This window comes from Centroberyx affinis, unplaced genomic scaffold (assembly GCF_046629955.1).
Source record: "Centroberyx affinis isolate AG114_WGS23_722 - 3 ecotype Tasmania unplaced genomic scaffold, CSIRO-AGI_Caff_v1 ptg003125l_1, whole genome shotgun sequence".
NCBI lineage: Eukaryota > Metazoa > Chordata > Actinopteri > Beryciformes > Berycidae > Centroberyx > Centroberyx affinis.
The window spans coordinates 79,706-151,794 of record NW_027281187.1 but is presented as its reverse complement, the minus strand read 5'-3'; the positions used below and the strand labels follow the sequence as shown (position 1 = coordinate 151,794).

General features: G+C 41.3%; 2 protein-coding genes across 2 annotated transcripts; both read right to left on the bottom strand.

Annotated features, from left to right (window-relative positions):
- Nucleotides 1-34,093: 34,093 nt before the first annotated feature.
- On the bottom strand, nucleotides 34,094-48,829 carry cmasa (cytidine monophosphate N-acetylneuraminic acid synthetase a). The gene is made up of 8 exons (XM_071537787.1): nucleotides 48,405-48,829; nucleotides 45,702-45,844; nucleotides 44,376-44,531; nucleotides 42,901-43,037; nucleotides 41,231-41,325; nucleotides 39,398-39,569; nucleotides 38,848-39,013; nucleotides 34,094-36,594 (listed from the first exon to the last, which is right to left on the bottom strand). Exons 1-8 carry the CDS (start codon nucleotides 48,623-48,625, stop codon nucleotides 36,380-36,382), a joined length of 1,305 nt encoding a protein of 434 aa, XP_071393888.1. The 5' UTR covers nucleotides 48,626-48,829; the 3' UTR covers nucleotides 34,094-36,379.
- A 4,879-nt stretch (nucleotides 48,830-53,708) lies between these two features.
- Nucleotides 53,709-71,641, bottom strand: rint1 (RAD50 interactor 1). Its single transcript, XM_071537788.1, has 14 exons — nucleotides 71,529-71,641; nucleotides 71,259-71,374; nucleotides 69,516-69,689; nucleotides 69,273-69,413; nucleotides 69,013-69,184; nucleotides 67,212-67,322; nucleotides 66,233-66,458; nucleotides 64,633-64,770; nucleotides 63,222-63,316; nucleotides 61,805-61,909; nucleotides 60,899-61,119; nucleotides 58,934-59,114; nucleotides 58,071-58,189; nucleotides 53,709-55,810 (listed from the first exon to the last, which is right to left on the bottom strand). The coding sequence occupies exons 2-14, from the start codon at nucleotides 71,348-71,350 to the stop codon at nucleotides 55,597-55,599; spliced, it is 1,989 nt and encodes a 662-aa protein (XP_071393889.1). The 5' UTR covers nucleotides 71,351-71,374; nucleotides 71,529-71,641; the 3' UTR covers nucleotides 53,709-55,596.
- Between the last annotated feature and the right edge of the window lie 448 nt (nucleotides 71,642-72,089).

Here is a 72,089-nt window from a genome sequence, read left to right as displayed (position 1 = left end):
AGTCTCTGTGACAGGGGAGCCGCTATACTCGGTGCTCAAATTCAGCATAAGGCGGGGTTGACCGCACAGACGGCTGTGACTTTTAGCGACATCGGTAAATTTGAACAAATTCTGAACCGTAAAATTGTTGTGTTTTACAGAACCGATAATTCAAAAGCGCTCTCTAAATACCAGACGTCTTTCCAAAAGCCGACTAACAGGTCTACACTGTTTTTATTCCTCTTCCTAAATCACTACTACGGCATTAAAAATCTCAGCGCTTTTCTAGGCGTTAGTTACGTGTGTGAGCATTGTTACGCGGGATACAACAATGTTTTGAATCACAGCTGTGACAAATACTGTAAAGTTTGCTTAGACTCTGATTGTACACGGCATGAGTTGAAACTTACTGCGTGTAACGAATGCAACAGGACGTGCCGTTCCCTTTTCTGTTTGGAAGCGCACAAAAAGCCTAAATGGCGTCCAAAAGCCCTAGTATACGCCAGCGAATGCGAAATGCACAAAAAATGTAAAAAATGCGGTCTGCTATACTACGTGGCTCTGACTAAGGACGCCGAACCGCACGAGTGTCCGACGCCGGGGTGTTTAATCTGCGGAGAACGCCGGTCGCCTTACTCTGACCCCGACGAGAGGCACGAGTGTTATATACAGCCTCTGCGCCCCGAGGAAGATTATAACCAGAACTTGATATTTTATGACTTTGAAACGTTTCCGGATGAAAACGGCGTTCACGTCCCTTTTCTAGTGACTACAAAAACATTGGAGGGAGAGGAGTGGTACTCTAGCGGGCTCCAATGTGCCAAAGACTTTGTTCTGCATTTCAGAAATCCCTGATATGCCAAATCGCTGTTTATAGCACATAATTCTAAAGGATTTGACAGCTATCTCGTTCTGAACGCCATGGTTGAGTTGGGTGTACATCCCACCTTAATCATGCAAGGTAGCAAAGTCATTTGTTTCAAAGACAGCGACTACAGACAAAAATACATAGACTCGCTGTTGTTTCTATTCATGTCGCTAGCCGCTATGCCTAAGGCCTTAGGCTTTACCAATAAAGTCAAAGGGTTTTTCCCTCACCGCTTCAGCTCAGAGGCCAATTTAAATTATGTGGGCCCCTACCCCCCTCGTGAGCTTTACGGAGTAGACCAAATTGGCCTCTGAAAAACAAAAACAGGAATTTGACGCCTGGTACAATACTACGGCTCTTCATGGGACTTTTGATTTTCAGAAGGAAGCTAAACTTTACTGCGAAAATGACACAGACATCCTCAAGCAGGCTTGCTTGATATTTAGGAATGAGTATATTAAAGAGACAAAAGTAGACCCTTTCAGCTGTGTCACCATCGCCTCAGCGTGCATGAAAGTTTTTGTCACCAATTTCTTAGAACCTCATACCATCGCCATACCCTCACCCTACGACTACAGACAACAATTTAAAACATATTCAAGCGCCGGCATCCAGTGGTTAAGAGTGGGTCATGTCCACAGATAACATTTTTATTCAACACGCGCTGAATCTCGGAGAAAAACAACTAGGAAAGTATTTTGTAGACGGATACGCTGAAATTAACGGTGAAAAATGGGTCTGGGAGTTTCTGGGGTGTTTTTACCACGGTTGTCCCACCTGTTTTCCGTCTCATGACGTTAGCCCTCTGACACATACTAGTTACGGATATCTGCACGAGGCCTGTGAGGTAAAATTACAAACGCTACAATCCGTGCACGGTGTAAAAGTGGTAGTGATGAGAGAACACGTCTGGACAGAGATGAAAAAATCAGATCGGGGGTTGCAGGATTTTCTAAAACAATACGACGCTCCTCAGCCTCTCTCACCCCGAGAGGCTTTGTACGGAGGTCGGACGTGCGCCGTACAGCTCAGGTACACAGCCGCTTCTGATGAAACTGTACAGTACGTAGACGTGACTTCCCTCTACCCCTATGTAAACTGTAAGTATCCTTACCCTCTAGGACACCCCGAAATAATCTACAAAGATTTCAAAGAGCCTCAGGCTTACTTTGGATTAATCAGGGCCGTTGTCTACCCTCCGAGAGGATTGTTTTTCCCCGTGTTACCGTACAAAACAGGAAAAGGTAAACTAGTGTTTACTCTCTGTCGTAGGTGCGCCGAATTGAATTTTCAAGAGGGTCCTTGTGCACATAACGATGAGGCTAGAGCGTTGACGGGGGTATGGGTCACTCCTGAATTTAACAAGGCCTTAGAGATGGGTTATAGGGTCGCTAAAATCACAGAGGTGTGGGACTTTAAGAGGCGTAGCAGTTGTATATTTGTCGAATACATTCACACTTTTCTCAAGGGAAAGCAGGAAGCTTCAGGCTACCCCGTCGAAGCGTTGAAAAATCAAGAAAGCAGAGAAAAATACATCAGGGACTATCACGCAAATCAGGGCATTTGGTTAGACCCTTCTAAAATAGCATCAAACCCTGCCAAAAGACAAGTGTCTAAACTCTGTCTCAACAGCTTTTGGGGAAAGTTTGCACAGAGAAGTAATCTGCCCCAAACCCAGCTAGTCAAAGAGCCTCATGAGTTTTTCCAGATCATGTTTTCAGAAACATACACGGTCAAGTACTTCACTTTCCTCAACGACAAAACGGCTCTGCTTCAGTGGTGTCACAGTGAACGCAGTGTAGCACCCCCGAACAAGGCTAATAACGTCTTCATAGCGGCTTTCACCACCGCTTACGGGCGTCTCAAGCTGTACAGTTTTATGGAACCGCTCCAAGACAGGGTTCTGTACTACGATACGGATAGTCTGGTCTATGTCACAAAACCGGGGGAGACGCAACTTGAACTGGGTCATTATCTGGGGGAGCTGACGGACGAGTTAGAAGGTGACAGCATACAGGAATTTGTGGTGGCGGGACCCAAAAGTTATGCTTATCAAACCAGAAACAACAAAGTAGTGCTGCGAGCAAAGGGCATCACTCAGACTCACGAGTGTAGAGAACGGGTCAACTTTGACAGCATTAAAGAGTTGGTAGAAGGTTACATCGAAAACTCTAGACAGGATGTGATAACGGCCCCGCAGCATAACATTGTGCGCTATAAAAAGGGGTTTCATCTAAAAAACTCTTCAGTTCACAAAAAGTTTAGAGTGGTGTATGACAAGAGGCGACTCTTATCCCACGGTCGAACTGTGCCCTTTGGTTATTAACTTCTGGTTATTAACCCCTGATCAATTTTGTAAATAAAGATGTCACACCTTGGTGTAATACAAGAAACTGATTATGATCATAGGCTACGGTTACCTTTTTCCTGTCTGATAGTGGGACCCAGCGGTAGTGGAAAAACCTTTTTTGTAAAAAATGTACTGGAAAACTGTGATGATGTGATGGATTCAGTACCTGAAAACATTGTATGGATTTATACATCGTTTCAACCCATGTATGCTGAATTACAAAAACTGAATAAAAAGATTACGTTTGTTCACGGACTACCTGATTCTTTTGAAGATGAACAACTTTTTCCCTCTGCAAAATCACACCTGGTTATTTTGGACGATGTTATTTTTCAAGCAAATGACCATCCTGAAATTGTAAAAATCTTTACACAGTATAGACATCACAGAAATATGAGCGTCATGTTTTTGACTCAGAATATTTTTCACCGAGGTAAATACAGCCGCACCATCAGCTTAAACAGTAATTATCTCATCTTGTTTAAAAATCCTTGTGACAAGTTACAGATGAACATCTTGGCTCATCAGATATATCCCCGACAAAAAGCCTTTTTTATGGAAAGTTATGGCGACGCTACCAAAACCCCTCACGGCTATTTATTGTTAGAATTGACTCCAGCCTGTCCAGAACAGTTTAGACTAAGAACGGGTCTACTACCCGGAGAACCCTCCTGCGTGTATTTGCCCAAGAAGAAAAATTAACATGTCCGTACGTTTGAAAAGAAACCTCCCGCTGCTGAGAAAGCTGGCCAACAGCTCTCCGAGCCGACGCAAAGCCGCTATAGAAGGATGCCCGAACGACGTCATACAGGCTTTATGCGAAATCAGCCATAATCTTTTGAAAGGAAACATCCCCCTCACCGGTTGTCAATACAAAAAACTAAAACGACACAAGAAACACATCAGACTGATGGCAAATATAAACACCGGCCTAAGCAAGAAACGACAATTATTGACTCAAAAAGGGGGATTTTTGATGCCTCTGCTCACTTCTGTTTTACCGTTTGTGGGTCAACTCGTCAGCGGACTCATTCACAGATCCTAAAAAGAAAATGCAGAAAATGTATATGATCTCTCCCGAGCATCTAAACCGTCTACAGGAAACGCAAAAGAGTTCTGAAAATATCAGACAAAAGGCAGAAAATGAGCTGGAGAGAGATTCTTAATCAAAAAGGATTATTACCCGATGAGAAAAATAAAAAATACAACATGCTCCTACAAAGATATCTTAATCTCCAAAAACAAAAGGAAGGTGAAACTAGAGAAATTACCCTTAGCCTTCCTAAAGAGACTGAATCGAATCTGACTGAAACTGAATCTCACCGAGATATCTTTAATGAAGTACTCGGGAACGTTAATCCTCGTTTTCAGAAGAATACGGACTATATTATGCGCAAAATATTAGAGTCAAAAGGAGCGACCGGATGGAACAAGGACGGTGAATTTATCTACAGAGATATCCCCGTCAGAGGATCGCACATGTTGGATTTAATGAAACATTTAACATCCACCCATAAAACATCCGCCCGTAAAACCAAACCTATAGGTTGGGATGTGTTTCTGAAGGCGTTGTCTGATCTGAAAATACCTCTTTCAACCGTGACTAATACTCAAGCGCGTCAATATATTCTAAAGCTCAAAGACCTCTCGGAAGATTCGGACCTAGACGGTTCTGAATCCGTCGTCGGAGAGAAAAAGAAGGAAAAGAGGAATATTGTACTTTCTCCACGCTGGTCTATTAGCCGAGATGTCTCAGAAGATTCAGAGACCGTCGGAGAGAAAAAGAAGAAAAAGAGGAATATTGAACTCTCCCCTCGTTGGTTGCAAATTTCATAAATAAGATTCAATTCAACTTTTTTTCTTCAATAAAGAACATTTTTATTTAAAGACAAACGTCAGCGTATTCATTTTTCCAATATTGTTTCAAGTACATATTTTTAAGGATAAAGAACATTTCATTTTTAGTAAAGTACTACATTTTTATTTATTTATTTATTTATTTTTTGTGACACTCAATTGTGACACACTAAATCTAAAATCAAATCAAAAATGACACTCGTTAAACAATTTTAAAGAACAAGAGGCATGGTTAAAGGACCCTGCGCGCTGATTCCTTACACATCGTCTATATCTTTTCACAAAATCTGATACCATGACATCATTTTTCATCGAATCATTTTGATACAGAGATAACACACGTTCGTAGGACAGGCCGCTGGCCCTGTGACATAAATAATAAACGCAATGTTCCCCGCAAACCACTGATAGAGGGTGTTGAAGCTCTCTCTCGTGGTAGAAAATTGAATTTATGGAATTGAAATCCAAAAATTGTAAGATACTTTTAGGGTAATGGGGATAATCAGGGGGAAATCCAAAAGAGTCAAAAAAAGTAGCCTTTCCGTCTTCCTCCAGAGTCAGGGCGAGCCAGTGCTGTCCGGGTCGATGACGGGGGTCCGTGTTTACTATAAAATAGGCCGGAGACCTAAACGTCCTCTGCAGTAACGGTAATTCATCGGAAGCCCATACGCCGCAGAATATATCTCCCAGTAAATGACGCAAGAGGCCTTCCAATTGATGATTATTCATATTAGAGTCAGGTTTAGTAGTAATCTACCATCACTTGTCGTTTGGAGTTTATCTCCAAAATAGAATCGTAACAGGCGTACACGATGAGCGTGGTCGTGTGAGGTAAGGGGACTCTGAATCTCATTTCCAGTCTTAAATTTCCGCTGGAAACGGGTGATAAGGCGTTGCTGTCTTCTTCGGGGTTTAGATTAAAAACAAATAAGGCCCTGTTGAAAATCCTCTCGGTTAATACAGAGAGGTAAATCTTTAAGATGTCTCCCCGTGGCTGTAAACATATTGTAAAACTCTCTGACCGACTGGTTGTTAAATTGTGGCTGGAAAGCTTTGGCGGGAACCTGTCTGCCGTCCTGACAGAGGGCCATGTATTCCACATCGTTATGAATAAAGTTAAAAGGTGACAAGTCATTTCTCCCCGTAAAGGCTTCGTGGTTAACCATTCCGAGTACTAGGTACTTGGGCATGGTCCCCAGAAATAGATTCTCTTGATTACATATTCTGGAATTCTGGGGGATGGAGTATGTTTTCACATTAATACGCGATAACGGGTAGAGAGCGTTACCTTTTAGCAGGGCTGCCGAATGACCTAAACGCACGGCGGGGGAGACTGTGGCTTTCTTGACAAACAGGGCAGCCCCGAGTATTTTTAAACGGTAATCGGCGTTGGCGCCCGCCATGAGGCAGAAGGCGTCACTTCCCCGGGTCAGCTTAATTCTCAAATCCACAGAGTTCAAAAGTAACCTCTCGCAGAAAAATATGTCGGCGTGAAGGGGGCCCAGCAAGTGAAACACTCTAGAGTCTGCGCTGAATCGACCTCTCTGAACAGCTCCTTTATTAGGCCCATTATTAATCACTACAGAGTCCATAGCGCCTGCTGTGTCTTTGTAAAATAACCCCGCGCTAAACTGACTTTTTAGCGTATCTTCTGAAAAGTTTAGCAGGGTCTCTATCATAGCTCTGTACGGATGAGTGGCGCTGGCCTGAGAAATCAGTCTGTCTCCGAGAATTACGTCGCATTGTGAAAAAATGGTATTCAGAGGGTAATTAATGACGCTCACAGCGGCGTCCTGAGCCAGGTTTGTGCCGTCGGCGTTGGTAATTTTTAGACGAAGATGTAGCAAAGTATCGTTGAGATCCAGGTATTTTTCACCGTCCCCGGGAATAAAGAATTCAATAGGACCTCTATCAGTAATGGCCGATAGAGGCATCACTTCTGTGTAGTGTTTTTCTTCGATAGACAGCTGCGTCATGGGTGCGGAAAATAAATCCAGCTCCGTCATGGTGCATTCGGGTGATTTTTCATGTAAAAGAGCCATTTTAAAATATATCTACGGATCTTGCGTCAGAGCTCTTTCCTTTAGGCCTGCGTCTTTCGACTGATTTTCTTTTTCTTGATTTGCCTCCTTTTACACGTCGCCCCGGCGGTCTCTTCCTCGCTCTTCTAGACAGCATCATAACACCCGCTCCTTCTTGACCTTCCGACCCCTGGTCTTGATTACGGGTTATTTTACTAACGACTCGGCCAAATACGTCCGAGGCAATGTTTCGTGCGGCCGATTTAAGATGAGGTTTGGCGAGGGAAAAACCTTTTTTCATCAGGGGTGCTACGAACCGAAATAATTTTGAAAATATAGAGCCTATTCCTCTCCCGTACATTACAGGGGCTCCATAAAAACCCTCGAGACCTCCCCCGACTTGATTTTCATAATAGCTGACAAAGCGATGAGGATCGTTCATGATCATGATTTCGCGGGTCTAAAATGCAGTTTCACAATACACTTCCCGTAGGTAAAGTTTACAGGAATGTTTTGGTCCGTTTTGATCTCAATGTGAATGTTTTCAATGTGTTTCCTTGCCACGGGTAGATAATCGGCGGGGTTAAAACACTGTGTGACTATGTCACCGTACGTCCCTCGTATTTCAACCATTCTCAAGAGCGGCGCATAAGCGTCTCCAACCATCTGATGACGAACCACGTCGCTATAACAGTACAGTTGATAAAACCCAGACTTTATATCCGCCGGGTAGGGAGCCATGCGTTCATCGAAAATGAACCATTCTCCCGGTTTCATGCCCAACATGTAAGCCACGGGTGGAAAAAAGCGTAGATGACATTGACCTTTGAAATTCAAATCTCTTTTGAATGCCGCTTAAGTTTAAAAAAACGTCGCTTCCAACTTTTCTAAGAAACGTCTCCAGCTCCACCTTGAGTTGACTCAGGCTGTTGTAATAACCTCCTCTAAACCTTTGATGACGGGCCTCGGTCTCTGCGCCGGGCTTGACGGGTTTAGGCCTCCATTCAAAGTAGGCCGACTCTGAGGGAATGTTAAACCATGTGTGGGGGTATGAAATTTCCGTCAAGGCTACCTGCCACGGGCCCTCTAAATCGATATGCTGAGCTAAATCCACGCGGAAACTAGAAGTTGTATTATTTTTAAAAACATCCAGACTGGCGTTGGAGGGTAGAGTCACATAAAAACCTTCCCCGGACATTTGATCCATGACTCTGACTCTATTTTGTTATCTTGTTTGATATCCTGCCTAAAAGAGTATGAAACCCAGAGAGGGTTACCTATTGTTTTTATACATTTTTAAGATCACAAGCCTTGACCCAGCTGTTGAATTTCTCCGGCCAATTTTTCCAGCGCACCAAGACGTACTTTTCACCTTTTTGTTTACGCTCTCCCAGAATTTCTTCTACTTGATAAGTTTTGTCCTTAGCAACCTTTACTTTTTGTAACTCTGCTTCGTAAAACGTGCCGTCGATAGGTTCCCCGTCGTAATCTCTCAGTTTGTACACAGGGGGGAGGCGAGGTATGCGTTCGACCACTGTAAACAACTCATCCGTATAACTCTGTTCATATTTTTTATCAAACACTCCTCTCAGTTTGGATATTCTTACCAGATCTCCCTTCTTGAACTTGGTACTATCCCATAGCGCTGGATTCCCTGCACTACCGTACAGGTTTTGAAAAACCTGAGGGATGTTCTCCATCGTCACCTGCTTAGGAGTCATTTTTATACTTTTATGATAACTGTTATTGTAGCTTTCAAGTAAATCCTGTAAAACGTCCAGGTAGCGTCTGGTGTTTTTAGCCGTAAAATATCTCCACATCCGAGTTTTCAAGGTACGATTAAATCTTTCGACCACAGACGCTTTCAGGTCGCTGGCTGTAGCAAAATGTGTAATACTGTGTTTCTTCATCAAGGCCTCAAAACTTTTGTTAAAAAATTCTTTTCCCGCATCAGTTTGTAACTTTTCAGGCGTCCCGCTGTCTTTTAAAATAGAGGCAAAGGCCTTAGAGACCTCGGATCCTGTTTTTTTCTTTAAGGGTCTCGCATAAGCCTTTTTTGAAAATACATCGATGACCGTTAATAAATAATTAAACCCGTCATTATGCTCGGCCAAGGCCTGCATATCGCAGAGATCAGCCTGAAACTGATTTAGAGGTCGCGGCACAAAAACTTTGTTTCTGGGAAAATGTATCCTGGCGGGCTTATGCAGAGTATAAGCGTCCTGTTCAGACAGAAAATCTTTCACCCTGTCGACGTTTACTTTGACCCCCGTTTCATCTTGTACGGCTCTGTGGAGTCGATCCACTCCCCCAAAACTACCTGGATGGGCAGGATCATAATACATATTTTTCATTTCTCTCCCCATATCCATCTCTCCTTCAGGAAGTCTTTCTTGGAAATGACGTGTTTTCAGAGTTTTCATGGTTTTCAGAGTTTTTTATTTATTTTTTATTGAATCATTACACGCTACAACATTTTGATGTGAGTAAAAAAAAAAAAAAAACAATAATCAAACAAAGTCAAACACAACTTGAAACAAATCATTCAGAAACTACAAACACTACAAACATTACATACTACAATCTAAACTTTTTAACACGACTAGAAAAAAACATTAAATCATTCAGAAACTACAAACACTACAAAAATACTACAATCTAAACTTTTTAACACGACTAGAAAAAAACATTAAATCATTCAGAAACTACAAACACTACAAAAATTACACATTACAAATTAAACTTTTTAATACGAGTAGAAAAAAAAAAAAAATTCATCAATTACAAACACAGTGATATGAGTAAAAAAAATTAAAAATAATAATAATAATAATAATTGAAACATAAAAATTCAAACAACTTGAAACAAATCATTCTGAACTACTACATACTGAACACTACAAACACACTGAACATTACATACACATCAAACACATGTGGTCACCGGGTTATGTATGTTTGATCACCTTTAAAGCATGAATCAAAACCGCGGATCCGAATTTACGGCGAATAACATTATGCAATATTTGCAATTCATGCATGGTGTTTACAGCCTGCTTGTTTTTTAAGCAGTAACACACAGCGTTGATAAACAACGCGTAAATAGTAATTAGATGGAACACATTCATTTTTGGGGAATGCAGGAGCATGTTTTCAACAATTTTACAAAACCTCTCAGATACTGAATTTTCACATAAACATGATGTGAAGCCTGCACATGGTGTCGAGACCTGCCGAACTCCTCCCCCTTGCCAGGAAAGTTCTTGTTGGGAATGTGTTGGTTTGCAGCTTAAGCGCCATGATGAAATGCGCCTCAGGCACACTTTGGGACAGGGGATCACGCAACCAACAATTACTCGTGGTGTCTTCTCGGAACGCTTCTCCCAGAATGGAATACTTGGTGCTTCTTGTAATTGGGTCGGCGGGCTGTCTTCATCTCCACCCGCCGATACTACAATCTACTTTTTAACACGACTAGAAAAAAACATTAAATCATTCAGAAACTACAAGCACTACAAAAATTACACATTACAAATTAAACTTTTTAATACGAGTAGAAAAAAAAAAAAAAATTCATCAATTACAAACACAGTGATATGAGTAAAAAAAATTAAAAATAATAATAATAATAATTGAAACATAAAAATTCAAACAACTTGAAACAAATCATTCTGAACTACTACATACTGAACACTACAAACACACTGAACATTACATACACATCAAACACATGTGGTCACCGGGTTATGTATGTTTGATCACCTTTAAAGCATGAATCAAAACCGCGGATCCGAATTTACGGCGAATAACATTATGCAATATTTGCAATTCATGCATGGTGTTTACAGCCTGCTTGTTTTTTAAGCAGTAACACACAGCATTGATAAACAACACGTAAATAGTAATTAGATGGAACACATTCATTTTTGGGGAATGCAGGAGCATGTTTTCAACAATTTTACAAAACCTCTCAGATACTGAATTTTCACATAAACGTGATGTTGTTTGTACAAGCAGTTCCCATGGTGTGTATTGAGACTGCTCCCGTACAATTTCTGTAATCTCTTCTAGTCTAGTTACTTTAACCTCTCTGCTAGGCCTATCGTTTACCTTGTTTTCAATGACTCGAACTATAAGACCCTGTAACTCTGAAATTAAAAAGTACTCCTCTACAGCTACAAACACTCTTGTAATATGATTACCCATCTCTCTGAGGAGATGAGTTTTCAAGTCCTTCCCAAAACCGGAAAGCTTCTTGCAGTATTTTCAGGTTGTTTTCGTCTTCACCGATATGTGAATTGTAAATCTCAGTAAGTCGGTCTTCTACACAGTCCTCTGTTTTCAGTTGGTGAAGAAATGTCTCTGTAACGCCACGGACTTTGGGATCTGATGCGATGATGTCGTGCGATTTGAGCACTCGCTGGATCCTCCATCCAGCGAGTGCTCAAATCACACGACATAAAGCGAATCGTCCAGAGTCTTTTGATCAATTTGCTATCGTGGATTGGAAAAAAAAAGGGTAACTCCTTCAGGCATTCGTGATGTTTTTGTCTCCCGTGGTTAATTTGACAACCGTAGCAGATTTCGGTTTTATATTTACTTAAAACCGGTATCAGCAAACTAACTACTGAGGCTTTTACCGTGTCCAGAAATAGACCAGACAGCCATCCGTCCGCTGTCGGAGTGCCGGATAAACCTGTAGGCCTCAATAATGATGGTGAATCAGAATTTGATGCTGAAGAGTATTCAGGTCCTTTCCAAAACTCGACAACTTCTTGCAATTTTTCCAGCTTGTTTTTGTCTTCTCCGATATGCGAATTGTAAACTTCAGCAAGTCGGTCTTCTACACAGACCGCCGTTTTTAGTTCATGAAGAAATATCTCTGTAACGCCGCGGACTCTGGATTCTGATACGTTGAAGTTGTGCGATTTCAGCAGTTGCAAGATGGAGGGGATAAAATGTTTCGTCCAGAGTCTTTTGATCAACTTGCTATAATAGGTTAGGTAAAAACCCTCTGGTAGCTTGCCGGCAAAGCAAGAGTGTTCTTTTACAAACGGATGGTTAATATGGCACTCGTGGCAGATCTCAGTTCTATATTTGCGTAAAACCGCTCCCAGCAAAACAACTACAGCGGCTTTCACCGTGTCCACAAATAGACGAGGCAGCAACCCGTCAGGATCATCTCTCAGTGAATCAGAGTCAGAATCAGAATCATAAGACGTTGATGAGTTTTCAGCCTCTGAGTTTTCAGCCTCTGAGTTTTCAGCTGATGAAGCAATAGTATTGTCCGGACTCACGGCCTGCGGGGATAACGGTGGTGTAGGAGGGAGTGACATGATGGGTTTTTTTCTTCTTCTTCTTTGTGTTCGTCAACCCCCACAGAACCCTGTTATAAACGATAACAGGGGGGCGGGGATACAAAGGTCCAGGGGGTGTGTCTATGAAAAGGAGAGATTCCTTTTCACAAGCACTTGCTCATTCCAACACCGGCTGCGCTGGAAGAGACACGTAATCCTTGCAGTGCATTCTTCAAACATCATCAACCAGGCTTTGACGGGCACGCATAATGTGGTCTGAAAGACTTCCTCCTGCTCCTTCACCATTAACGTTCTTTCTTCCACATCTCCGTCCCACAGATCACAAATTATAACAGCGTCTTTCACTTTAAGGCAGTGTGTTACCACCAGATTCAACACTCCCCAGTCATTAGATGTGAGCGTAGTTTTTATCGTGTCGGGACCAAAAGACTCCCCGACCGGCAGATGATAAAAGCAGAGTTCACTGACGGTGTAATTAAACACATACCCCAGGATGCCGTCCGACCCCAGGTTCCATTCCCCACAAAGTGGTTCTGCAGGAGGCAACTGGGTCCTACACAGATACATGACACGTTTCTTAGGAGCGAACCACAACGGTGATTCTTGGAACGTAGTCACAGGTACTTCGCAGATAAACCCTGCCATGTTAGGTCTCTTTGCCATTTTGCCGCTTTGCCACACTTTCCCCCTCATGAAACGGAGGGCCTTAAATGCAGGGAGACGAAACCCTGGGGGGAGGAGGAGGGGGGGGGGGCATTCCCATGACAACATGTCACAGCGGGAGGGCGGGCGGGGGGGCAGGGCGGGGGGGGGGGGGGCCTGACCTTTGACCTAGACCTGTCACATTAATATTCTGATGGAAGCTGTTCTTTATATCTCTCTCTGATGTTGGGCCATCTCTGGCGAATTGGCCCTCCCAGTGGTGTGTATTTTGCCACCTTCTCTTCATAGGCCTTCCCCAGGGTGGAGTAGGCCTTCTCGTAGCAGACCGTTACGTCGACGACCATTGCTCTGTCATCTTGAAGCAGGACTAGGTCAGGCACCAGTGTCTTGCCTGTCGTGGTCAGGAGTCTGGGCTTTTTATGAATCTCCCAACCAAGCTTACTGGCTTCATCTGCAAGCAAAGCACAAATTTTGTTATGTCTTTCCATTCTGTTGGGCTTTGTCATTTGACAAGACCCGAGGATATGCTTAACTGTTTCCCTGAAGGCCCCACAAAGCCTGCACATGGTGTCGAGACCTGCCGAACTCCTCCCCCTTGCCAGGAAAGTTCTTGTTGGGAATGTGTTGGTTTGCAGCTTAAGCGCCATGATGAAATGCGCCTCAGGCACACTTTGGGACAGGGGATCACGCAACCAACAATTACTCGTGGTGTCTTCTCGGAACGCTTCTCCCAGAATGGAATACTTGGTGCTTCTTGTAATTGGGTCGGCGGGCTGTCTTCATCTCCACCCGCCGATTGCCAGAGTTTTTTAAAGAAACCATGTCTGATGGTTACTCTTGCCGCTGTTCTCGTGCAGACATCCAGTGCACAGGCCCAGAATTCGATTCACTTGCACCTGAGGAATATGTTTAGACAATTTGCTTACGTCGAGGCCCCCGTTTCTCCAACTGGAGTAAACTAGGCCATCTGTGACCGACTGGCTGAGGTGAAGCCATTTATTAACCGCCACTCTCACTTTCCTGTCGCACACTGCCAGAGCAGCCTGACCGACCATGCCGTTTTCCACCAAGTAAACTAATCTTGGCATCGCGTAAGAGTGCAGCAGCTCAAGCCTCTGACTAGGCTTAAGGGGAGCTTTAGAGAGTTTCTCCAACATTTTCTCAATCAGTTGCAGGATATTGGGCTTGATGATACCCCGCCAAGGGTTGATATCCACTCCCAGGTACTTCTCTGATTCAGTCGGCCCGATCATATGAAGATCGGACCCATGGACCACCCATGGAGGACAGTCGTTGACTTTGAAACTTCTCCCTTCCCTGCCAATGAAGAAGCCATGACACTTCTTGACATTCAATCTGAGACCTGTAAGGTCACAAAATGTGTCCAATATCTTAAGGTTGCAGTTCATGCCTTCCCATGAGCTGCTGAGCAGCACGATGTCGTCCGCAAAGGCCATAGCCGTTTTCTTTTCTTTTCGCCTTTCAGGTCAAATCCCAAACCCAAATCTTCGAGCTTGCACAGGAGCGGGTCAATGGCCAAGTTAAACAGGAGAGGGGAGAGAGGGTCCCCTTGCTTGACCCCGACTTTCATTTCAATCTCTTTAGAGAGTTTGCCGGAGGCGCTGAAGGTCGTAGAACAACCTATGTAAGAGTCAAAGAGTAACTAAGTGGTCAAGCGATCAACCAAGTGTGCAACCAACATCAAAGTTAAAGACCTTGCATTCCCAGACCAACCTTTGTAGGAATCAGAGATCAAATCAATGATCATGCGATCAATGCCCCTCTGCTGCAGGACCTCAACAAGGTGCCTGTGTGAAATGGCGTCAAATGCCTTCGCAAGTCAATAAAGACCACCGCCAATGGCCTCAGCTCCCTCTTGCTCAAACCAATGAGCCCGGCCAGGAGCATTAGGTTCTCCGCACATCCCGGGGCTGCGATGAAGCCCCTCTGTCTGGGCTGGATCTGACAGGCCTCTGCTAGCCTGTTGTTGATCACACCTGAAAATATTCTCTGGATGACGGGCCCTATGGTAATACGCCGCCACTGACGACTTAGGGATCAGCGTTGTTCTATTCTTCTTAAGTATCAGGGTCTGATAACATGATAGCTGTGAAAAGGTTAGCAAGAGTCAAACCTTTAGGATCCCATTGCAACAAGCGACTCCGAGTCACCCTGTCAGGACCAGTGGCAGTATTAGCTTTCATTTTGGACAGCACCTGCACAACCTCGCTTGGAGCGATAGGGGAGTTAAAAACAGTATTATCCGCCCCGAACTTGGACTTAAATTGACCGAGGCCTCCAGATGGGTTCATGCTCCACCTTTTAAAGGTGGAGCATATCTCGCTGAAAGGGATTGGGCAGATTTCCGTTTTCTTTCCATCCAATATCAACCTGGCCAAGCGCCCCCTGTCAGAGCTGTACAGTCTTTGGATAGATCTGTACTTGGCAACTTTGGATATTTTGCCAGCACAAGGTTAAATCAACCAAGATCTATAGGAGAACTATAGATCTTGGTTGATTTAACCTTGTGCTGGCTCAGTGGACTCAGAAAGCCGACCAATCTCTTCAAAAAAGAGTTGATGGTTTTGCAATCCGAAGCAACCGGAGAGAAGTCTGGGGGAGACAATTCCTGCAGTAGGCGCCTTTCTGCTATTTTTTGGACAGACTCCCTTGCCTCATCCGGGGGGCATGTTGGGCCAAGATTAATTTTTAGGGTCAAGCAATGAGACATCCAGTCTGGGGTGGGGGTCATCTTGACGGTGGCCTTGTTGGCTGTTTTCCGCAAACTCTTGCACTTCTTAATCTGCACCTGTGGGTGATCCGGAAACATCTGTTGTGCAAGATCATAGAAGCCCCTAGTACCACCTTTGGCTTTCATAAGTTGTTAGAGGTGACGGAACTCTGCCAGCGTCCAGTTGCCTGTGCCACCACTGTCATTCACCGCTTCTGTTTAGTCCCAAGCCTGCAGCAAAAAGCTGGAAGTGTCTTTTCCTCATATGGATAGTTAGGGCGCCCCTTGCAGAAAAGGTTTTGGTGCATTAATTGCATCCGTGGTTACCTGAGACTTTCCGAGGCCACTTCATTCCGAAACAACATTTGGGGACGTGGCACGACATCGCCTGAAGACTAGGGCCCATCCTCCGACATTCGGCGCAGAGAAACAGAGGAGCTTTCACCTTGTGTTTATCAAGGAGGTGTCTCGTGGCTTCCTTAATTGACATCATGGAGGATTTGCATACTGGGCAAGTATAGTCAGAGGAAGGGAGGCGTAAACAGACTTGCACCGATTTATCAAACTCCAGCAAAGTTGTCCTTCCATGTGTGGAGCTGGGCCCAGGGAGCAACTTTTTGTCATGGCCCATGAACAAAATGCCACACTCTCTTGGCCCATATTTGAAAAGATTTCTGCGGAGCCGACCATAGCCGCACCTCCTGGCAACTGGCGTGGAGTCTTGGCCATCCACAGCAGTACCACTTCTCTCTCCAAATTTGGAAGTCACCAGGTTAAGCCATCTCTGTTTCTTTATAAGGCGGTGTGAGGTGTCAGTAACAGGCGATGAATCATAAGCACATAATAGAAGGGCCGCTGTTCGAGGCCCTTGAAGAATGCGTTGGCGTAGCTGGCCGGAAGTGGGACATTCAGCCCGAGGTGTCAAAAGGCAAGGAGGGTTCAAAAGCAACATGCCGAATAGCAGTGGGTCTTGCACCCTGACCTGCCAAGAACAAATGAATAAACCTTCTGGTAACAACCCTAACCACTGTTGCAGTGTTGTTTTACAAAATAAAGGAGAGGGGTTTGCCCCGATCTGTTTCCTGAGACAGGGACATGGTTAAGGTCAAAAGTCTTTGTCTTGGCCAAGAAAGGAGATGGGTTTGCCCTTATCCGTTCCCGGGACTGGGCCACGGTCAACGCTAAATGTCTCAAGGCCAATGCAGGGCAGGCTGCAGGTGGCAGAAGGTCTAGAGCCAATGGAGGTCTAAGCCCTCGCCTCTAAATGACTTCCTCTGCGCTCCATAATCGAACAGCAGTTCTTCATTTACATCAATGTTCCTGGTTGCAAGGAAAAGAATGATGTCCTTTTCCTCCCCATCTCTGTCCACCATATAAAGCCTGGGCCTTAGGTTGCATCTTTTCCTTGAGTGGTTGATCAACCGCCCAAAAGTCTGAATTTCAGGGTGGCACTCACAGGAAGCCGAATGTGCATCGATGCACATGTGCTGCCCTTTCTTGTTTGTGAAGAAAAAAATATATCCAGTCTCCTCCTCACTGGTGCTCACGTGTGTTTTCTGACCCTCTGTGGCTGTGACGACCCACCCGTGGTAGTCACAGACCACCTCACCAGCCTGAAATCTCAGAGTCGCAATGACGCCCTTGCCCTTCCCTTTAATGTCAGTCACAAGAAGTCCTCTCCACTTCTGTGAGCTGGTGAGGTGCCGGATCTGTTTAGAGTCCATAACCCTGTCCACAGATCCAGAGGGCTTCCACTCTTTGATGATCCGGGCAGTGATGGGGATGTTGCTCTTCCAGCCCTGCTTTGCGATCCAGGCGCTGACCCGCTTTTCTGTGGGGAGACGTCGGCAGAAGTGAGCTGTCAAGAAAAGATTTAAAGGTTTTGTTAGTTAAGAAGACCATAATTGACAACTTTGAATCATGTACATAGCATGTTATTTGGTTGTTATTAAATATTGTAAAAAACAATACTATTCTCATTATTATATTCTTCTGCGTCTTCAGCCAACGCTCGTACAGCTTCCGATGAAACGCGGGTGACGTCTGTGAGCGCAGAGTCTTATCTGGCACGTCCCCATCCAGAGTCACTGGGTGCATTTCCACAAGTTTATCCCATGCTGCTTGGACGGCCATCTGCAGATTTGATCCGCAGACAGGCTTGTGGGCAGGCTTTTGATACCAACTCCTCCTCCTGTGACAAGGCAAACGTGGCCACTTGATGTGCTGCCGTCTTGTGCTCCTTTACTTCAATAATTGCGTGGCCCAACTGGTTTGTCTGTTGGAGAATCCACTCCCGCACCTGCACAAAACAAGGATATCACATTGATTAATAAGGGTAATGGCAAAAATGTCAGGTGAAATTTACTAACAATGAAGACAAAAAGAGTACAATTTCTCTGTTTCTCTGTCAACATGTCATGCCTATGAAAAAAAAGATAAAATGTATTAACAAATCATAATATTACTTGCCACATTGCTCACATATCTGTAGTGTAATCCAGTTAAATGGGTGCAAACAATTAAACTTACCTCCTTTGGGTGATCTCTTTGCTCACTTGCTTGGAGCAACTTTTCTGCAGAGATCCAATGAAATCAATAAAGTGCTTGCAGTCCCCATGGAGTGTCTCATCATCATGCCTCAGGTTGCGGTTGACCGTGTGGTACACCAGGAATCTGTCAGAGGAAGTACAAGTATTGAAGTATTTACATGTATTTAAGCCCAATGAATTTCTTGTCTACACAAGTGTTGACATTATATGAAAAAAACACCAAATGCTACCAACCTTTTCAGGCTCTTGAGGTAATTCTGTTGGGTTTGCTTTGTCAGTTTTGCCTCAGAGAGCTCACGGAGGTACTCCTTGGTCTTTTCCCTGTTCCTGACAAATTCAAGGGATGGTGCCCGTGGGTCCATGTAATAAAGAAAACGAGCAACGTTTTCAACCTGAAAAGAAAAAAAGCGTGTTAAATTACCTTGTCATCATGACTATTTTGCAATGCTAAAACATTTTTTGGACTTGGATATAAAGCTTTTAATAAATACAGAATGTTTTTATGGTAGCCCTCACCTCCTGTTTGAAATTTTCATTTTGGAGGTCTTTCTCCAGGTACGTGCCAAAGTCCTTCAGCAACGGATTGTCCAGGGAGTGCTTCTGGTAAAGGCCCCTCTCTGCCATGAGCTTCCTTGTAGGGTTCTTCCACTGCACGTCTGGGTTACTGCAATGTGGAAAAAGTGTTTTGTTATAATAGTGCATATTTGTGATCCATGTGACTCACAATCAAAAACAAACATCATCAGTGAAGTTGTAAAACTGAGATTCTCACCATTGAAAGGTCTCGCCACTGCTGACAGAGGCGTTGTCAGACTGCTCACTCTCGCCTGCAGTCTCAGGAGCAGCAATCTGGGGTGGCTGTGTGGTTGTGCTGGTGGAAGGCCTTACTGTGGCATTAGGCAGTGGTGGGGGGACATCAGTCACCACCATGTGGCTCCTCAAGCAGCCTTTCAATAAAAAAATAATAATTTAGATTCCCTGTTAATACATTTCAGACAGAGGAAACAAGAAGTGATGTTTAAAAAAAAGACTGAAAAGCTCTTGCACCAACCTGCTGAGTGGATCAGCATCATCCATGATTTGGCGAAGGAGGCCATAACTTAACACCCTGCCAGACACCAGAATCTTGTGAACATCCTTCTTTGCCTTCTCCACCACTGTGGTAATGGCCTCTGGTGTGCCTTGCTTCATGCAGACCCTGCGCAGATGCACTGACAGGGCTGCCTGGGTTCTCTTGCACACAGGGCACAGCAGAGAGTGCCTGTTGGATACACTGGGAATAGAAAAAGACATTCTTCACTTAATTTAAAGCTTATTCAGAGAGAAGTTTTTCCAAGAGTTTGTACACATAAAAAAAAGTCTTAATAAAGTATATATGTAGAAGGAGAAAAGTTTTTTCCGCACGTTTCTACAGATGCAAATATAGAATTTATAAAAATTGATCTTAACTTACCCCTGGGAAGCCATTCTTTAGGAATGAAAAAAGCAGATAAAAAAACAGGAACAAAATCAGGAGAAATCTTCAGTGAAGATGGGAACCCTTCTCTAGAAGCAGAAGATGGGTCAGACAGAATAGAGTGGTTCCTGTAGGGACAGCTCAGGACTGGCAGTCCTCTTCAGTCCCTGTTTTTCAACTGGAGTGGGTCTGGGGGGAAGGAGCGGGAAAAGGAGGTTTTCAAGTTCACCATCAGTCCGCTCACCTTACTCACCATGGGATTCTTTCATCATTTTTTTTTTTTTTCATTTTTTTTTTTTTTTCTTTAACTGCTTTATTAATATAAAAAATAGAAATTGATAAAACAAATAAAAGTGTCATTAGTAGCCTAAAGTGATAAAAAGAAGAAATAAAAGAGCTATAAGCAATAAAATGCAACACCGCAGGATTGCCCTACTATTAAAAAGGTATAAAAAGAGTAAAAACCATAGAATATTTGTCCTTTAAAATATACTGTATGTGGTATTTGTATCAGGTTCCTGTATCAGTATTTCAGTAAAACAGACAGGGGAGTGCTGCAGAGGTATCTGGGTGGGTCAGTTTTTTCCTCCTCTATGGCCGGTTGTAGTGATGGGTTGGTTTCAGCTCTGTGAAGATATTTCTTTCCCAAAACGGCAATTCTTTCATGCAATGTCATCAGGCCAGAGAGTTGGTGGGTGTATTTATTGTTTGAATATTTGGGTAGTCTGTAGCACATTTTAATGGCAAGATTTTGGACAACCTGAAGTTTTGTGAGTTGTGCTCTCCCTACGTTGCACCAGGCAGGCACTGCATATTCAAACAGTGGTCTGATGTAAGACTGGTACACACGCACAGCGGTTTCAGGATTCGCTCCTCCTTGTTTTCTGCAGAGCACTTTCAGCTGATTGAGTCTCCGTCTCGCCTCTTTCTCAATTGCTGCTATGTGTGCCGTTCACTGCATGTTCTGTTGAAAGGTCACACCTAAGAATTTTGCTGTGGGGGTGGCCTGAAGAGTTTCTCCATATAGTTTGAGATCTATTGGCTTATTTTTGCGTGGGTGTTTAGAGAATAGTACACATTGCGTTTTTGAGGGGTTTAGTTTTACTCTCCACATATTTGCCCAGGCTTCCATCTCAGTGATGCATCTCTGTAATTTTTTTTCCAGCATATTGAACATGTTTTGATGAGGCCCAGTAACAGAGGTCATCAGCGAATTGGGAGGCTTGTCCCTCTCCTCTGGGTGGGTAGTAGATGTCACTTATATATAATAAAAACAGCAGGGGACTGAGAGCTGAGCCTTGGGGCACGCCAGCTTCTGGGGTAAATCTGCTGGAAGTTGATTCTCCCACTCTCACTGCAATCTCTCTCTGGGTTAAAAAACTATTTAAAAGCACCACCATTTGTTGCGGGAGTTGTAGATTACAGTCCAGCAGCCTGTATATGAGTCCTTCGTGCCACATTTTATCGAATGCCTTTTCAATATCAAAAAATACGGCAATCGTTACCTCTTTCTTATTAAAACTCCGCTGAACGTCTTCTGCCAGCCTTAGGATATTGTCAGTTGTACTTCTTGCCTTTCTGAATCCTGCCTGGTGGACCCCCAAAACTCCTATGGCATCAAAGTGGCTTTGGAGCCTGTCGGCCAGCACTCTTTCCAGAAGTTTGCCAAGGTTACTCAGGAGGCTGATAGGCCTGTAACTGACAGGCAGGTGGGGATCTTTGTGTGGTTTGGGGACCATAGACACTAAGGCTGATTTCCAAGGCTTTGGGAAATAACCAACATGGAGGCAAAGGGTATAGAGGTCTGCAAGTACAGCCCGGAACTCTGCTGATGCTTCTTTGATAAGCTGATTGTCCACTGTATCTTCACCAGGGGCTTTCACTTTGAGCTTCTTAAAATGCTCCTGGAGTTCAGTTATTGTGACCACTTTGATTAGAGGATGATTGATTTCTGTATTTCCTAGGGGTAGATGGGTAGGCAGACAAACCTGTCGCTCTACTATTTCCTTCCACTCTGGATCGAACAAGGGGTCATCTGGACATAAATGTACATTTTGCAGGTGCTCTTTAAAAACATGTGCTTTTTCTTTTTCTTCCTCGACCATTTGGCCATTATGTCTTAACACTGTAATTCTTGAGTGTTTTTTCTTTCCATTAAGCTGATGGATTTTCTGCCAAAATGTTTTAGGATTTGGGTCATTGTTTAAGTCCGTATAAAACCTGTTCCATGTTTTTTCTCGTTCCTTCCTGATTGCTTTCCGTATTTGTGTTTGTAGTTGGTTGACTTTTTGTTTGATCTCTGGAGACCTTGTTTTCATAAATTCTCTTCTTAGTCTTCTTTTTATTTTAATGAGATGTAACAGAGAGAGGGGGAGTTTCTTTGGGCCTTTAGGATCTCCTCTAAGGCTTACTGAGCTTTCCCTGGCTGTAAGGAGTATCTGTCCTAGCAAGACAGATCTTTGGTCGATGGCAGAAGGTTCTGGATCACATGAAGGAAGGTGGGCACTCTGGTTGGTAGTAGAGAGCTTGAATGCTTGCCAGTTTGCTGATTTGTAATCATATCTTGTTTGTCTTTTAGCAGACTGGACTTCAAAACTGAGTGAAGTGAGTATTGGTAGATGATCACTGCCGATGTCACCGCAGACAGAAAACATGGTTACTCTTCCGGCTAACTCTGGGGTGCAGAGGCAAAGATCTAAAATGTCCACAGAGTTGTGTGTAGTGGAATAATGTGTTGGCTCATCATTGTTAAGAAGAACTAGATCAGTCTGCTCGATTATAGTATTCAGTATAGTATCCGACTGATTTGTGCTTTTATTATTGAAAGATGAGTGTTTGGCGTTGAAATTTCCCATTATGATTATTTTCTTCTCCTGGAGGAGAATCTCTTGTAAAAGATGGGGGGAAGGAATTACACTAGGAGGACAGTAAATTGACATCAGGAGTATGCTGGAGTTAGGAGAGAGCTTAAGTCTTGCAGTTATAAATTCATTACTTTGAGCTTGTTCTGGGCTTACTGAGATGATGGTTTCGTTGTATGTAATTGATCTTTTTATGAGCAGGGCAACTCCTCCACCTTTCCCCTGAGGCCGGTCTCTTCTTAGAATGTCATAGCCTGGTAGGGAGAAGTCTATATGTGGGGAAAGAAACGTTTCATTTATTGAAGCTGCATGAACATCCTTTTCCTGTAGGATGTGGAGGAGCTCTTCTTTGTTTGATCTGATTCCCCTTATATTGATATGCAAAATATTGAATTGGTCCATATTGTTGTTCTTATTTAGAAAGACTATTTACTGAAGATGTTTCTCGAGGCATTTCCAGATGGCTTCGTATTGTTGTTTATCCTGGCACAGAGTCTTAAGGTCATTTTGGAGAATAGTGCATTGCACCAGGGGTCTGGAGGTTTTCTGGCCGGGGTGGAGCTGGGAAAGAGGCTGAGCCTGGGAGGATCGAATCATGGATAGGTAGGTAGGGCATTGCTTGGAAGCAGCAGAATGATTCCCACCACAGTTGGCACAGTTAGATTCATGTTTGGGCCTTTCACATGATTTGTGTGAATGACCTGCCCCACATCTGACACATTTGATTTCATTTTTACATTGCTGGGCTGTATGGTTGAAACCCTGACAATTGAAGCACTGCGTTATGTTTGTTGTAAAGTGAGCTTTTTCCACACGGTAGTGGAAGAGGTCCATGAAGAATCCTTCGCTGATGAGTTTGGCGGAGTCTTCTGGGTTGGATAGATGGACTCTGATGAAGTTAGTCGGCTGTTCTGTTCTCCTACTTATAATACGGTGAGCCTTCTGGATTGTAATGCCTTGATGATTCAGTTCCTCTCTGATTTGATCAATGGTGATATTAGGTGATGGCCCTTTAATAACAACTTGTTTGGTTGTTTGCCGTGATTCTGTCCCACCTTGACGGTTTGCAAGCTTTATGACGAGTTTGGTGCTTTTGAATGCATCCTCAGGCCACGGGGTCAGGAGCTGGTTCATTGAGCTTGGATCTCTTGGGAAAACCAGCAGCCCACCTCTCTGCAGATTGACCAGCTTTTGGACTTTGATTGTTGGTTTGCACCGCATAATTTCCTTTGCAATATCTTTTTCATTTTTGAAGACTGTTCTGTTGATGTTGTCTATGATTATTGGTGGGGGTAAGTTAGTCTGTTCCCGTGTTATTCCAAGTGGTGTGTTTGTTTTAGGACTTAGGGCTGGATCTGAGTGGTTTCTTTGGGTTTTGTACCAGTGTGAAGTCCTGGTCATCATGGTTGTCTGTCACAGCTTGGGCATATGATTTATGACTACTAGCTATAGCTGGGACTGGGTTATTTTCATTTAGCAATATGTTATTCATTCTTGTAAGCGTATGCTGCAATTCGGGCACAAACGAAGCAAGTGGTGTTTTTTGGATGTGTAGACTCAGGTCTTTGAATAAAGTTTGAATTTGTCCAAAGATGGTTTTCAAAATCTCCTCCGATTTGTTGTGGTCCGAGCTCTGGCTATTACTGCTCAGAGTTGGGTCTGGGGCACTTGTTGACCTTCCCATTTCCTCAATATTCTGTAGAGCATCTTCAATAAAAATTATCCAGGCTTTGATTAACATCTTGGTGGAGGTCAACAGGAATGAGAGGTGGTTTAGGCTTAATACTTGGTTGGGGCTTTGGCTTGGTTTGTTTAGATGGTTCAACATTAGGCTTTTGTTTGGTTGGGTTTGTTTTGGCATCAAAGGCTTTAGACCACACTGTTTTCCTCTGAACAGGTGTCAGTGCACTTGGGGCTCGCTTGGTCGCCATTTTAATAGATATGTAAAAATCTTAAATAAATAAAAACTATGGTAGAAGGAGACAATGTGAGTTAAAAATAGGGTTAAAACAAATATCCTAAAAATATCAAATAGAGGCAATATATATAAAAAATATAAAGCTACAATTTAAACGTCTTCCAGTATGAAAGCAGTTGTCTCGGATCTGAGAAGGAGCAGCAGCCAGGGAAGAAAAAAAAAAAAAAAGAACACTTGTGGGGTTTGGTGAGTTTGGTGAGAAAGTAGTGGTGAACTTCTTTAAACAGGTGATTGAGTGACTTGTTTCCCGTGGAGAAAGTGACAATACCCGAAGGTTAACACGCCTTACCGCTGGATCAGAGTATCGTCCAGAGTGGTGGATAAGGCAATTTAGTGATTTGATGTGGCCTGGCGTTTCTCCTCTCCGGCTCGGGGCCAAGCTGCTGTCTGCCTCGGAACCAGGCGCAAAATTAGATGTAAAGCTGCTGGCTTAGACAACAAGCAGTTAGACAACAAGCAGTCGAATCAACAGCCGATAACGAAATCGAAGTGACTGATCTCTCTCTCTCTCTGGTAGGTAACAAAAAGATGGGTAACTGGTGGCCTCATCTTATATATGTCTAAAACAATCTGACAGTCCCGCCCACAGTACTGAATTATTAGCATATATACCTGAGAGAGAGGGCCATTAAGCAAAACAAAAGATGTGGCCAGCCAAATTAGATGTGATTCACAGGTCACTTAATCAAGCTGAGAGTTTCACCATCAGTCTTGATGGCTCCCAACTGAGGAAGGGTGTGACAGAATGTACTTACTTGTTAAAAAAGTCATTTCTAATCAAGTTAAAATAAAATGAACACATTCCTGAACATGCCGATACATATCCTGTAGCTAATAAAACAAAATGATTCGATTAGCAGCAGTGTTTAAACAGTGTAACAGTCAAAGAAGTTCATTTTGTCAATGTTTGGCCTAGTATGTGACACAGAGTTTCACCTGTAAAACACTACAACTGCATCAAAAACAGACAAAATGCTGCTCCAAATACTTTTTCTGACTTTTTCTACCTGTATGTCCCTAAATGTTGTGTGTTTTCTGTAGTTTATCATTTATTTAATGTATATGGTTACATTTACTCCTGTTTTTTTGTAATTCCTTGTTGTCTTATTTTTCTTTCCATGTTTAAAATATGTGATAAAGTATTATCATGACTTTCACCCACATAAGTTATTCTCTGTTCAAAAAAACAAAAACAAAACAACAAAATCTGTTCAAAACAAATTTCACTGGCAAGGTCATTTTCCATCATGCAAATTACTTCAGAGACCCCATGACCTGAAAATGTCCCAACCCCATCTCACCTGAAAGACGACATTCCTAAGAACAATGCAGGCTAAAGTGTGAATTGGTCTGCCGCTGAGTGGAGGTTGGACATTGGGGAGAAACATCAGTACTGGTGTGGACGATGTATTTTTCCCCCAAATTCAACATGAGTAAAATCAGAAAGTGAAACTCCTACAAGCAAAAATGACACCAATATGGGGCAAACTGTACCTCAAAATACTCAGTCTGGCCTCCTCCTATCATTGCATGTGCTTTGGATGTGAATATGGAGTTTTTCATGTTCGTAAAGGCCTGCAAAACTGCAAAAAAGGTTGAAAGGAGGGGAACTTCACCACAGTCGGTGCATTTCTCCACATCTCAACATTAGTCAAATGAAAAAAGTCAGCTTTTACTACAAACCAGAAACCAAAATTACTACAAACTGTGACATGTTTATCATGTAACCCTAACAAGCAAGAACCTTGCAGACCTTGTTAAAGTACTTATTTTTTAAATGGCTGACATGTAAATTTATTTGACTTAATGAGCTCCTCGATTCGTTTTTTCTATTATTGTCTAATTATTATTGTCTAATTTTGTACAAAAGGAGCAGTAGATAATTTCATATGTATTTATTATCTTTTATCAATCAAACCAGGATGCTATAACTTTAATGTGAGAGTGTAGTAATCCCAGACCTTGTAGATACATTTTCTTGTATTTCAAGTTAAGGATTTTCTTGATACCTGGTTACATTAACATGCACAGAGTTTCCAGCAGCTCTTTTCTGTGTTCAGGTCATATTGTGTTCAGGTCATGGATCTGTTCAGGAGGAGGTTTTTGTGGAGTGAGGACGCCCTCTGGTGGATTGTACCGGCTACAGCATTTGTGCAGCTCGGCTGGTTCACTGTGTAGTGGAGCTGATCTGCAGGTAAACCGCGGATACCATGGATGATTAAACTCGGCGTGTACCCGCCTGTGTGGAGAGGATTTACCGTAAAGAGGGAGAGATCCGGCTCGGTGTCCATCAATCAGACAGCCGCCAATAAGCTACCCACAGATCGATATAACGTCAGTGTGTGCGTGCGTGCGTGCGTGCAGGTCACAGTATACCTCCTCAGACACCACACTACTGGCTACAAGTAATAAAGTACCATTTCTAACTTGTGATCTTTAAGCGATTCAATGACAACGGTTGCAGTCGACAGAAATAGTTTTATACAGCAGATCACTTTATTCACATTGCAAACACAAAGAGTATTAAAATTGAATTTCTTATCACATGGAGCACCACCCAAGTGATATTTTGTTTGCCACTGCAAAACATATTGCATTGGTCAAACATCCTGTAGACTTTAGATCAGACTAAATGAACACAGAAGACGGGAGACATTGTCAAGCCTGCTAACGGCCACTAGGGGGCAGATAGACTAACTGTGTGAGAGCGTGAATGTCTTCTAACGGCCACTAGGGAGCAGATAGACTAACTGTGAGTGATCAACCCACACTATAATGTTTCTCTCTCACATTTCCTATTTTATATTTATGCTACAAAGTTTCAACGAGCCTAGTCAAAAGCATTTCATTGTTCAGAATGACCCTGTGTTATACTGCACATATGACAATAAAAAGACTTTGACTTTTTTGATTTTTTTTTACTATTTTCTGGAAAGCAAGGGCCCAAGAACAGAAAAGGTGGTAATATACCGTAAGAGTATAGCTGAGTGCTCACTGCCGTACTGTTGTTTTCAGATTTACCTTGGGCAAGAGTGCATGTTACCCAGTAGGTGCCAAAGATGTGTCTGCAGATAGACTGGTGGACATGTACCATTCAGAGACACCAGAGGACGTCAAACTGCATATTATCAACTCGCTCAAAGACCCATTGTCTGTTCTAAGAGTTGTAATTGCCACTTCAGCACTTGGAATAGGTGTTGATTTCAAGGGTGTCCACCGTGTTGTCAACTATGGGCCCCCAAGAAACATTGGCATAATGTTTCTTAGGCATATTTGATGAAATGCTCCAGTATATCTGAAACAAAACGGTGCAACCGTGCAAAGGATTGGCCGTGGCATTTTTGAATGTGTGGTATGTTCTTCCTGGTGTAAGTCTGAACACTTTATTGGTGTGAAGCACTGCTACCATTTCAGAAATGTCAGTCTCCTTATTTGGTTCTGCATGCTGTCCTGACTCAGGCTTTATTTCACAGTCCTCATCAAAGTGCTTCATTAACTGTGTCCGCTCACCAATAGTCCGACTCATTTTTTGGGCTATATCAAATTGCACATTTGCCCCTTGTTTGGCCATGACATCTTTTGTGAGGCGCACAAAATGTTCACAATTCAAATCCAAGGCAATGCTGTTGCCAGCCCCACCACCAGCATTTATGGTCCTGTTCCATGTGAGCCGATGCGCAACACTAGGACTATGAAGCGCCTGTATGTCAAGCTGCAGTTTCAGTGCCTCTAGGCTATATTTGTTTCTGCCTGCTTGTTTGAAGTGAGGCAATTTGAATTTCCAGAGGCGGACAGTCCTCTGTCCATCACCTTCCTTGATGGAATCCTGGAAGTCCCGTTCTAGTAAAGCTAGTTTAAGGAACCCACTATGGTAGTTGTCTTTGGTGGGATATGAGTGCCAAGTAAGTCTCTCTTCATAGAAAGAGATGACCACCTGCAGACAGTGGGGTGGCTCAGTGGTTAGCACTGTTGCCTCCCAGCAAGAAGGTCCTGGTTTCAAACCCTGGTCTGTCCCAGGTCCTTTCTGTGTGGAGCTGCAATCTTGGGTGACTGTGTGGTTGCACTGGTGGAAGGCCTTACGTTTGCATTAGGCAGTGGTGGGGGGACATCAGTCACCACCATGTGGCGACGCTCCAGCTGCTCAAGCAGCCTTTCAATTTAAAAAAAACAATTTAGATTCCCTGTTAATACATTTCAGACAGAGGAAACAAGAAGTGATGTTTAAAAAAAAAGACTGAAAAGCTCTTGCACCAACCTGCTGAGTGGATCAGCATCATCCATAATTTGGCAAAGGAGGCCGTAACTAAACACCCTGCCAGACACCAGAATCTTGTGAACTTCCATCTTTGCCTTCTCCACCACTGCGGCAATGGCCTCTGGTGTGCCTTGCTTCATGCAGACCCTGCGCAGATGCACTGACAGGGCTGCCTGGGTTTTCTTGCACACAGGGCACAGCAGAAAGTGCCTGTTGGGTACACTGGGAATAGAAAAAGACATTCTTCACTTAATTTAAAGCTTATTCAGAGAGAAGTTTTCCCAAGAGTTTGTACACATTAAAACAGTCTTAATAAAGTATATACTAGAAGGAAGAAAGTTTTTTCTGCAAGAGTTTCTACAGATGCAAATATAGAAATAAAAATTTATCTTAACTTACCCCTGGGAAGCCATTCTTCAGGAATGAAAAAAGCAGGCAAAAAACAGGAACAAAAGCAATAGAAATCTTCAATGCAGATGGGAACCCTTCTCTAGAAGAAGAAGATGGGTAACTGGTGGTCTGGTGGTCTCATCTTATATATGTCTAAAACAATCTGACAGTCCCGCCCACAGTCCTGCAATATTAGCATATGCATACCTGCATACCTGAGAGAGAGGGCCATTAAGCAAAACAAAAGATGTGGCCAGCCAAATTAGATTTGATTCACAGGTCACTTACTCAAGCTGAGAGTTGCACCATCAGTGTTGATGGCTCCCAAACTGAGGAAGGGTGTGACAGAATGTAGTTACTACTTTAAAAAAAAAAAGTCAATTCTAATCAAGTTAAAATAAAAAGCCAAAATAGAAAACCAAATTATTCTATTAGCAGCATTGTTTAAGCAGTGTAACAGTCAAAGAAGTTAATTTGTCATTGTTTGGCCTAGTATGTGACAGAGTTGGATGTACCTTGGATATAAGGTGGAGATTTTTCATGTGTGCTCCTGGTTTTATTCATTTTTGCATTGTTTTATTTGTTTTATTTGCAGTCAATGATTTGCTGGCAGCCACCTGACCAGATGTCAGTTGGCATGGTAGCTTTTAAACCCTAGGAATTGGGGGATTGTTTCCAGACTGTGCCTTCTGGGAGTAATTGCACTCCATTTTTAGTTTATAAATGTGTTTTATAAATGTGCAAACAGTTTTTTCTGTGGGAAAAAGAACTTCCCCTTGCATGAAGTTCAGCTGCCTTAGGCCCGATGGCCTTTTCAGTTTAATTGACATGAAAATCAACCCTGTATATAAGTGTACCAAAGAGTTAGCCTTGATGTATATTACTGTTGTATGTCTCTAAATGTTGTGTTTATTTTTTTTATTGTGAGGTGGATTGTCCCAATTTATGCCTGACTGTTCCCTCTATATACCTGTATGTCCCTAAATGTTGTGTGTTTTCTGTTGTTTATCATTTATTTAATGTATATAGTTACATTTATTCCTGTTTTTTTGTAATTCCTTGTTGTCTTATTTTTCTGTCCATGTTTAAAATATGTGATAAAGTATTATAGTGACTTTCACTCACATAAGTTATTCTCTGTTCAAAAAAACAAAAACAAAACAACAAAATCTGTTCAAAACAAATTTCACTGGCAAGGTCATTTTCCATCATGCAAATTACTTCAGAGACCCCACAACCTGAAAATGGCCCAACCCCATCTCACCTGAAAGACGACATTCCTAAGAACAATGCAGGCTAAAGTGTGAATTGGTCTGCCGCTGAGTGGAGGTTGGACATTGGGGAGAAACATCAGTATTGGTGTGGACGATGTCTTTTTCCCCCCAAATTCAACATGAGTAAAATAAGAAAATCACCTCCAACAAGCAAAAATGACATCAATATGGGGCAAACTGTACCTCAAAACACTCATTCTGGCCTCCTCCCATCATTGCATGTGCTTTGGATGTGAATATGGAGTTTTTCATGTCCGTAAAGGCCTGCAAAACAGCAAAAGTTGAAAGGAGGGGAACTTCACCACAGTCGGTGCCAGAGGTCTCCATGTAAAGGGTTTCTAAATGGACAGGTTTCCAGAAACGCACTTGTCCATTTGGAAACCCTTTACATGGGGACCTCAGGGTTCCCAAATGGACAGGGCCATGCCCAGCTATGTGAAGCCATTGCTGGGTAAGCCCTGTCCATTTGGGAACCCTGAGGTCGCTATTCCCCCTCTCTGGTCTTGGGGACTGCTTTTGAATTTTACTTCAACTCTCTCTCTCTCCCGTTTCAATCCCCCTCCGTTTAAATACCCCGTCAATGTTTAAATACCACGTCTCTCTCCCTGCCCTATGCATGGCCCTTCTTCATAATTAAATAGTATTTTATACTGCATTTTATGCTTTAATACTGCATTTAACCTTTGAATTTGACAACTTTGTTTAAAGCCCCAAATGACCGATTTTTTTCCCCCTCTTTGTGCAGTGTGTCTGTTCTCTCCTCTCTTCCTCATCAATGTGTGCACATGCAGACATTTAATGCTTTAATGTTGAAATTTATATTAAATCTAGATTTTGCTCAGTGTATGAAGTCAGCATGCGCTCTTCATGTGGCCCCCTTTTTCATAGATAGTTTATAGCGCATTTATTGATTTTTTTCACACTTTATCGGTGGATTAAAGTCTGACCTGCTGTGAAACTACAGTGCATTTAGGTTTCATTTTTAATAACATTTTGTCGAGCTTATAACCTGTGTTTTTAAAACAACTAAAGAGGTATTCTCTTACCCAGCAATTGCTTCACATAGCTGGGCATGGTCCTGTCCCTGAGGTCCCCATGTAAAGGGTTTACATGGGGACCTGGGGGTTCCCATTTGGAATGGCAAAAAGTGTCGTAAATGTACGTGTCAAAAAGATTCCCAAATGTCATCCGTCCGCATGGGACACTTTCTGACATTTGACGACTCTGTTCTTCCCAGCGGTTGTCTCTGGGTTCCCGAATGGACATGGCCATATCTCCACAATGCCTTGGGCTAGGAGGCTGAAATTTTAGCTGTATCACCCTTTCCCAACATTTTGTCGAGCTTATAACCTGTGTTTTTAAACCAACTAAAGAGGTATTCTCTTCCCTTTTCTTTTAGTCATGACACTGCCAAAGTCAGCGACCTCTTGCCCGCTCTGCCACAAGATGTACGCGGCCATGGCAAAGCGCCTCAAAGTGCGCCATAACATCGCCAGTGTCGATGAGAGGAAAATCCTCCTGAACCTGGCTACCGGTCGGGTCAATATTCGGAAGGATGCCTGTCCGGTCTTGGGCTACAAATACAAGAGCGCAAGACTGGACAGGAACCTCAAAGAATCCCACAGTGAGTTGACCCAATCCGCGCTTGAGGTCCACCTCAACCAGGCCAGGATGACCAGGACCAAGGCCCTCCTGGCTTCCCTGAGAGCCACAAATCCAGCCGTCCCAGTGATGACCGGGTTGGATCTGGAGGGGGAGGAGGAGGCTGACGAGATCTTATGGAGTCTCTGGAGGAGGAGGAGGAATCGTGCCCCAACCCCTCCTGCCTCAAGCATGAACAGGAGGCCAAGACCCTGGCCAGTAAAGTCTCCCTCCTGGAGAAAGAGGTGCAGACCCTGAGGAAGCGCTACCAGCGGCTGCTGAAGAAGTGGAAGCGGTCCAGCCCAGGGATCCCGGTGAGTGAGAGCAGAGGGGGAAAAGGTTTAACATAGTACAGTAATGGGTGCCAAAATAATAATTCTTTCACTATTCTTTTCTCTTTCTATTTTTATTATTCTTTCTACATCCACAGGTACCCACTGATGAGGAGGAGGAGGAGGAGGAGGAGGAGGAGGCGGCGGGACTAAGTGGGAGCGGGCAGCAGGCTCCAAGTCTCCCAAAGGATGTGAAGAGTGGGCTGTTCAGCGGTAGCGGTCGGGGATCCACATTGCGGCACCTACTTTTCCCCAAATCCATTGGTAAGATAGAACACACTCTGTATGTGTACGTGTGTGTGTGTCTAGAGGGGTGTAATGCTATATTAAATGTTAATCGCATATTTGTCATGTCTTCACAGAAAACTACCTCAAGGCGTACCGCAAATTAAAGCAAAGTAAAATGCCTTGTCCACACACACACACACACACACAAATAATATTTTCAGAAATTAGACCTACTGATGTGATTAATCAATGGTTATGGTTCACATATGGTCTAGGTGCCAAATGGCTATTACAGCTCACTATGTATGTATGCTAAGCTGTGTGTAATGGCTCTGGCTCACTGTATATAGGCCTAAAAGTCCCTCTTTGATGTTATCAACGTAGATATTACAAATCTGTGCACATGATTTACTAATCCGTGGGCATGGTTTAGGAGTAAATTAATATATAATTTAAAAAAATAAGAATAAGATAAACAAAAATAAAATAAGTTTTCTTTTCTTTTTTTTGCTGACTACCCCCCCCCCCCCTCCACTACAGACACATTACTTTACACCTTAGATTGACTTGAGCCTACAAATGCCATTTTAGCCTTTATCAGAGCTATACTGTATTAAATTTCACAACCAACACAACCTCCTGCTCAACACCTCCAAAACCATGGAAATAGCCATCGATTTCAGGACCACAAAAAAGACACCCAAACAGCCAATAACAATCTCAGACCAACCCATAACTCTGACCGACTCCTTCAAATTCCTCGGCGCCCACATCAGCAATGATCTGAAATGGGACATCAACAACACCACCATCATGAAGAAGGCCCAGCAGCGACTGTACTTCCTGAGACAACTGAGGAAGTACAGAGTCAAACAACGCCTACTGGTCCAATTCTACACCACCATCATTCAGAGTATACTCACTTCATCCATCACAGTCTGCTACGGAACCACAGATAGCTACTCCAAACACAAACTTCAGCCAATAGTCAAGAAGGCCTCCAGAATCACAGGATGTGACCTTCCCTCTCTGGACTTCCTCTTCAACACCCGTACAGCCACTCTACACTCCAAAAACACCTGCTTCAAGGACAGTTTTTTTCCCCACAGCCGTCCGAACTCTGAACTCCCTGGGGAAATCCTGTTTTCCACAATATGGGGCCTTTAAGCATATTTTTGCTAAATCCAACACATTTTCATAGCTATTTTTATTACCCTTGACTTACTTTTGTGTCAATTTGAATAACTTATTCAATACGTTTTAACCAATGTCGTAGACTTGAAATCTATTCAATAATATTACGTGTCACTAAATCTATTCAAAATTATCACGTCACTTTGTTGCCATAATTTTATTAAGTAAACAATCACATTTTTTACAGTGACAGATTACACAAAGGTTGATATGTGGAGAGATACAACACTGGAAAGCAATGCACTCAGTTAATCACAAATGTCTTGATCAAAAAAAAGAAAAAGAAAAAAAGAACAATCATAAGTGATATTGATATAATCATTAAAAGGCACCAGCCCAATGGAAGAAATGGATGAGGGCTATACAGTACAGTGCAAGTCTTAGGCACATGTAAAAGAAAAAAAGTAAAGCAAAGATGCTTTCAAAAATAATTAAATGAAAAGTTTCTAAATATCAAAAAATGTACTATAAAGAGCAGTCTACTGACACACTAATGCAGAAAAAAACACAAGACACAATTTATATAAAAACTCTTTGGTGCCTAAGACTTTTGCACAGTACTGTACATTAAGGAAGTATTGAAATATTAATTATTTTTGTCAAAACTGGATATTTGCATATGGTTATGAATATTACATATGCAGCCAAAAGAAGGTAACATTTTTGTAGGCATCAAGACATGGCTATAGTAGAAGATTTAGGAAAAGATCATTCAAGTCTTAATTATTAAGGAAAATCCCCAGGCATCATATGATACAAAAACATTAAAAACACAAAAAAATTGATTAAAAAAAAAAAAAAAAAAAAAAAATTGTGATTAAGGGATGTAACAATAAGTTAAAATTGTGAGGAGGCGTAGCCTCTAAGCTAAATTGCTATAACTTCATGACAGATTGTCATCATATTAAAATATGCATACAAATAACAAGTAACAAGTGGGTTAAGTTGGCTGCTGTACTGGCTTGAATCCCGCCATTGCCACTAGCAGCTACTGTATACTCTTGCATTTCTATGTATCATTATTATTTATTATTCCTTCATTCTTACTAAAACTGCCTTCCCATGCATGAAAATGCCAAATGACACTCACTAAAGTATGGGGCAAATAGTCCAGATGGTGGTGCTACAGCAGTGGTTTAAAACCTATTAAAAAATCATAAAAAATCAACGATACATGCTACAGCTCTGTCATTTTCAGCGGTTATCGGCCCAAACAAGACAAAACTTTTCCATAAACCTATACTTAATTATGAAATCCACCACTCTGGTGCTGTGGGCTCAATTTCTGCACAAAAAAATGCACAATAGTTTTATTTGTGCATGTCTAAGGATGCTCTGTAGTGATGTAATTTGTGCAAAGTAGATGGGACTAGTTAGACTTCATTAGTTTACAGCTACTGAAAATTCTGGCTAAATAAATTTGCAGTGTTCATGAAAATAAATAAAATTTTGCAGTCATAGCAGATGAAGTATCTAAAAGTTCAGGACTGTGTCTCAGAAATTGCATTTTTTTTAATTATTTGAATTCTGCCCTAATGGAAAATGGAGCATCTAATCTGTAAAAATAAATCACATACATCTCTATATTGTCTACATAAAGTATGTAAATGATCGGAATATTATCTTGAAAACTTTAGAAGGATGGACAGATGTTATCATGCACCCTGGTAGTTGCCTTAAAGCCCAATGTCCACCAGATCCAATCCCGTGCTCCGGCCGTTCCGCTTCCGTGCCGGAGCCGAGACACATCTGGTGTACACTGGGCTTAAGTCAGCCACCAGCTGTCAAGCCACTTCTCAACAAGTTTGTGATTTGCCCTCGGTCTCAAATGTTGTGAGTTTGAGTCCTGGGTGCTGCCGAATAACCATGCTTATGCCTAATCTGGCATTTTGCTGTGTGATATAGACATATTTTCAAAGATATTTCAGAGTTTTAATGATAATCTTATTACTATAATTATTACTTCTTTCTCCAAGCACTTTGTTTTTCTTTTTCCTCTTAAGCTATATCTGGCCGGCCCCATCATAACTGCTAGCAGTTACTAGTTACTATTGTTGTTGTTATAATAAATAAAGTTTGGCTTTTGTTGTGTAAAAGTTCCAATTCCATGCTAATATATATATTACCTACATTCATACTTTCAGGGATATGACTGTAATATGAAGATGCATAAGAATCTCATATTCTGAAGATGACCATAGCCTTGTAAATAAGCTACCATCTGGAATACTCAATGTGAATAGAATGTGAAAATGTAATGTGTGATTTCTTTGGATATGGTGTTTACATGCATCAACACTAAAATTAAATAGACGTGTATCTCAAATAATATTTTACTGTACATTATTTTAAGAGTGCATTCTATAGTGGTTATCACTGTATAAATCTGCAGTCATTTTGAATTTTCCATATACATTTAAAATGTAATTTAAAATCAGAAGTTCTGTCGGTTGATGCGGTCCTGTTCCATTTGAGACTTTGCCTTCATTTTCAGAAGTAGGATGTGTTCAGCGAACTCCCTGACAGCTCCCATTCCCCCAGGACTGTGGCAGGTGTACTTTGCAGCATTGATTGCTATCACTGGGGCATCCTGAGGTACTGCACTCAAACCTGCCAGGTTTAGACATGCAACATCTTGTTCATCATTACCTAATTGGAGAGAAATGGGGAAAAGATGAATGAGAGAGAAACAGCAGCAAACAGAAAAGAGAACAGTCATTTCATTTCCTTTGCTTTCACTAGTATAGCCAATAAACATACGTATAGAAAAATACCAAATACGAAAAGTAACCAAAAAGCATTTATTAACTCTAGGATAGGCAATTTATTTTAGAACCATTTTGGTATTTTTTGTTGAAATTCTTTTTACATCCTGACAGCTATTAATAAATCAAATGCTCTGAGAAAAAAATCTGGTCTCTGTGGCTGTCCCAGGCCCTGTAATCAGCCACTCATATGCAGCCCATGTGTAATGCTGTCATCAAGCACTCTTGGATTTCCATGGTCTTGCCGGACACACGGCATGCCATCAAAGAAATCACCACAACCTAACCTTGGATTTCCATGGCCTTGCCGGACACATGGCACGGCGCCAAAGTAATCACCAAAACATAACCATTGGATTTCCATGGCAGCTAGACAGCCATGGAGAGAGTTAAATAAATAACACACCTCACCAACCCTCCGCTTCAATAAACTTCTCCCATCTTTGTAGGTAACCTTGAGTATCATTTTTATTAATTGCAATGGATCGTTCTAATATAAAAATGGTTTTACAAGTGGTTGCTAGGGTGTTTCTAGGTGATTGCTAGGGTTTTGCTAGGTGGTTGCTAGGGTGTTACCAGTGGTTGCTAGGGACAAAATGGAATCCAAGGAAAAAAATAATTTTGTTTTTACGGTTTACAGTCACCGAGTTATGTTCATTTAAAATGTAAAAGGTTGCTGTAGCACCCCAATTGGTGAAATGACACCAAGTTTTACATGTTGACTGAGCGATGACAGGCGCACAATTGTACCAAATTTGGTTGAGATAGCATAATGCGTTCATGAGTTATGCCAATTTTTATAAAATAGGCCCCGCCCACAACATTTGACCAAATTTTGGAAGCCAATAACATCAAAATGGTATGGAACATAAAAAAAAGAATCGGCACATTTGTGCAGGACAGTCCAGATATGCTGTGTGTCAAAGATTGGACAAAATATGTAGGAGTAGTAGTGAAAAAACTGTTAACCTAATCCTAAATCTAGTTAGACGGAAATGGGCGTGGCCTATATGGGTAGATGCGTAATGACCCAAGGAATCCAGGGACAAAAAAAATAATTTTGATTCTACAACCTATGGTTCAAAAGTTATGGACCAAAATGTAAATAGGGCTGCTATAGCGCCACCATGAAGTCAACTGGTGTAATTTTTTAGACCTAAGTAAAAGGGGAGAGTTTGAACCCATGTGCCAAGTTTGGGAACTGTAGCTCTTATAGTTTGTGTGCTGCAGCTACTTTTATGCAAAATCCCATGTAAGTGAATGGGGCAAAACATTTGCATTTAATCGCAAATATCGCAAAAACTATCAATAAATGCATATATTACACAAACGTGATTACATCACGCACTCTTGCAGACTGAACATTCTGCCATTCATTTCTATGGGGAAAACTAGAACGTGTACAAAGTTTCATAAAAATCCATTCAGTCAATTATGAGATATAAACTTTTAGCATTTGTAGCGCCCACTAGTGATGGAACTCCAAATGCTTTTGTGGGCGTGCTCAAGCAACACTCCTCAAATTTTAGCTTCATTAGACGAATGGTCAAGGAGTTATGGCCAGTTTTGTGTTAGGGCATGTTTTGTTAAAAGTTTATTGGTTGATAAAAGCCAATCCATTGGGGCAATCAATTATTCAAATAGAAGTTTGAAAGAGGACAGTCCCAAGATACTCCACACCAAGTTTTGTGTCAATTTGATGAGCGGCCTAGGAGGAGTAGTGAAAAAAGAATTTCAGACAAAATTCAAAATGGCGTAAAATCTAGTCTGGCGGAAATGGGCGTAGCCTATACAGATAGATGCAGAATGGCCCAAGGAATCCAGAATTTTGATTCTACGACCTACGGTTCAGAAGTTATAGGCCAAAAGGTAAAGTTGCTTGTTATAGCACCGCCCTGAAGCCAATTGACGTGGGTTTCGTTGCCCGAGTAGCGGCTGAGACTTTGGATCTATCTGCCAAGTTTGGTTGCTGTAGCTCTTACGGTTTCTGAGATCCAGATACTTTTAGGGCAGAAGAAGAAGAAGAAGAAGAAGCATAATAATCCTAACAAAAACAGTAAGTATGCAGGATAAGTATGCAGGATAATAACAGTGTGCTTTGCAAGCACACTAACAAGCAAATGTACAGCAGCGTTACCCATGTAAGCCACCTCCTTCCACTCCAGCTTCCTCTCTTCCATCATCTTCTTCACGTTTCCCAGCAGCTCCACTCCCATCTGCTGGATCTGGCAGCCCGTTCTCTGGGTCAATTTGTCAGACAATTCCTTGCTCACGGGTTCCTCACTAGAGGTCAACAGCACCACCTGGTGGAGCAAGCAAGGAGACAGTAGTGTTGTGGTAGTGGATGATTTGAGTCTATTGCAGGTGAGCAGAGGGGTAGCCTACCCCACCATCCAATAAAAGTTAGTGATAATTGGGCAAACAAGTGGTATGTGATATGTGCCCATGTATTCCTTAAACCTCATAAAAAGCAGGAAATAATGTAGAAAGTGGAGAAGGTAAAATTAAATACCTATACGGAACAGAAGTGCAGAGATCAAAAGGTCAACTAAAAGTTGAGACACTTGCCACTGCTATGCACATTCACAATGCTCTGTTGGCAAAATTAGTAAAATTTCTTGCTTTTACTGGTACTGCGAATGAGATTCTTGTGTCGTTTTGAGTTTGAAAACATGCACAGTCCCTACCTCCACTCCTTCTCTCTTCAGCATGCGGATGCCCGTGGTGTCTCTGGTATTGACAGACAGCATCTCCTCTCCGGATACAGAAACAAAGATCTTTCCATCCGTTAAACATCCAGACACATTACACAACATCAGCCGAACCACCTCAGGCTTGTCCTGGCCAAAGTAACCATACCTAGGGAAAGAAGCACAGATAGGCTGAAAAAAGAGAAAGGCTTTTTCTTTTTTTCTGTAAATATCTCACTTAAAAGGTGGGAAAAAAATACATTGCAGCACCTTAATAAAACCACCTGTTCTCACCTACCAGTACATGAAAACACAGACCAGAAACAGAAAAACTGAGAAAAATGTACAGCCAGAGGCCCACTCCAGCAAAATAAACATTCAAATGCAAATCAGACCCTCTGTATATAGTGCACATTGGAGAGAAAGATTGTGTCATCAGTGAAGTTATTAGCAGGATGAAGTCCTATATGTGTGTTCTTGACCCCATCCCCAAGTATAATAAACTCCTCTTAATTTAGGCATCATCCCCACAGCTTTCAAGACTTCAATGATAAAACCTCTCCTCAAGAAATCAAAATTAGATTACTCACAGCTAAACAATTACAGACCCATTTCTAATCTACCTTTCCTTGGTAAACTTTTAGAGAAAATTGTTTTTAATCAACTGCTTGTTCATATAACCAACAACGACATCTTAGAAAAGCAAACCACAGCACAGAGACTGCCCTACTGAAAGTTGTAAATGACCTGAGAATTATTGTGGATGCAAACAATGTTGCTGTCCTTCTTCTCTTAGACCTCAGTGCAGCATTCGATACAATCGATCACAATATTTTAATTGACAGACTTGAGAAATGGGTGGGTCTCTCTGACCGTGTATTAGCTTGGTTTCAATCATATTTAACTGATAGACCGTTTTTTGTCAGCCTGGGTGCTTATGTATCAGAGACTCATGTAGTACTGGTAGTAGTAGTAGCACTAGTAGCATTAGTAATAGCAGTAGTTGTAATAACAGCATGAGTAGAAGTCATAATATATAATAGTACTACACAGTAATGTCAATCCAGCTGAGTCAAGCTATATTTGCTCTTTTGGATTTATTTCAACAATCAGCAGTGAAAAACAACCCCTAGTATTGGTGAAAATAACTGTTAAAGCCTAAGGCCAAATCTACGGCATCAGGAGGCTCACTGCCTCTCTCTACATGCCCCCTTTACTCCACCTTTTAATTGTTTATAGTTTGTTATTTGACAATGTTACAGTTTATTGTTACTGTTTACTGTTATTGTTATAGTTTATTGTTAATTTATTGTTACCTGGTGTTGGTTAATTTAATTATTTATTGTCGAAAGTTACCAAATTAAAGTGCTAAATATGGCATGGGCAATCCCTGACTGATTTCATCTGTACTGATATGGATTATATTGCCTTTTCAAATATAGCCCTTTATCATGATGTACTAAATGCTCAATGTTGTGGTGTCCACAGTGGGTTTTCCAACCTAGCCCAGTAATAATGGCGTATGTAAAGGAATTACATTTTGTACTATGAAAACTCAAATTATGTATTTTGATTAACAACGGCCATCCAGATGGGATGTAGACACTTGGGTGGGTGAGATAGGAGATGGCAAGTGCATCTGGCAAAAGTTCTAAGGTGGCAAATCTAAATTGGTGAGCTGACAGCACAGTAATGGAAATGAATGAATATCTGTTGGAGAACAATGTATTCCATGGATTAAGAGTAGGATTAAATATGAATGTCAGCACAAACAGTAACACAGTTGTCGTGTTGTCCCTAATTCAGGCTGGCTGTGTGTGTGTGTCTCACCTGAGAACCCTCTGTTCTGCCACAGGCCAGTCGATGTCCACGTCAATGTCTACACTATACTCTGGCAGCATCTCATAGTAGGCCATCTTGCCACCCTGGAGAGAGTGGAATGGTGAGAGTAGGGGGAGATAAGAATAGAAAAGTGACAAACACAGAGCAGCATACCTAAACGTCTGCTGGACTACAGTGGAAGCCAAACCACCAAAATTAAACCAACAAACAATGGGGGTAACTGAAGATGGCTGAAAAATACCACGGAAAATACAACCGGACCAGCGAGACATTAAAAGGTTTCAAAACAAAGTCTGGGAATTTTTCAGCTCTAAAGCCAATGATACAGCAGAGTAAAACCTCTGTAGAATAGAATGGACAGCCACAATAGCACCACCCCAACATTTAAAACGAAAGTATCCCGGAGCCACTTCTGAAACTGATAATAGTTGATGAGTAACATTATTTATGCTATCTGGCTATCAGTGATGAGTAACTTGACTACAGACTTATGTGCTGATCGCTCTGGCTAGTTATGGTTAGGTAACTATTAACCTTACAGGATGAAGATAGCAGACAGCTCTCATCTCCAAGCAAAACTTTTTCATAAAACTTAGCCATAAATCCACAGGCTGCTATTTTCTTTGCCACTAAATTAATATATTAGTATTTTATAATTTTAAATTAAAGAAAGAATTCATTGATACATTTCTGTATTGTACACCTAAGACAATATTATTATATCATAACATACAATTGTGCAATGAAGTATACTATTTTTCTTCCTGTCTTCCTACTAACAAAGGTGTATAAATGATTTTCTCCTCAGTTAGCAGAAGTCTTGACAGCATCCTCCACCTGCTCCTCAAAGACTTGAGAGCTCAATAAAGCTTTCAATTTTTAGCCGCTTGATTCATTTTTTATTTTGTTATGACTAATCTAACAAAGAAAATAATCATTAGATTAATCAATTACCAAAATAATTGTTACATGCATTGTTTTTTTTTTTTAAACCACTGTTAAGGTAACGGTGAAACTTTTTTGATTTGATATTGATATAACTTGGTTTAAGTTGAATTGTATCGTGTCATGCTTAGAAATCGATAGAATTCCAGGTAGTATTGAGTTACATTATGGCGCGTTCAAGCTCTGTTTTGGAAAAATTTGCATTTGACAAAGCTAACATAATAACTCCATTCAAATGTATTGCAACTCAACTGAAATGTGTTCGAGTGTAAGCCTGTAATATGTAGCCTTTGGTGAGAAACTGCAGTGAATACATTTATTTGAATTAGAAATTGGTTTTATGTTGTACAACAGTAGAAAATAGATGATATAGTGTGAATTAAATCCCGTTTTACTACAGGTCAGGTTTTTAAGAAACCATTAAAGGTTCTACAGCATTTTGAACTGGATGGCGAACTGACCCTGACGGTCCAATTTCAAGAATCCTGTGAACTGGTGTTCCTTGGTTCCCTACGGATTGAGGAGATAACTGAACACTGAATAGGCATATACATAAAGGATTCTTAACACACAAACACACAACCACACACCAACAAAGACTATACAACATACTACAGAAAAACTACAAAAAGACTTTTCTGCACTTAGTTTGATATGGGCCCAGGACTATCTGCGATTAATTGTGTGGCTCTAGAGTAAGCTACCTCCATTACCTGCAAAGTTCCCTTATTCTCTACGAGATCTCTAGTGGCCATGTAGAAGGACCCGTTCTCACAGAGTTCTCCATCCCAGTCCTGACGCCGTGGCCGGTTAGCTGGATCTATATTGAAGGGCTTGGTCATCTCACCAGCTAGGGATGAAAAGGAGGAGAGCAGGGTTAGGTCAATTATACAGTGCACTGCTTTAACTGACGTCATTTGCCATCCAGTTTAATCCAATTTAATTAAATTAATGGTACACTAACTTGGGAAGGTGCAACTGACAACCAAATGGCTGTCAAATACCTAACTATTGATGCAGCCCTTTTCCAAATAGTAGAGCAACTTGCTAGGCCCAAGAAGGGAGTAACATCAAGTGAAAGCAATTATCAAAAAATATAGCTGCTAGCAGCAATGAATAGGTGCCATTACCCAAGGCACGATAATGACTGCTTTCACTGCAATAAATGTGGTCCAGCTGCTTTTTTAGCCAGGGCCTCCATTTGTTGTGGCATTCCTATCTGGAAGAACAGGTTTGTGCATGTCGAGGTGCTGATAAGAAGTATCATGCATGAAAGCCACACAGTCTAAAGGAGTGTCTAAGGTGTGCCAAGGTGTGTCATGGAGGGCTGGGTGTATGCTAGGGCTGTGACATTTCATTCGATAATCGATAAGTTATCTAACGCATTCATTGATTGCCATATTCGAACATCAAAGGGAACGTTTGATATTGGCTATCCAATTGTATGGCCACACTGATCCGTTGTGTCTGTCCGTCTCTGTTAATTTCAATTCATTTTCAATGTGTCAGTGTTACGCGTCCGTCTCCGTCAGATTTCTGTCCATTTTGACGAAAAGAAACACGAGACGTTCCTACTTTAAATAGCAGCCAACACGCTGATGTTCCAAGTATGCAGGCAGTAGGCAGTATGCTAAATGCACTGTTTCTGTTTGTTTTGTTAATAAATCTTATTAAATGAGCTGCTGTTGTCAGTCTTTCTGTCAAAACCTTCACTATATTGCCCTCTAGTGGGCATATCCAGTATAACACTAGAAATACATTAACGTTATTGATTTGAAAAATATATATATAATAAAATATCGATAATTATCAATTTTATATGCATTTCATATTTACATTTTTTATATTCAATTTGTAATTTTTGGTCAATGTCACAGCCCTACTGTGTGCAGGTTTTCATGCCAACCAAAGACTGCACCAGGTGACTTCACTGACACACCTTCAACCTTATCTGCACACACTCTGCCTTCCATGTCACAGCTGAATACCCCTGGCCTAGATCTACACACACAAAAAAAACAAACAGTAATGCTTATACCCAAGTGAAAGATTTATCTATACAAGCTGTGCCATTGAAAGGTGTGGAACTATTTTAGGTCCCAGTCCCCAGTAGGACAAAAACAATCACAAACCATCAATCCACTAGAGTAGTCCTACATCTAGTGACAATCAAACACAGATGACTTACATCCTTTCTTGACCTCTTGCCAGCGGAACTGGTGTCTTCTGACCACAGCAAAGACTGAGTCGAAGCCCTGCAGCGTGACCATCTCTACGGCTTCCTTTACATGGAAAGGATGGAGACAGGGGGATGTAGCCTGGATGTTGCAGATCACATCTACCTCTGCCAAAAGAAAAGTGAAGAGAGGAATGAATTAAACAGTGGCATTTCTCCAGGATTCTGTGGCAAGGTGGTGCTTCTTACTGTTTAGACAAAAATGAAGCCTTTCCGTCAGTGACCTGGCATTGAGTTAAGTCTTTCACCACAAATGTCCGTTACTATTATTGGAATGTATAGGCCACCATCAGCTAGTAACGTGTTTTATGAAAAGTTAAATAGCCTTCTTAAACAGTGTGATTTCAATAAGAGGTCATGTTATTAAGAGATTTTTTTAGTGGCTTTTTTTTTACATGGCTGGCAAGATTTCAGGATTCCAGACAAGTAGAATGTTTACTGGACACATGTTTTACATATGCTAGAATACATTTAAATACCAATAAATAATACAAACTAAATGTAATGATCCAACAAATGCATTTAACACTTCGAGCCAACAGAAAGGAAACTTTATTTCTTACGGGCCTTTTGGCTGTCACCGATCTTGTCGAAGAGGCTTGCTGCCTTCAGGTGCTGCTCGTAAGCTCGTAGCCTATTTCCTCGTTTGACAGTCGTACAGTCGTACAACTCATGGTGTATTCAAGTACTTTTTAGTGAGAAATAACAAAATGGACCCTTTGGTGACTATTTTAGAACAGGGCCTAACCGCAGAGGCCTGACGATGCTGGACTTGTGGATGGTGAGTGAGTAGTCTTATGGAGCCGGATTGGATGGAGAGTGGAGAAACTCTTGAAACAAGTGAACTTGAAACGAGCTATCTCAATTGCTATTCTCGGGGAACGATCTTATAAGGGATTTCGTGTTACCACCTCCAGACGGGGCGTCCGGCCAATCAGGTTATGGGCAGTGATGTCTCCACCTACGTATTAGCCTGACCAATACTGTCTTGGACCAGGTGGTGTTTCATTATTATTTTAAGCGAATGGTGGCAGGTGTGAAAAGTTCAGATCAGAACAAATAAGATGATACCAAACTCTGGACCTGTAGTCCCAAGATGGGTGGAGTAATTGTATTTTTCCGTTAACTGACTAAATCATAACTTTATGAGCTTACAAATAGGACAAGACACTACTATCGCATTCCACAGAGTAAGACAACATAAAATAAACATGTTTCTACAGAAGAGAACATAAGAATATTTTGTGTGTGTGTGTGTGTGTGTGTGTGTTTGCATACCTGGGTTGAGCCTGATAAACTCCTGGATGGTCTCCAGTGAAGAAGAAGAGTCTCTGGAAACTTCAGGGCTCCTGCGGTGCACCTTGGCCCCCCAAGCCTTTGCTACCTTCTCTATCTCATCATGGTCAGTTGACACCCACACACTAGAAAAATGAATAAAGTGTGTTATTAACTCATTTTAAACATTTTCAAAGGAGTAGAGGATGGGCTGCAGCAGGCTTTTTTTTTTTTTTATAGTATTTTATTCTTCAGTTTTTCAAGATTCGTGAAGGTAAACACATACAAAACAGGCCCACAAAGAAACGGAAAAATAATAATAATAAATACAAAAAAGTGGGAAAAACAAAATAGAAACACAAACAATAACCCAAACAGCTGCCAGATAATATACACAGCCTTTACACACTCATACCCCCACATTCACATGTCTATTGTACATTCACCGTTCCTCTTAAACAGTCTATAAATGGGCCCCATTTTTCTGAAACTTTCTTGGCTGACTTGGACCTATGGAATCGGATTCTCTCCATCTGTATAACTACAATCATCTCGTTAAGCCATTTTTGAAAGCAGGGAGCGGAGGACGACTTCCAGTCCAGTAGAATAATCTTCTTGGCTGCAACCATTCCAAGCGACACAGCCATTAGCTCTTCACACGTGAGACCTGTAGTGTTCTCTGAGCAACTGAAGAGAGCAACTCAGGGGTCGGGAACAATGTCTTTTTCATAGACTCTAGAGAACCAATCAAATCTCTTTAGGATTTGTTAGCAGAGCCCTTTTTTTTAAAAATTAATTTTATATATTGCACGATTAGCTTGAGCACCTTTTAGTTGTCTGGCCAAAAGCCTCTCTGACTTAACTCCCAGCTCAAAGTTTTTCTGTTTAAGCTTGAGTAGGAGGTTACTGATCCTATTGCTAAGAATAGAGTTATATTCATATCTGAGATTTAATATTTTGTTGTAATCGCTCTGTGCCAGCGAGTTTCTATAAGATTCTTCAATGGCAGGGAGTGTATCCTCAATCTCCCTGAGTCATAGACAATGTTCCCTTTTTTTGAGGCTTCGAAGGAAATTATGTGGCCTCGATTGTGGCCTGTGGAGTGTTGGTCCACTCCTCTTCAATGGCTGTGCCAAGTTGCTGGATATTGGCAGGAATTGGAAAACGCTGTCGTACATGCTGATCCAGAGCATCCCAAACATGCTCAATGGGTGACATGTCTGGTGAGTACGCAGGCCATGCAAGAACTGGGATGTTTTCAGCTTCCGGGGATTGTGTACAGATCCTTGCAACATGGGGCCGTGCATTATCATGCTGCAACATGAGCTCTGGTGGACATTCCTGCAGTCAAAACGTGCGACATCTGTGGCATTGTGTTGAGCGATAAAAACTTCATATGCCACACCTGTCAGGTGGATGGATTATCTTGGCAAGGGAGAAGTGCTCACTAACACGGATTTAAACAAATTTGTGAACAAAATTTGAGAGAAATAAGCCTTTTGTGTGCATAGAAAAAGTCTTAGATCTTTTATTTCAACTCATGAAAAATGGGAGCAAAAACGAAAGTGTTGCGTTTATATTTTTGTTCAGTATACGTTCACAATAAAACATTATACAGTATATTATTTGTTGAAATATACCTAGTTGGTTCGACTTAATGTTTTAATACATACAGTGGAATGCAAAAGTTTGGGCACCCCTGGACAATATAGTCCAGACTTTTGCTATGTAGGAAATGTGAGTGGACCTGCTGGAATTGTATTTCAAGCCCTGCCCTAGATTTTCCGCATTTTTTTCTGCACTGCCAGTCTGCTACACAGCTACAGGAGCAAGCCGACTGCCTTTCAATGCTGTCAGTAATGACAATGAAGTGATAAAGACAAATGGGAAAGTAGAATTTTACATGATATCCAAGATGCCAAGATGTGACAGTCTCACCCTGTTGATATGTTAGGTGTCATGCATGTACAACAACTTTTAACAAATAAACTTAATAAAATATCAGTTACAAAACTGATAATATTTTCCTCTTTATTCCTTTTTATGCCAGAAAAAGCTACTTTTGCTTCAGGGTCCGTTTAGTTATATCTGACTAAAAGGTACTTGGAATACCAACGAGTTGTACGACTTTGACACACGGAAGTACAAGCCCTGAGGAGGAGCCCTGAAGGCACCAAAAAGAGTCTTCCATCTGATCGCTGACAGCCAACAAGCAATAACGTTTCCTTTCTCTTGACTCTCGACCGTTAATTTAAAAAAGTCTTTAATCTTGACATTTGGTTTTGTAACGTTATTCCGTTAAAAACCGCTCTGAAAACATTCTGTGCGGCACTTTGATTTATTTAGGCAAGGTTTCCAGACCGTTGCCAGTCTAACAAGCTTACTGGGGTCCTTGAACCCTTTTCTGTTACACGAGTTTTTGAAAGTATTTGCAAGAAAGCTTGTCAGATTGGCACATTTCGGTCTGGAAACCTTGCCTAAATGAAGTCAAAGTGCCGCACAGAATGTTTTCAGTGTTTCTTTTTTTTAATGGAAGGACTACGGGGCTAGTTATGAATATAGTGCCTGGTTTCAGACACAGAACAGCTGTCCAGGTGCTGACACAGACAGCAGCCAGCAACAACTTAAAAATGAAATAAACTGATAAGCTCTGATAAAACGATAATAAAGCAAGGCCTTTAAGTAATAGGCTATAACTAACGTTACCTGTCGAACATGTTGGAGTCCATAGCAGCTCTCAATACCCATCCGATGAGGGGAACCCCAGCTAGCATTTTGATATTTTTCAGAGGAATCCCTTTGCTTCCTCCCCTCGCCAGAACCAAGGCAGTGATGTGTCTCTTACTTGTATCCCTGACTTGCTTGGCGGACAGGAATCCATCCTGCACATCGTCAATACCAGTGTTACCTCTCTTCCGTGCAGCCATAGCAGTTCTGACTAACGGTACAAGATTTACCCGCTTAACGGCTTGTAAATCAATATATCTGCCCCTTTAGGTCTATCTAAGTAAATGCTTAATAAAATACCACGAGAGACTGAGTAGGGTAGTGCATTCACTAACGCTCATCACAGAAAAATGAACGACAGGAAAAGTGGCACGCTTATGTTCCGTTGTTCCGTTCCTGCCAGCCGGCTGTGTTCCGACTGGCAGACTTCCGGTCCGTTTTTTTCAGAATAAGAGCGTAATTTCTAGAAAGCCACAACACTCAAATATTGACCAAAAAAACCCAACTTATTTTTGCACAAAATAAATAAATAATAATAATAATAATAATGATGATTATAATTAAACATCAGAATGCAACCATACAATCTGTATAATGTTTTTCTATCACCGGTACCAACTGGTAAGTATTTTATATGTAGCCTACTGATTCATACGTGGAAGTTACACCGTAAGTTCCGGGAAATTACATGGTAATGACGGGGAGTTACACTCTAAAACGCGGGCTGTATTATAAAGTGTTACCCGCAAAACTATAAAAAGATGTTATAGAAATAGGTGAAAATAAAATCATAATCAAACAATAAAAGCCAGAAATGGATACTAACATTGGGTACTTCTCTCAAGAAGAGCAAATATTGTTATTACAATTATACAATTATAATGAATAAATGTAAGCAGTACAAAACTAACCACGAAAAGTAACATTGTTTCTGCTACCAAGGCTAGAGGGGATTAGGAACTGTCCGTCATTAGGACACACTGGGCAAACTTTCCACTGATAAAATAATTTGTGGACACATTGAGGCTGTACAAATATTTTCTATTCATAAAGTCGGCCTCATGTTCTTCGGGGCTGCGGTGATGGAATATGAATGCAACAGCCTACATTGAACCAATCACTATCGGGAATCCAATGAAAAAAATCCAGTGCAAATTTTGTTGCACTTTTAATGACATCAGACAACAAACAAGGGTGTGCTTATTGATGATGTAGAGTAGACACTACTGACACTGTAGGCTGCTTGGGATAAAACTGTTAGTACACATAAACACTCACCATACTGTGAGATGCGCATCACTTCCTGTGCAACACGACTATTTCCCGCCAGCGTACTACCCAGTACACACTGCCACTCAGAACTGAAGAATAAAAGTGAATGTTTTGCCACAAAAAAGTCATCACATAGAGCTTTAAGTATTTAGGCATCTCAGTCACCCCTGCGCTTAATGAATTATTTCAGATAAATTATCCACCCACTCAAGAAAATTAAACAAGACTTAGTCAAATGGTCTTCCTTACCAACCTCCCCTTTCAGGAGAATTAATAATGAATAACTCTCCTGGCTGAATTACATGTTCCAGTCTCCCATGCTTTCTTTCATTCACCTTTTTTAAAAGACTGAATACTCATATTTCTAGATATATATGGATTATGGAATAATAAACAGCAGACAATTAAGTTTTCTAAGCTCAACCAAAAGACATTGTGGAGCATCATTGCCCAATCTCCAGCTTTACTATTGGTCTGCTCAAATTAAAAATTACATTTAAAATTGGTTTATGGATAGGCATGACTCACTATTGCAGGCTTCCCAACCCTGGGGTCGCATGGAATTCAAATGGGGTTGCCTGAAATTTCTAGTAATCTAGTACTCTAGTAATGGGGTAAAGAACAGTTACAAAAAGTTTGCTTATAAAAGTGAGCTTCAAGAAGGGATTTGAAGGATGATACAGAGCTTGCTGGCCTTGCTAGCCTCTTTGAGAGACATGATGAGACAACAGACATGTTGCCACAGTGTGATTAGCTCACAGGACAGATCATGACGATCATGACGGCTAGAACAACGGACTGTGAGAACGGATATGGACTCAAGAGCAGACCCGTGCGGTTGTGGGAAAGTACCGAAGAGCTGGAGGGGGCTGAATATTCATCTCACCAAGATAAGCTGCCCGAGCTCAACGCAGCTCAGCTACATGCACAAGGCACAGCCGTGGTGAGACTCCAGGAGTTAGTTGAGGTGAATGTGGATAGCACTGAAGGTGTAAGTAAGTAACAATAGCCCAAGTCAAGAGCAAAGCACGACATGGTGGAGAGAGAGAGTGCTGTGTCCCAAAGCGACCTAGAGGAACAAGCGGGCCTGATTTGACATGGACATAGACACTGTGCTGGAAAACATACTGGAAGGAGGAGTGGAGAGGAAATTGGAGGCCCTAACTACCAACATTGACCGCCACCCAACTGCCCTCACTATTATTGTGCACGTCGGCACGAATGACACTAGCGGGACTTTGAGACACTGGCAGAAACGATCGAGAGTCTCGGAAAAATATGCATTTTTTCTGGTCCTATTCCTACACGGAGGAAATCCTGTGGGATTTTTAGCCGCATTTTCAGCATGCATCAGTGGCTTCTCAATTTCTGTGTTGCTACTGGTCTTGGTTTTATTAACCACTTTGACTATTTCTGGACTAGGGAAGATCTCTACAAGAGGGATAATCTCCATCCTAACCGCAAGGGAACAAGACTGTTAAATACAAATATCACTTAGAGTTTGCAAGCCCCCTGACCAGTAGGGAGGATAGGACACAATAGTTACACACTCCCTCCTCCAGATATCAATCCCCTATCCCACCCTTTTGAAATCCCAGCTTTCACTATACCGGCTCTCACAAGTATGAGACCCTCTGTCAGTAACTCTAACCGAATGGTTAATCGGAAGGATCAGTTCCGTTATCTCCAGCCAATCGCAGCTGCTCCTCAACTTATGAGTCTCACCATGCCTGTTAATTTAGCCCTCATAAATGCAAGATCTTTAGCAAATAAAACCTTTGTTTTAAACGATTTTATTACAACCTACAACTTGGATTTTCTATTTTTAACAGAGACCTGGCTTTGGTCCGGTGACATCAGTTCTTTCGCTGAGCTTTGTCCCCCCAATTATATGTTTTTTAATTCCCCCAGACTCACTGGTCGTGGAGGTGGCCTTGCTATGGCTTTTAAAAATCATTTGAGCTGTAGCCTCATCTCAGTGGAGAAACCTCCCAGCTTTGAAGTGCTGATGTTCAAAGTCAATTGTGATACCCCTCTCTGCTGTATTGTTATTTATCATCCCCCTAAACCCAATAGTAGCTTCTCATCTGATTTCTCTGATTTTATTTCCTCTGTTGTTCTTAGCTATGACAAAATCTTATTGGTTGGAGATTTTAATATTCATGTGGATGACTCCACTAATAGTTTTGCTTCTGAATTTGTATGTATTTGTGAATCTTTTAACCTAAAACAGCACGTATCACATCCCACTCATGAATGAGGCCACACTCTTGACTTAGTTTTTACTATGGGTTTATCTGTTAACTCCCTCACCTTGAAAGATTTTGGTCTCTGATTATGTCTCTCCTTCCCCAAAACGTACAGTTCACTCTCACATCATTAATGAGAGATCTGCGGATAGTTTTTCCTCTGTTTTCTATGCTCAGTGTAGCAGCTTAACTCAGTTTCATGATGTAAATGACCTGGTTGATCAGTTTAATGTTTTATGTTAATCAGTTTTAGATTACATTGCTCCAATTACGGCAAGGTCAAGGCGCCAGGCTAATCCATCACCTTGGGTAAGTGATGATACTCGCCAACTAAAAAGAGAATGTAGAAGAGCAGAACGAAGGTGGAAGAAAACTAACTTACAGGTCCACCTCCTTCATATGAGAGAGTTACCGTCTGCTTATAATTTATTAATCAAAAAAGAGAGACTTAAGTATTTTACAAACCTCGTAGCTGCAAAAAAACATAACTTTAGCACCATTGATCAACTTGTAAACCCTGCTCCTTCAACTGTTTCGGCCTCCTCTGTTGAAGATTGTGAAGAGTTTTTAGCTTATTTTGTTGAGAAGGTTAAGGGTATCAAAGCCTCTATAATGCCCCCTACCTCATGTATAACTTCTCCAGATGCCTCCCCCACATTGTTGAGTGAATTTACCCCTATTTCCCTGAATAATCTGCTTGATATTGTGTCACACATGCACTTATCTTCCTGTGGCCATGACACTCTACCCCCCAGATTTTTCAAAGAGGTATTAGATGTCATTGCCCCTTATCTTCTCTCTATTGTCAATGAGTCTCTGTCCTCCGGTTTGTTCCCAGACTATTTCAAACCAGCCTGTATTCAGCCCCTTTTAAAGAAACCTGGTCTTGAGTGAACTTTGAGGACCACTGCCTCAAAACAAGGAAGGGGGCTGAGCATGCTTTCAAATACACCATTAAGTACTCGTAGTACACATACATTATTAAAGATTTTACTTGTACTGCATGAACAACACTTGGTCTTATTGTTTGTATTGCTGTGATAAATCTGCACAGTACATGTGACCGGTGTCTACATTGCTTCACCTGTGTGATTTACCTGTTTAGCCCTGATGAAGACCTTCAAGGTCAAAACCAGTTGGTTGTTTTCAAAATTATATCTTAGATATGCTACAAGAACAGCTTTTTAACTACACCTATAGTTTTCCTTCCCTCTCTGTGCAAGAGTGCTTGAAGATTAAAGCCTATGACTTTATTCTAAGTTTTACCTTTTTTTTCCTCAAATATCCTAATTTCACATAAATTCCCTAAGAAATCTCCTTACATTAATTTAGAAGCTATATTCAATTTAATACACTTGAACATACCAAACATATTTTACATCTGTACAGCTTGTTTTGCAATGATACCACAACTCAAAAACAATTCAAATGTATCTGTACTGCCTTAACACTATACATTTGGTTACTATTTATCCCTGACATGTGATGAAACATTAAATGTGGTGCCTGACATAATGTATTTCTGAGTTGTGTGACATTTGTTTTTGCTTATGAGACTGTTAGATTTCCATAGATCCCCTGGAATTCAATTCATAGACTTGGTCGCTCACTCCAAGTTTATCATTTTTGGCGAATCTTGGTCTATTTTTCTTACAGTCCTGCATTTCTTTGTTTCTTGTTTGTCCATTTGTTTCTTGTTTGCTCTATTACTGTTCTGTTTAAAGGATACTCATGCGCAATAAGAGACAAATAAAGACTGCAAATTGAATGTTTATTAAGCATCATTGTCATTCATTACAAATGCTTATACTGCTATTACACGCACATATGTGACAAATGGGCATTGAACCACAATATACGCTGAGATGCTTTAAGCAGCAGAATCAGGTGGAAAGACATATATGGTTGAAACTCTGTCTTCCATACATTTCCTGTCAAGTCGAGTATTGAGATTAAACTAATCAAGTGCCATTGAGCATGTTGTAGCAGGTTGCAGTACTTTGAGCAGAACTGTAGTTCTAGCTAGTCATAATAGTTTAGTCTTCATTTTGAGTCTGCTCCCATGATTTGTGTTTAGTTGATTTAACACAAGACTCTTTCTCCTCAGTGTGATTAGGAATGGAGTTTCTCCAGCCTCAGTCTGGACTTGGTCTGACCAGGCCAGGAGGGTTATTCCAATAAGGATAGATGACTGTAAAAGCTTCTCAAGGGTTACTAATAATAAGAGATTACCAGTTGCTATCTTTACAAGACATCTGCTAGAACCATTATTCAAGTTTAGTTTTATAAATTATTCAAAACATTGAGAGTTGCATAGAATTCATTCTCGGTTTTAGCGCAAAAATCCGGAATCCTAAATTCACAGTGGCAGAAGAGTCACAATAGGCCCTTTTCACATTCTGTTTCTCAACGCTTCTGCATTGGAAGCATTATACATTCTCATCATGGTAACATGTAAACCGGTGCATTACAACTTCCTGTTGCCAGGTTTGGCCTTCACTAAATCGCTCCACAACCAGCCCCAATTTTTTTTATTTGTTACATAATGTATCTAGTGCTAGTAAGCATTACAATTTTGTTGTTTTTGTTGGATTGGTTTGCTTGCCACTTGCCACAGGAAGTTGTAATGCACCGGTTTAGATGTTACCATGATGAGAATGTATAAAGGGCCTATACCAGCCCCCGACTGACCGACAATGAAGTCATTCCAGTGGGTTTGTCAGTTCAAATGCTGCCAACTTGCCTGAATGGAAGGATTTTAGCAACTTTTAGCGAGGGGAATCAATCAATCAAGGCCAAGAATGAGTTAATGTGAAACTGTAAAAAATGATGGATTTAAAAAAAAACCCACAAAAAATATTATAAACAATATAATTGACTCCTCTAACAAAATCAAATTTTAACAATGTCTTCCCCTTTAATACAAACAATGGGAGTAGAAACAATTCAATTCAATTCATACCACTGGGCTGTCTAGCTAGCTAAGGTATTAGTCTCTTTCTCTCTTCTCAGTGTCCTGACTTGGTCTCTAGATTTCATTGTCAATTTAAAGGTCTATAAGCCTTTAATTCATAGTAGGAGAAGGCATAGTCAACATGATCTGGGTTAAAGAGAGGAGTCGGTGGTGCCATTTAATGTCCTAGATCCGAATGGATTGGATTTAGACCCACTTCTTGTTGGGGTTCAGTCCAAAAGCAAATGTGTAGTGCATCTCACACACACACATACACACACACACACACACACACACGTAGGCTTGCGCCATGGTCAGGAAGCTACAGAAGATGAGAGCGTTGCAAGGCGGCTGGTTTGACAGATGATCCACCAGACCTGGTGGATCATCAAATCATATTTATAAATACTTGTTTGTGGTTTATTTTCGCCTACTAAAGTGCCAGATAAGTGGATCTTACCATGTAGCACTACACATCAGTGACAGAAAATGTATACAATCACAGGTAAGCATTTTAAAGTCAATTCATTCAACTTATCTGACACTATCTGAAATGTGACTAACCCCACCCATCTGATGTACCAATTAAATTAAAACTAAAGATGAAAATGTTTGCAAGCAATATTTCACTCAAGTCTGATGTACACCCAGCCACCCAACCACACATTACCACTGTAAGTGAGAACAAGGTGGATCATCACTGTCCAGGCCAAGAGGCTCTGAGGTTGAGGAGAATCAGAACATCGCAGGGCGCCAGACAATAAACCCCCAACTCATTCAATGCAGACTCAGGTGAAGGATTCCCATCTCCTCCTCCTCCTCTCGTCTCCTCCTCTGACTCCCTGAGGAGATCCCTCAGCAGGAGAGCAGAGCCCACGTTAAGACAAAGGATGACACAGGCCTCCTTAACACTGGGGAGGGATGGAGGGATGGATAGGGAAAGAGACAGAGACAAAGTTAATCAGTTATGGCCATTTAAAGTTATGATGTTGCTATAGCTCCACCTACTGGCAAAATGCCACCAAATTGTGCAGGGAACCCAGGGAAAAACAATGTTGTTTATATGACTTACAGGTCAGAAATAATAGGCCACAACGTGAAGCTGGTTGTTATAGAGGCACCATCTGGCCAATTAGTATAATTTGTGTTATCTGAGTAGTGGCTAGGACTTTGAACCTATCTGCCAAGTTTGGTTGCTGTAGCTCATATGGTTTCTGAGATCCAGATATTTGTAGGGCAGAAGAAGAAGCAGAATAATAATAATCCAAACTAAAACAATAGTAGACCCCTAAATATAGCTGCAAGCAGCAATATGGCAGCCAGGAACAGCTTAGCTGTTTAGTCATGAGGAAAAAAGACAACATTTTAATTCCTTAGGCCTAAATAATGTCTTTAAAATATTAGAGGAAAATTAGCATAGTACTGGCACCTACACCACAGAGTGGTCCAGTGATTACATTTTTTTATAGGCCAACGCGGATGTTAGCTCTGCCATGGTTCATTGGCCGCAGACCCACTATAACTTCACTGGGGTTTTGAATGTGGTTTTGGACTGATGCCAAAAATAAGCTCTGAGTTTAACGCAGGCCTGTATCTTGTCATACATTTTGTTATATGAGATAATTTGGACAAATCAACACTGCTTTCACGAAACAAAGCATAATTGTAATCCATATTAGTAAAAAGCTAGACTAACCTGTGAAAAAAATGAACTACAGCAGAGGTTGCATTCCTCCAATGTCATGAACACTCAAAGGTTCAGTTTCAGGCAAGCTAGCATGCTAGCAATTTCAAAAACCTACAATTTAATAAACTACAAGTGCAAAAAATCATATATCACATATCAATCATTTAAAAAGAGCGCGAGGACCACAGTTAAGAGGCTTTATGGCAAACTATTCTGTGTTATGACATGTTAACCCATTGTAGTCATTTGTTAGCAATGTACTTCATTAGGGCGCATAAAACCTTCAAAATTAACTAATGGTATGTTTAATAGTGGGGTGCTAGTGGTACTAATGGTATGTTTAATAGTAGGGACCCCCACTATTAAACCCCCATTATTATTTTTACTATTAGTAAAAATCTAATATTTAATATAATATTTTCAATCTAATATTTAATTAAAAACGAAGTAAAATATCTGCTCTGTGTACATTTAGATAGCATAGTTGCATTTGGATTGCTACACCCCCTTTCCAAGACAAGTGGTATATTCATACCCAAGCTAAAAAATAGTCACTACCTAGAAATACAATAATCAGAAATACTACCTACACTACCTAGTTGCATACACCACAGAAGATGAGATGATGTGATCATGAATGGAGTGATAGCAGCATAATTGTTTTGAACAATGAAATGCCAGCATTGCAAAATGTATGGGCAAAGAAAATGAGAAAAGGAAAAAACAGTAGAGGTAGAAGACCTGAAGACCTTGGCTGTGTAACCACCAGAGGTGAAAGTCAAAAAGTTATGTGACCTAGCGTTTAGCTAGCTAGCTAAAACTGTTTTGTTTTTTTGAGAGACTGGGTTGGCTAAAGTTCCATTTTGTGTTCTGTGTGCTGAAGGCAAGCTATCTAGCAAAGCTAAAGTGAGATGTTTTCAACAGATTATTGAAGATGATACTGTTAGCAGTGTCAGCACAGCAGAGCAACAGCTAGGATGCCAAAGCAAAAGGATAATGTTAGAGAAAAAAATAACTATGATATTCAAAATGAATTAATAATGCTTTCGTAACTGGTTTATTTGTAATTTTGTCGCATCTCACATGAAGGAAGTGTCGGCAGCAGTTACAGCTGCTAAGGAGGTTTTTTTTGCTGAACGTATAGTTTAATTGTTTCAGTGTTCTCGCAAATATTTGCATGTATGTTTTTTTGTCTCAAACTAAATCTTGTTAGTCTTTAATGGGGTTAAGTTATTGCAAACCAACAAAGAAAAGATGCTTGTTTATTAGGCATTTTCAAAAGCTAGGTGTCCCCAAACTTTTGATGGGCAGTGTATATACTGTATATACCAAGCATTCAGGGTAAAAACTGTTTTTTATGTGGTAAACAGAGGCCAAAAAAAATCACAAAATGACCTCCTAAATCCAAGTCCTACCCTATACTAACCTTACCTCATACCCTAACCTGAACAAGAAAACACACAGACACACACACACACTCTTACTGCTTAAAGAAGTTCTCAGGTCTTTTGCAGTAGTGTCCAAACAGAGGAAACAGGTTCCTGGTCATGTCAAACTGGAGCTGAGCTGCCCCACCCTCGTTGAAATGATTAGACATGATCACCTGAGAGACAAACAAACATATGGATAAACTGACAGTCTGTACATGTGTAGATACACATTCTAATAAAACAGTTGTATAGTGGGGTATATCATATATTGACATGCCTATAGCAAATGTATTGTCCCTCTTCATTATGTCAAAGACATAAGTCTTAATTTATTGTGATATGTCACTGATTTTTTTAATAGAGAAAAGACCAATCTGTTTCTTGCGTTGCCTTGCTGTTTTTAATTTCAGAGAGAGAATTGATTATTTAATTTCTGAAGGTCTGCTTATTGTACTCATTCCTATTTGTTAATAAACAGTGACACCTCACATATATATATCTAACATTGTATCATGAACTTTATAACCTACAGGATTAGAAACAGTTGAATTTATTGGACAGAATTACCTTTTTCCATCACAGACATAGCATGTAATAACTGTTGAATATATATATATATATATATACATACACAGTATATACATATATGTATTTTCATATATATATTTCCACAGGATTAGGCAGCAATGCCATGCAGCCATAACAACAATCTGTTAAAAACAGTGCTAGATTGGAATTTTAGGAATTCCAATCTAGCACTGTTGGAATCACACTGTCTCAAATTCGGAATCGACCCCCAAATAACCTAATCAATGCATCCCTACTTTGGAGTTTAGGTTTTTATGATACATGCTCTGTGTTAAATCAACATGAAACAGAAATGGAAAGGAAATTTCCAGTAGTTGTTAATCTCTTACATCCTGGTAGAGGAAGTTGTCCAATCTCTCGGCCAGGCCCTGCCAGGCCAACTGGAACAGTGGAAGACTCAGGACCTGATTAAGGTTCAACAACCTGTCCCTCACACAAAGCATCATGGGGCACGCTGAACTGGACAGGGACATGGTGGACTGGTCATACTGGGACGGTAGGGACAACCACCTGATAGAGAAACACAGAGCGAGGGAGAGATGGACTAAAACAGTGCTCACCTGTATATTGTTTGTTAACAGGATGGCTGGAGCCTATTGAGTCAAAGCAGTAGAAACAAGTACAGATCCTGTACAGACCCACGGTGTGTGTTCAAGTCTATGCACTGAAGCACTGCGACACCGTTAAATTACCTAATTCCACGAACGTTACTTAAATACCACAAGATGACATCACCTACCGCTAACGTTTATAGGTTCAGCGAAGACTAGTTACTGTCTGAAAATTCCCGTTACTAACTGTGGAATGTTAAGTTTCACTTTTGTTATCACACCGGGAGACTCTGTGGATTGAGTTCGATGCTGTTGGTCTGCCGGCCATTTAATTATTGACCAATAGGGGGCGCCACAAAGGCCAGAAAACTGTATCTCCGAATCCAATTGGTGAAATTACACGAAATTCGGTACACATGCTCTAAGACCATGTCCTAGTCAAAATCTGAAGTTTGGTCATCATTAGTGAAAGTGGGCTATGACTTTTTGGCTTATAACCAAGCGGCCAAAACCACGGGGGAATTTTGAAGCCAATAAGGAAGTGGCTGAAAGCTGCAATTCCTCTAATGTCCACTTGGGTCGGCTCCAAAAGACTCTAAATCCCGCCCAACTCCATTCAAGTTAATGGGACCACAGCTCAACTTCTCACTCAAAATATAAAGTCAATAAATTTTTTTTGGTCTCAACATGGTAAAGCCAATACGAAGTTGGATATTGACACCTTTTAACTTGCTATTACATTCTTCAGTATCAGAACTTGACAGCTTGGGGCCTGAAGGCTCAACAGCCTAATATGACAAAACTGACAGTAATCTTAATGCAAACTTCCACATTTCAGCTCTGGCTGTACTGGCATGAACCCAGCCATTGCCGCAAGTGGCTATATTTAATTAGTTAAATTTATTATTGAGTGTTGCAAAAATTGTTAAGGTACATACCTTTTATTATTGGGGAGACAATCCCTAGAGGATTATATCCATACATTTTGGAGTGTTCAGGAGTAATAATAATATAATTAACTTTAGATTAGCCCAAGAAGGAAAAACGTTATTACTTGGTGAAATAAAAATAGTTGGGACATACAACCAATATAATTGGGAAGATTAACCCTGGAGTCTTGTGTGATTATTGAAAGGCTTTTTATTACATTTGACTTAATGGGGCCTTTGAGGATTGGGGAATTTCGGGGATACACCCTAAATACTGTGGTCAACTGTTCAAATGCGGCGTTCAGACCTAAAAGTATGAGGACAGCCACACTATTTGCATTAACATTATTTGCTTTTTTTTTTAGCGCCGAACCTGCAATAACTCAAGTTTTCATTCACTGCCCTTGGTCTAAGTGTGGAAAAAAGGGCTATTATTGAATGTTCCATTTGATTGTCAGAGGTGTTACAATGCGTTGTCAAATGATTGATTGGTTGATTGAATGAATGAATGAATTAATAGCCTGATTAAAACTTGTTTCATATTCTGGAACTTTCATTCATGAGCTTTTAGCTTGTCTTTGTAGTTTCTGTTAGAGCTGTACTTTTGTCACACACCCATTTGACACACAGATATACTGTATTTGCTGAGTGACAAGTCCAAATTTCCAAATGCAGTGCAAACAATATAATATCAATAAACATTAAAACCAATATGACGGGTAAAAATAGACCAATGTTTTGTAACCTCATTTGTCAAAATGACTACTCATGATTAATTCCAGCAGAATTCAACAGCACAGAGTTGGTGTCCGACCTGTCTTGGCAGTAGGGCTTGGCCTTTTCTCTGATTTCTCTCATGACGGCGTCCATCAGTCTTCCCATCATGTCTCCTCTTAGTCGGTCCAACAAAGCCAGCAGACCTTCAAACAGTGAACTCTCCAGAGAGGCCAGGCGACCCACCTCCATCACCCCCAGGCCTCCCAGCACCTCCTCCTCACCCAGTGACACCGCCGCCTGCTGCAGCTGCAGGAAAAACTGGAAGGAAAACGGAAGGAATAGAGGCTGTGAGAAACACTTAACTGTCGGTGTGGAGGGGAAGCCATAATCTTGCCTCCCTTGTGGTTGTAGTTATACTTCCGAAATGTAATTTCAGATAATCTATTTTTCAGACAATCTATTTTTGTACATCGTATAGCTTTCTTTCTTTCTCTTTCTTTCTCTTTCTTTCTTTCTTCCAACAAAACCTGCCTTCAAAAATTAACAACATTTTGCACAGTAGTCTGGTCTGGTCAAAACAGTGCACTGTATAATTTGCCAATAGACCAATCTTCCTGATGGTGGCAATATATCAATGAAACTTCAGAATTTCATAAAAAATAATGTGGAATAATTTGCATGATATGATAAAAACCTAAGGATCTTGAAAGGCTAAACAGTTTTTCTAAACCAATAACTAATCTCTTCTCTATCAATTCAGCATTCAAAGTAAAAAATAAATAATAAAAACTAAGTTATGTCACAGAATGTCTCAGGTGTGATTCTGTGAACTGTAGCAATAAAACGTTTTCTGAATCTGAATGAAAGATGGCCACCATGGCTGATTGCTACCAATTTTGCGATGGCTAATTAATTATGAAAATGACATCAAACTGTATATGTATACCAATTTTGGTGTTTTTTTTGCACACATTTGAATGATTACTGTCATGTGGAAACACACCACATTGTCTCCCCAGTCTCCCAGTACAGTGGAAATATAGTTGGCAGCATTAAGGATAGCACAGTAGCGGGCACCCAGCGGGCAGCGAGACTCCTCCTTCATCACCTGGAAAGAAAGAGAGAATATCAACCACCTGTCTCTCTCACAGCATCTATGTCTTGCCCTTTCTTTCTTCAACTGTCTTGTTTTCCACTCACTCGTTCTCTTTGCGTCACTTTCTCACTTTCCTTATTGTACGTAGGCCTACATTTTTTGTTTTGATTTCACACTTGCTTTGGCAATGTAAACGTATGCGTTTCCCATGCCATTAAAGCCTTTGAACTGAATTGAATTGAGGGAAGAAAGACACAGAGACAGATAGATAGATAGATAGAGAAATAGAGAGAGAGAGAGAGGTGATTATGACCGTGCTGCTATTAATATTAATGTTTGATGTCAAAATAATAATGAAAAATGCCATAAAATGTGCCATTTTTAACTATAAATGCTGTATTACACTGTGCAGAATACATACAGAACAGAGACTTAAGTGGACATCAAACATTAATATGGGTGCTGACTTATTGAATTTGACGATTAAATACAAAGTAATTGGTTTAAAACAGTAGTTCTACCGATTTTCAAATCTTGCGCTTTTATTTTGAAGGCTAAACAGCCAAACCGGAAGTCTTGTATCTGCTAATTCGAGCTAGTCTTACCTATCGAGGGGGTGCAGGCAAAGGTGACCTATTTTGAAATAACAGCTAGAGTGGCGATGAGTAGATAATGCCTGAAATTTCATTTTTGACTATTCCTTTAAACGAAAATTAGGATTTCAATGATAATGATGATGACAGAAGCTATATTTATGGTAATCGGTTCTCCGTAAATGCCAAACGGACTACTCTAATCCTCTACCCCACCTCTTCCCTCTTTTCTCTTCCTCTCCTTCTCTCCCTTCCCCAGTCCACGCTCTGAAGGAACACAACGGAAATAAGCTTTTGAGCTTTATTGTGTTATCCTTGATACTTTTTTATATAGGTACTTTAAAGATGTCCTTTTTTAATGAAGCATCCTCCTGTACTTTATTATTGAATAAATCTGACCTGTGCCCTTTGCTGCTTGTCATCCCCTCTCTGCCCTGTCTTTCCTGTCCATCTGTACTGTCCTGTCAATAAAGGCAAAAAAGTAAACAAATTCACTCAAATACCACCTGTGGGTGTCTCTCCCCTTTGTTATCTGTGTGTCTCTCTCTTCATTATTACCCGCCTTTCTCTCCATCATTACCTGAGTGTATGTCTCTCTGTACGAATTTCTCTCTCATCATTAGCGAAGTTCTCTCTCTACATCTCTACCTGAGTCTCTCTCGCTCTCCTTCATTGCCCGAGTTTCTCTCTTCTCTCGATCGTTACCTGCGTTTCTCTCTCTCCCTCGTTACCTGGGTGAGTCGGATGCGAAAGTCATCCACCAGCTCTCTCTGTAGTTCCAGAAATTTCAGCTGAGCCCGAGGACAGGGCAAGGACCGGTAGCGCTCTGGTGGACAGAATTCAGCATGATTACAAATAACACAGAACTTAACAGGTAACACTTTCTATGAAGGCCATGTCTATAATGCAGAGGTGGGGGACTCGAGTCACATGACTTGACATGGTCTCCCGATTGACAGTCTGCAATCTAACTCCCTGCGGCACTCCACGTGACCAAAAGTGGAGAACAGAGCCCCTGCTGTCACGAGTTGAAAGTGATTGACATTCTACATTATAAGATGGGCCTTGAAGTCCGGTTGACTTATACTGAAGTACGAGGAATTTCAGCCAGTAGAGGGCATCAGAGTATATCCTAGGACAGTGATTCTCAACCTTTTTCATATCAAGGACCCCTAATTTAGTCCACATTAGAGCCACGGACCCCCATTTGACCCAAATCTGAGAATATTTTTATTGTTAGATATGACTTTGTCCAGAATTCCAACAGAGAAACAGAGAAACTAATTCTTCTACATTTTCTAATTGTGTTAACATCTTGTAAATGAAATAATGCTGAAGTTTAACAATTCATCAGTTTGCTGGGGACCCCCTGGAACCCCCTCAAGGACCCCTGGTGGTCCCCGGACCCCACATTGGGAATCACTGTCCTAGGACATCCATATTGCCTTTAGAGAAGCAAAGGCCAGTTTCTGATACTTGGATGGCCTCAGTGGGGACTGGAACCCTAACCATTGCAGTTTCAGAAATGCTTAATTTCTGACTGACAAAAATGCACTTTGCAAATATACAGCGTGTTGCTGATGGGGAGCTCTGGCTATGAAGACTTTTTATAGGATGGTGGAAAAATGCTCCCACAGCATAAACACACTGGCACCTAAAATGCACAGAATGTACTACAATGGGAATATAAAAGTGCATGCATTCTGCATTTTTTCTGAATGGACAGCAAAACTGGAATTGCAATTGTAAAAGAATGAAAAGGACAAAACAGGAAGAGCGATAAGAGATAAGAGGAGGATAGAAAACAAGTAAGAGTGACTGGCAATTGAAAAAGGCACTTAAAAATGAAAAATAAAGCTTACATATTATGTACACTGCATCACACATATTCCAAAACTATAGTGGTGCACTACTTCCTTTGTTTTCAGAGTTAATTGGTTTTCATAATTAGTGAATTAGTTCTCAGACAGCCTCAGAAATGGGGTTTTATAGGAATTAAACTGAAAAAAAAAACATTCCAACTATGTAAATACCTATTGAATTGAAGATCTAACTGAGCATTTTTTCTAGTGCAATAATGAATATCCAAGGTAATACCAAAAGAACACTGATGCGCAGTATGGTTGAACAGAATAGTCCTACCAGTGATGACCAGTAGTAGAGTCATGAAAGTCTCAGCACAGTCTGGGGCCTTCAGCTCATCCACATCACTGATATCTCTGTACTGAGAGCTCCACGCGCCCTCAGCTGACAGCATGGCATCCACCTTCTCCACTGCCACTGGATACACAAAGGAACACAGGGTTGTAAATGCTGGTCATTCATGCAATTGTTTTTATCGAAGGCTTCCAGGTGATGTAATGCATCCTCTGACAGCCATGTATTGATCCAAGCTGGTTGTACTTCTAAATGTGTTTCAACAGAATTCAATAGATATGGTTCATTTCTGTGCTGTTTTTGAATAGGAGCTGATCATTTCATGACTGATATATCTAATAGATTTTATGTTTATATAATGTCAGCTTGTTACCTAGCGAACTTTAGTATCTGGTCAGCTAACCATCACTGTTTTGTTGTAATCTAGGGCTGTGAATCGATAAAAAAAAAAAAACAATGAATATGAATATGAATCATACAACTTGCTGCGATGAATCACTTTTTTTCTTCTTCTGAAGACTAAAGCTAGTAATCACAGATACTTAAACACAGAATGACCAAATGAATCACTAAATCACCAAATTAATGTGGAATCAGCAAAAATGAAGTATATTTTAAATCAAACGCTATTGTTTAATGCCGTTTTAATTGAAAACACAGACTCTCCACTGTGAACTACAGATCAGTCATTTCCATCAAAACCATCAAAATTCACCTTGAAAGGCATATTACTTTAGATCCACTAACTGAAATAATAACAAAAGCTACATGTTCACGTGCCAGCTGAAACTCTCTCCCTAAAACTCCATTCTTGTCCTTCTGCATCATTTGCCAGGATGGGCGGATCAGCCACTACAGGAAGTTAACAAAAAAAAAAAAACGCCCACAGATCCTGTACAGGCCCACGGCGCCCTCTAGAGGCCTATTAATGAAATGTGGATGACTGAGTACTTGCCTGACCTGAAAATGCCTCTCGATGCAAGCTAGAATTTGGGGTGGGGCTACATGTTGGGCGGAGCCACTTGTGTACGTCACATCATACACTTTATTACCGTTCTTTGTAGTTAGTGACTCAGAGGTTTGCAGGTCTATATACAGCAACTGACAATTCCGTTAATCAATATTCATCTAAGCCAGTTTTCTCAGATAGTTATGCTGTCACCCCTTTATTGCCATCTTTGCTGGTTCATGTCTTCCACTGTTCAAATCCTGTACTTGTGTCTGCTGAAATATTGGTCTAACTATCATTATTATATGCTCATGATCAGCTATTCCTATATTGCTATTTATTTATCACAACCATAGATCTACTTCTTATATATATATATATCATATTAAACTGTAATCACCTGATCATTGAGTGTTAGTTTAGTAAATATATTCTTTCACATAAAATAATCTCCTGTGTTCACTGTATGGGTTTAAATTCAAGCAAGCTCATTCTTTCAGGTGAGCCCTGCTGATGCTGTCTGTTATTTGGTGCCCCGTTCTCTAAATTGTATTGATATCAGACACCATCAAACTACTGTACCCCTGCAACAAATCACACACACACACACACACACACACACACACGCCAACTTACTCTTCTTCTCCACAGTGAGCCACTTCTGCAGCGTGGCGTCCTCCAGCAGGAGGTGCAGCAGGCCGGGCAGCGCCGCCGGGTACGACTGGCTACTCCTCAGCTCCTTCTCGAACTGCAGCACCTCCTCCACCAGGTGGCAGAAGAGAGCGTCGTCGTACAGCAGCCTGGGAGCGTCGCTGGCCACCTTCTCCTGGACGAGAGACAGCAGCCCGCGACACAGCTCCAACTGCACACACACACAAACACACACCAGTTACTGTGCCCATCTCCATTTGGTTATAACCCTTCCATGTTGTATATCGGATGACTTATTTGTCGATTTTTAACACATACATTATATGATATCATAAGTAAGTGATGAAATTCTCAACACAATCATTCGTCAATAAAGCAAAAACTTGGAAAATAAGGCCCAGGTTGAAATTAACCAGAATTATCCTTTAATGACATATTCAATTGAATGCAATTTTCTGATGATTATATTGCAAGAAAAGTAAATCTCTGCTTCTAATGGGATTATAATCTTGCAATGCACTTACGATGCACTTCCAAGTGTTACTTTCAAACTTAATGTTCTCGTTTATTATTATTGACCCTTGCTATCTGCTCCCACTAAAAAGAAGGCCGTCATTAGAAGTAAGCATTTGTTCTTCATTGACCTCCACAGTTAAAATCAAGGTTTAAATCAGCCTCTCCTGAGATCAGGAGTAAAGTAAAGTGCTCCAGGATGTGTGCATGCATACACAGCCAGAGAGAGAAACGTGTTTTACAGTTATAGTTTATTTAGTATACATAGCATCACTAATGTCGCTTTGGTGCGTTCCAAAGCAGAGATGAATTATTCCGTATTCTATTCATTCATATGAAAAAAACAGGAACACAATATCCTGGCCCGGTTGAGATCAGAGATAGGCAAATATCTGTATAGACTAAATCAGACCCAGTCCTGTACAAAGCAATATAGAAAAGGGCAGCATACCCTGGCGTTGATGTTGGATCCAGCTCGGTCCAGAATAGGTTGGATCTTCTCCTCCATGAAGGCCGAGCTGTTCCCCATCCACATCAACACCTGTGTTAGGTACCACTCTGGCTGAAAAACACAGAGAGAGAGAGAGAGAGTGTGTGAAGTACCACTCTTGCTGAGAAACACACACAGTGGTAGGCAACACTGCATTAACATTAACATGGTGAATCCTTAATTTTCAGTTAGCCACACATTGAAAATAAATGCCAATAAACTTTGTTTTATCATTGCAAGGACAGTCTTTATTTATTGAACATATATAATTAATGTGATTATTAGGTCAACTTAAAGGATTTTGGTGTCTGAAAAAGTAAGTGACAGCACTTCCACCGTTTTTGTAGAATGACCCAAGATGGTTTTCTCAGCTACAGTGGTAAGCAAAACATTATGATGTCACAGTGAAGTTGACCTTTGAACTTTTGGAGATAAAATGTCATCCTTAGACCATTTGTGTGAAGTTTGTCATAATTAGCGTATGAATTCTTGAGTTATGGCCAAAAGCGTCTTTTGTGAGGTCACGGTGATCTCGACCTTTGTCCTTTGACCACCAAATTCTAATCAGTTCATCCTTGAGTCCAAGTGGACTTTTGTGCCAGGTGGATCTATTCAAATATACACGCACTCTCAGACTAAGACAATTCTTCTTTCTCTTTCCCAACTTACCGGTGATACGTCCATTATCATCTGTGGTGCTGATAAGGGTGGTGCAGTGTGTGTCCAAGATTATGTCTCATAGAAAGAGGAGATATCTAGATATCTAGTAATCTCACCCTGGCCAGTTTTGACATTGAATATCTCTATACTAACATACCTCAAAGGAAGACCATTGAATGCATTTCTGATTCTTCTTCTTCTTCTTCTTCTTCTTTGACAAGCTTATAGCCTCAGCAGCCCAGTTCTCACAGTCAGGCTGTTCACTTGGAGCTCTGCGAGGTGCAGTTATATCGGACAGTTGTCATAACCATGACTGCACTTTCTAACTGGAGATTTAGATCAAATTGAGACCACAGGTTTTTTGCTTTAGAGTTTTGCGCTGGTGTGATCCTGTGTTCCTCAAGTGTTTCCATTTAAAATCAGAACTCAGATTTCTTTCATAAGTTATATACACTGTATATATACTGTACATAGTGAAAGTTGGCAAATTGAGACATAAAGAACTGTTTTATTGAGACATATACAGTATAAGGAACAGGCTTTCCCCTATGCGCAGTGGATTTTTCCTATAGTTGTTTTAGTTGTGTCTGCCCTAAGCAAATGAGTAGAATGGGTGGATTAGATGCTTTTGTTTGAGCCTACATGATTTATTTGATGTCTCCCTGCAGCTTGGATATGGCTATTTTGTGTATTTATTTGCATGTATAAGCAGGCTTCAGATATCCTTCATAAGTTAGATTTGCATAGTGTTAGAGTTGGTATAATGAGGAGAATATATAAAGGACCCTTTTGATTATAACAGTCATAGATTTTGGTCAAACCTTAAGTTTTCATCAGTATAGGAAAAGGATTTGGGCTGTTTCATTCAACTGATGCAAAAAACAAAAAAAAAAACCCTTGCCTTTCAGGGCTTCCCTAAATTGCAATTACAATATTAAATTAAATAATCCCATTAGGATTTTTCTTCTCTATATCATACAGCCTTGATTTACAGCACTGGCTGATATGATGTAGCATCACCAACCTGGCTCAAGGCAAAGAGTTGGTCGGTCTGTGTGTGTGTGTGTGTGTGTGTGTGTGTGTGTGTGTGTGTGTGTGTAACCTTGCTGAGGGAGTTGGTCTGTCGGTTGCCAGTGAAGTGGTATCTGAACCTCTTGCTGAGCGGCAGCAGCATGATCTGGATGGGCAGACAGAGGGGCGGGGCTGGGGAATGGGGCGGGGCAGAGGGTCCACCCGGACGGGAGGCCGACACCCTCTGAGAAACGAGGTCATCGCTGGTGGGGGGGGGGGGGAGTTAAAGAAACCAAACACTGTTTTTTTTTCACTTTTCTAGATTGTGTGTCAGAATGTGTGGAAGGATACGAGGTCTGCAGGGCCAGCAGCTGTGCGGCCAGCAGTTCCAGCTGGCTGTTGATCTCCTGGGCATTGGCAGGGGGCGCCAGAGACTGGGTAGGAGGGGAGATGAAGGGCCAGTGAAGAAGAACCAAGACCTCCTCAAAATCACTATGGAAGGGTAGAAAAGGAGGATTCAGCATATGGTGACGGGAAGAGAATGATTAAGGAGAGGGTGTGTGTGTGTGTGTGTGTGTGTGTAACATGGTGGACCTGGCCAGCCGGTCTTTGATGATCTTGTGCCAGAAGCGAAGTGTTTCTCTGAGGAAGGCCTGGAGGTGAGAACAGCCGGACTGGTGCAGTCTAGCATCCAGGGCAGCCATGCTGTCGACTGCTCTGATGGCCTCCCACACACTGCTGGTCATCAGACACTGCTGGACCGAAGCACTGCAGACACACAACACTCAGCACATTACTGCTGCACTCAGCACACAGTGGACACAGACAGGATGGATATTTATTTAGTGTCAAATCAAATAGTAAACTGTACTTAGATACGATATTCAAGCCAAAGCAGCTTGAATACGGTGATTAGCTGCCACTTCAAAAATAACTTAAACCATCATGAGTATCTGTCATGCCCACAACTCACTTCATAAAACCTCTCACTTTACAGGTCAGTGTATTTTTGGTCATTCATTTCTCCATTGTAAAACAGAAAATAAAATAGTAAGAAAACAAAAGTGAAAAAAAAAAAAAAATCACGTTTTCATTGAACGTTTATTTTATTGAAAAGGCAGTGATAAGAGGGTCAAAGCAATAATGCTACATAGCCAGCCAAGTGAAGACTGAATTGCTGTAAGCTAGCATTGTAATGGCTTTGGAACCATATTCTAACATTATATTCTCTCATCCACAGAAGTCTCTGTGAGTCTGTTGCATGAGTACAGGGAAGCCAGAGGTTTTTGAAGAGACGTGACAGAATTGAAATGGAAATGGCCTTTGTAGCCTTTGTAGCTCTCACTACAGAAGGGTTGGACATCAAGGACATTAAGGGGGTTGGAATTGAAAGTTGCCTGACTGTAATTGCCCACTACATGTTGGAGTGGGAGATGAAAAAACGCAGTGTTACAAAGACGCTCCCTCTATGAGAGCCACACAAGCATGCATTTGGTGATTCAGGGATGGACGCAGTGACAGAGTGGAAGCTAGAGAGGCCCAACTCCATAATGCCAGTGACTGACTGGCATTATGGAGTTGGGCCTCTCTAGCTCCCACAGATAATGCACAAAACATTGTGAGAGCTATCAAAGAAGCAGCTGGATTAGGGCCACAGATTGGATGCACCACAGCTGCTCATGTGTTGAAAAGCGAGCAGGAGATGCTTGATATACCAGAAGCTGATCCATGATGTCACAACTCGCTGGAACAGGGTATATGCAGGAATCCTGAAGTTAAATTCAATACCTTTTAAGACCTTTTTTAAGACCTTTTCAATATATTTTAAGACCTCAACGCCACTTCGACTTCATTTACTATACATTGATTTTGAGATTGCAAAACTAAACGGTCTTAGTTTGCGATAACTTCTATGGACCACTGTATCAATACAACAGAATTCAGACAGGCCGGGAGGGAACAAAGCTCAAGAGAATAAATTGAGTGACGAACCCAAAGGCAAGGTTTATTAAAAGTAATAACAGTGACACGCTCACACACACACACACAACACGGTCATTAACAAAAATCTCTGTGGTCTTTGCATGCTTTGCTCTCTTTCCCATTCACTTTCCATAGTGCTTTCCACTTAGTGACAGCCTACACAGAAGAATCCCAAATTGGCCCGGTGCACAAGAGAGCGTCTCTTAACTTCCGGGTTATGCATTACCGTTTCCGGTTGTAGTTTGTTGTAGTAGTTGTGAGGAGCAAAATAAATAAATTCACGCAAACTTTTAGCACACAAATGGACAAACAGGCTATTCACATTGAAAAGCTACAAAATTCATCGCAGCTTACCTGAGTTCCTCTATGTGTTGAAGGCACTGCAGGTATTTCATGTGTCTCTCTATAGTGTCTACTTGGCCGAGCGTCTGGCCAAGTTTGTCCATCCAAGGCTGGGCCCCCTGTAAGTGCTGGAAGACAGAACAAAAACACATAAAGACAAATACAAATCTCATCAAATGGGGGTCCGTGGCTCTAAGGTGGACTAAATTAGGGGTCCTTGATATGAAAAAAGGTTGAGAATCACTGCCTTAGAAAACACTAAATTGTTGTAGTTGTCTCTACCTGTTGCAGCGTGTTGGACAGCAGCCTCTCTCTCTGCAGCAGGTCTTCAAGGGACAGTCTGGCCTCCTCTGCAGCACACAGAGCTGCAGACACCTTCGGAGGCACAGAGCTGGATACTGTCTGGACCTGGATGACACAGCCATAGACACAGATAGCACCAACATTACCATACCTGACTTATAGGAAAAAAATCCACCCTCACGTGACTCCTTACACTGATATATATCATCAACCTGTGATGTCCAAAGCATTCCATGAGTTGTTTTGTGGTGAACTGTTGTAATTTACCATATGGTGTACACACTTGACCTCAACCTGCCTTATACTTCATTTAGTGATTTCCTATATTTCCCAATTCCCCACTAGCAAAGGCAGCGAGCACTGTAAACCAGTCCTATAAACTGAGTCACATTATGCGGTACAGGAGGCTTGACAAACATTAAATTAACGGACAATACTATGTTTGGCGCTACTTTTCATATAAAAAAAACGCCACATACGGACTACTTTTCCTCCAGTTGGCTGCTATAAACTACACTAGCATTATGAACTACCTACTTA

Excerpts from the sequence above, each read along its gene's own strand:
- cmasa (XM_071537787.1), bottom strand. The coding sequence starts at position 48,625 with ATGGCTGCACGGAAGAGAGGTAACACTGGTATTGACGATGTGCAGGAT. Across the intron at positions 43,038-44,375 it reads GCAAGAGGTCAAGAAAGGAT|CTGGTGAGATGACCAAGCCC; the intron begins GTAAGTCATCTG and ends TTTCATCCCTAG. Across the intron at positions 41,326-42,900 it reads AGAATAAGGGAACTTTGCAG|GGTGGCAAGATGGCCTACTA; the intron begins GTAATGGAGGTA and ends CACTCTCTCCAG.
- rint1 (XM_071537788.1), bottom strand. The coding sequence starts at position 71,350 with ATGGACAAACTTGGCCAGACGCTCGGCCAAGTAGACACTATAGAGAGA. Across the intron at positions 69,690-71,258 it reads CAACACATAGAGGAACTCAG|TGCTTCGGTCCAGCAGTGTC; the intron begins GTAAGCTGCGAT and ends GTGTGTCTGCAG. Across the intron at positions 69,414-69,515 it reads ATCAAAGACCGGCTGGCCAG|TGATTTTGAGGAGGTCTTGG; the intron begins GTCCACCATGTT and ends ACCCTTCCATAG.